The following is a 72,089-nucleotide window of genomic DNA, read 5'->3' on the forward strand; positions in this document are numbered from 1 at the left end:
CCTCTGCAAAAAGAAAAATAGGGCTTTTTGCCCGACCCCGCAGGCAGTCAGACCTTAGGGTTGTCTTCCCGTGTTCCACAAAAATCAGTATTTTTCAAGGTGCACTGATTTCATTGTTCAAACAAGTTTTACAATCAATTTGTGCAGTTAACAATTATCACAGTGGTCCTGAGGTGATGTACATCCTCAGCTTATGAAGATAACAGGATTAAGAGATTAAAGACAGTCATAAGAAATTACAAGTGTTATTTGAGAACCGATAAATGTCCATATTAAGATGAAATCTTCACAATTTATGTTCCTCTGCCACAGCCAGTCCCTCTGTTCAGGGTCCCTGACTTCCCATAACAGATACCTACCAAAGGAAGCTCAGTTTATGAGCTGCAGGTTTGGACAAAGGCCCAACCGTGTATGACTGTGGACTTGGTTCTGCTGTCCATATGAGATGGTCAGCAGCTGGCAGCAATGGAGCTGGTTCCCCTCAGGGGGTTCCCCTTAGTGATATTCTTGGGAACTCTTGTTTGCATGGATACTCTGAATCTTTTGTGCCCTAATCTTTATCTTGGGGACTCTAGGTATGTGAATCCAATCCCCTACTGCCACATTCTAGGTGATTACATATAGGCAACTTGGTGGTAAACCAATGTATCAGCCAAATCCCGGGGACATAAAACTGCAGACTAGACATTGCTTTTTCCCTTGACTATCGCACAATAGCTAGTGTTTATAGAATTGAAAAATTACTCTTCCTGCCTCGTGTGTTCTAGAGTAGCCTGATACACTGTCTCATCCTTAATATTGTCTTGTAAAGAGTGCCTAGAATACTTTGTGTCTGTGGTCTTGGGAGATGGCTGATGTAACTGGAAAATCAGCATGCCCTCACATCCAACTCATCAATTCTGACAACCCATATATTCTCTGAACAGCTTAGTGGTCTTCATTTGGTCTTCAAGGTATAAGAATGGGCTATATAGGCCCATCTCTAATCAAGTAATTCATCTGCAGATACAAATGTCCTAAGACCTCTTTCTGCTTGTCCTTGCCATGGTCAGGAATTTCTCTACTTGTTATGGGATGTTCCTCTTATTCTGAGACTGTTAGTAACAGGTATACATCTACCCTAAGCCCTGGCTAGAAGGAGTTGTCCATTCTTGCTTATGGGAGAGGTAGCCCTGATGGCCAGTCTGGCTGTATATAGGTGTCAGCTTAGAAATTGGTCATAGATCTGCTAAAATCTAAGCTATTTGATAAGGGTATATCCTTGACAAACTAAGATTTAGAAATGTCTCCTCTTCCAGGAAGACATGGCCATGGTGAGCATTGCCCTTAAGGCCATGGTTTTTTGGTTTCCTTCCTTCTAGTCAATAAATACTTGAGAATCACGATGTGCCTGGCTTTTGCTATAGGTATTCATGGTATTTTAGGTAGAATAAATACTTACGCAAGGGAATCTAAGTGGAGGAGGGAGTTTGTTCAAGTTTGCTTGGGGTAGTCTCCTGCAGAGCTCTGTGGTTACTCCCCTACAGGATGGGCTCTTCCCCATTATCCTGCTGTGTGTTGTGCATGCCTTCTAGCCAGCTTAGCTGCCTGTAAAATAGTCTGAACCTCATTAGGTGTCAGTGTGACATTGTCACAAAGTTTTAGATTATTTGCCCCAAGCAATGCTCCTGTAGTCCTGGGCTATGTTGACCAGTGTAGTTCCACTTGGGACACTTCCAGTTGTGAATGTGGCTTGCCTATAGAACTTGCAAGATACCAGCCACATGGGGACAGCTGAGGTGTCTCCTGCCATAGAGGTACCTAGACCCAGTGTTCTTGGCATCTGTAAAGGAAGGAGTTAAATTAACAATTGCAATTGAAACTAAAATCTGAGTCTTTTTTCATGGGTGCCCTGGTCTAATGAAGCTTAGTTTGAATTTACTCCTTTGGCTTTCATCAGGCTGTTCTGCTTCTAATTTGAGTAAAAAATGCATGGTGAACAGAGCTTAGTACAGAAAAGGAACCTGGATGGGACCACAGAGCTATAGTTCTGGGGTTTGGGTCTTGTACCCAATGGTCATGTCTGACTTTCAGTGGGAAAAATGATTGGCTTGTTGCTTTCCTGCTTCTAGCTTTCTAAAATCATTAAAACTATGCCCCCGGAGGGAAGAAAGAGAAGCCAAGTTGTCTTCACTGTGTATGAATATATTCTTAACCATCAATGCATGTGTGAGAAAGTTCTTTGGGGATACTTTGCAGAGAGGTGAAAGATGACTTAGCTCTGAGAACAAGCTCTAACAATGAAGGTAGGGCTTGTTCATCTTGATGTGCTTGTATGTCGTGAAAATACCGATCTTAAAGGTCTTACCCATGCTGTTGGAGGTTGTCTCCTTAGGCATCAAATTATGTGCCTCCACATGGCATTGTTCTGCCTGAGACTTCTCACCCTAGTGATTACTAGAAGTCTTCATTTCTTACCAACTTCAGGGTGGATGGGAAAGACCAACTTTCTTAATCTCGATGGGACTCTGGTACCATCTTTTTATCAAAAGCAAGATAAAACTTTCTTTTACTTAAATCTGGATAGAAGGCTGCTATAACATTCTGCAGTAAAGGAGACCCTAACTTTTCTGTGGTTCACCATAAGGAGCTTCTATTCCCAAGATCATGCCATGATCCAAGATAGTTCCCCGACCCTTATACAGACACATCCCTTATGCTTGGCCAATGAGAAGTTTATCTTTGAATAGTTAAGTGCAGTTTTCCTAGTGAGTTGTCTCTAATCCTGAGCTTTCACAGGAATTCTAATTCCTTTGGTCTCTGGTGGGAAACATATAAAGGTACTGAACAGGATGAACTTGCTGTGCATGCAACTGTGCTGCCCTGGATGGGACTGTGTGGATATCTCTTGCACAGAGAGCTAAGAACGAGTAATTAACTTGAAGCATATTGCTATACTTTTCTCACCCTCAGACTATTGAGACAAGCTGTGGAAGGGCCAATGAGTTTTGCCACCCATCCCCTACCTCCAAAATGGGCAAATCAGTGTCTTCTTGAAAGAAGGAAGCTAAAGCTTTTCATGTAAGTACAATCCTGAATCACATACATAGGTTCCTGGAAACAATTTAGTTGCTCACCCACCCCTCTGACTGGCTTCCCCTTGGGATAGACATTGGTGAGCAAGAGCTTAGACTCTCACCAGCTGGTCAGCTCCAGGGTTCACAGTCTGAGAAACTGAATCGAGTCATTTTCATCTGTCCTACAGAAGGGCTGCAAATGGGGTCTGGGGTGGCATCTTGGAGGTATCTGTGGAAGGTTCCATAGCTAGAGGCATCCTGTCTTGCGGTCCAGGCTTTCTGGCAGCGTATGGCAGACTCAATAGTTGCATAGGTTCTAGTGTTTACAGCAGTTTAGGGGAAATGTAGGGATACATTTCTGCAGGAAGAAAGCTCAGCCGATCCTGAAAGATGAAGAATGCCCTTCCCCACAACTCCCAGGGTCTGAGGTGCTTCCTTTCCTATGTTCGTGGGTTTTTGTTTTACAGCCACTGCCACAAAATCAGGGTGTCCCATTCCAGTAGATATACTTGACATCTTACCCCCTTGTCTGCATCCCCAAATATTTGTCTTCTAAAGAGCCAGATCTAAGGAACAAAAGCGTTTTCACAAAACCTAACCAACATCAAGTCTGAATCCTCTAGGTCTGCTCTTGGCCAGGTTGCCAGCCAGAGGGTAAATCAACCAGGTTATCTTAGGGTTGCTGCTAGAAAGTTCAATGTGTCATTCCCAGGGTTGGGCTGGGCAGAAACCCGAATTTTCACAGCAGGTTGGTTTTTAGTCCCAAAGGTCTGTGTAATACCATACCCCTCTTATCATTGTCCAGTAAGCTCCCAAGAGGAGGAGGTATGGCCCCTCTCTGAAGGCAGCTGTACTTACTGATTTAACATCTTTACTATGCAGTGTGCACCAGGAGGAAATAAGTGGAGTTGGCCTGCCAGGTCACTGTTGAAGAGCTTCTGCTGAAATGGGTATATCACCTTCAGACTGCAAGTAGCCTGGAAAGCTGGACGTCTGACGCTGACCAGTTTCAAGAGCCATGGCTGGAGTTGGCAGATATGTAACAAAGTCAACAGACAAGCCTGAGAAGGCTTCAGGAGTTCCCAAGTTATCTGTCAGGAATGTGTTAGGGAGGCCATCCATGCTTCATAGGATATATCCATTTGTCTCACAGCTTTGGCCAGAAATTGTAACACGGCATGCAGGTCTAGGCTCAGCATCAGAAAACAGGTTCCATTAGCAGTTCAATTCCATTTGGTCTGAGCAGAAGAGACCGTCACCATGGACACTTGCATGAGTTATCCAGGTAGTTCACTCAGTCTCTACAACCAGTATCCACAGTACATGGACAGGTTTGTCTGGAAGAACCTCAAGGGTCCCATTCCAAGATACTGGAGGCCCAGAATCAGCTTAGAAAGTTATTTTCCCTTCTCTGGCCAAGTGAGGTAGAGTGCCAGCTTGTACAAATGGTCTGAACACACCACAGCTCAGCTTCTGGTAGGGCAGCGGCGGCAATTGTTAGGGTGATGGTGATATTACTAAAATAAGACAAATACTCTAGTGCCATCAAATGATCACAAACCACCAAGAACAAGTACTAAAGCAGCATTCAGTGCTGCATGGAAGACTTAGTGTTCCGTGTTCCCAGCATTATCCAGCCCTAGGGAGAAGGATGATTCTTTCCTTTACTGCTATCCAGGCTGGAGAGGATCTCATGTCTACAGCAAACTTCTCTCCTTTCTTCCAGTGCTTGCTTGATGATTCTTCTACTTAGATGTGCTCATGCCAATTTGTGTTCTTTTGTAATGGTTGGACTTGAAAGTGTGTTCTCCAACCATCCACTTCCCCGCCCAGTTTAATCAATTACTAGGGAGTTTCCAGGCATGATGAATTGTGGTGCAGAGGTGGAGACATCTGGCCTCAGTATCCCAGATGGATCCCACAAGGGTCTATGAGGACCTGTGTGGCAGACCTGAAAGTAGTCCAAGTTGCCACTCACCACCCCACAGCCCAGGATTGACAGATCTGGTGCCTGTGTTGCTGGCGAGGCCTGCAGAGGCTCCTGCCTTAAGGCTTGGGTCTTGGTTTTGGCTTACATCGAGTTATTTAACCAGCTTAATGATACCCTCTTAAGTTGACCAATAACTCTGAACGAGTGTTTGAGTTGTTCCCTTTTCTTAACTCCTTACTGAAGAGCCATCAGTATGATGGCCTTGAGTGTGGGTCATTGGGGAAATGGCATAGGCTTTCCCTTATGCATACAGAGCTGCTTCCTATTCAGCTTGGTGCAGGTTCCACCCATATACTGGGAGTCCCTGAACCTGAGAGGGGGGTGATCTGGATGTTTCCAGAAGTCTTAATACCTACTCTGTAGCTTGTTTGTTAAAACCTAAGTGGCTAAAATCTAAGTCATAGATTAATTGACTCTCTAGGTGTGACTAGAACACCAGCCTGTCCTGCCCCCATAAGAAGCTGCAGTGACCTTACAAATGCTAATTTTGAGGGGAAAAAGGACACAGATGTAGACTCCTAGGTCCTTTGTGGCATAGATGTGCTTTGTTTCTGTATCACCAGCAACTAGTGTGCATAAAACATCTTGGTCTCAGGGAAGTGAGGTACAAGTTAACTGGAGTCTTTTATAGCCTACTGTTGACATGACCAACAGCTTGAGTAACCAGGTAAATGAGGTGCAGACTGATCTATGCATTCTCAATACAGCATAGGCAAGCTGGCATAGGAGCTTTCTGGTGTCTCAAGGATTAAAAACACTACCTACATCCTGACCTTGGCCAAAGTCAGCGTCATGGTTTTCGGCACCCTTGGCATAACTGTAGAGCTACAACACACCAGCTGCAAGTTAGCTGTATCCCTATATGCCTTCTATTGCAGTGAACAAAACCAGGCTCCAGTGGTATGGCACAGCAGCAATAACAAGGAAATTGCCGCCTGTGACCCATGAGAAGCATGGAACATGGGGCCTATATAAGGTCATGCGGGGGAGGGCTCACATCATACCCTGGATGTCAAACCCCTTAGTCTATGCAGGCTGTTGGGACAAAAATACTGTACATTGAGTGGCTTAAGCAAGTTATTTCTCAGTCTGGGAGGCTGGGAAGTCCAAGATCAGTGCAGCTGCACACGACTGATGTCCAAGCCTGCCTTCTTAGCTTATATACACAGCTGCTTTCTTATATCCCCATATGGCTTGAGACAGGAGCCAGCTCTGTGGTGTCCCTTCTCATACAGGTGCTAATCTCAAGGCGGTTCTACTCATGGTCTAACAACCTTCCAAAGGTCTCATTTTCTACCACTATCAGGAAGATGAGGGTTCCCCTCATACAATTCCTGGGGGGATGAACACTCCATAGCACCCTTTATCAGATGGCTTCTTCCACACCACCAGGTTGTGCTGCCTGGTGAATGCCTTTTCCAGTGCTTTCAAGACCACACGTTCAGTTGGGAACAGCACGAAGCTTTGTTTTATAAAGGCCCGATGCTTGTGTTTGGTTCAGGGAGCCCCAGGAGGCTGGGCAGAACCCCAGTTCCACTCCTAAGCAGCTACAGCCCAGGGCAACTCTGCAACAATCTGAGTTGATGACAAGGTGTTCTAGGCACAACTGATGGGAGACTCTTTCCACATGGAGCTAGGGAGAGATTTGCCAAGTAGGTCGGACAGGTCTTGCCAGATACCAGAATGTGTACCTCATAGTCTGGGGATGGATCTGGCTAAAATAGACCCAATAGAGATGGACGATAAATAGATTGACTGCCCTTTCATGTCTTAGCATCTAAGAGAGATTGAGTTTGTGGTTTAGGGGGACAGATGAATGCTGAATGGCATGGTTTTTTCCTAATGGAAAAACTGGGCAACAGACACTTTTAGTCCCTAGGTAACTTCTCAGGGGACAATGGGATTATGAACTAAGCACAGAATGTCTGCGTGGATTAGGTGGTCATTGAGGGATGTATTGGATTCTTTGCACTGGAGTTTAGATATTCTCAAATATGGTCCAACAAAATCTACAAAACACAATGACAGTACAGCAAGTATGTGAATTGAGGCAAACAGATGTCTTGGGGGATAGTTCTGGTTTTATCTGAATACTGCCATTGCTATGGCTATATCAATAGACCCCTTGCCATATTAAATATTTCCTGGGTCACCCTTATAAAGTGAGATTCAATAACATAAGGGAAAGTTTCTTAGATGCATTCCATGTATTGTATTTGGAGATCTGGAGGACAAATAATGATGTAGTATGTTCCTCAGTCCTTGGCATTATTGGAGCTCTCCAGGAAGTAGACCGAGTGTAATAAGCAGGATGTTTATTGCGGGTGTCCTTGGACTTACATCTGTATTATGACTGGTAAAGCAGGACTGGGTAGAGGAACTTGAGCTGCAGGGAAGCTCTGATAGCCTCAGATAACCCCACAGGGGAGCTCTGGAGCAATGGTTTGAGTTGTGATGAACTGGGCCAAAACCAGGCCTTTTTGATACTCCTGTCTCCATCAGTTGTTGGATGTGGGCTTCTGCTGGAAAAGCATGACCTAGAACTGAGGTGGTTCTCTAGCTGAGGCCCTTCCAAATGGCTGATTACGTGCCCACATGTGGAGACAAGTCACTCAAATCTGTAAAGGGGATCTTGGTGGTGTATCTCCTTGTCTACTAAAATCCATTATTTGGGCCATGTTTGATCTACTTCAAATACTTTGAATGAAGTTCCTCCATGATTTGGATGGATTCCCCTTCCTGAGGGAAAACTCAAGAGCATGGTTAGGGAGACGAGTATTTTCCAGCTGGTCTCAAGGTTGCCACCAATATTCTTGTCTCTTGATCATGATGACTCTTGGCTTACCACCACCATCCTGTCTCAATTCTCATCCCCTTGGCTAGCACTTCTGTTGATCTGGTTGACTTCTGGTGGGATAATGTAGACTCAAATCTCTGAAAAGTCTGCGGTATTGGCCCCCATGTCCTTTTCGGAGAGAGGTTGCTTGCTGCCCTTACTCATTTACTATGATGACTAGGAAAGAAGTGCCCAAGAGGGTTATCTGTGCAAACACTTCTCCCTGTCCCGATCATGGCTCGGTAGCCCTAGATTCTCCTAACCAGAGTCAAATACTTACGACAAAATGGTGATTTTACTTTGTACCTGCTCATCCCTGGACACAAAGAACTCGGTGTTCCCTGACACAAGTACTCCCATTTTGGGCTTTGTGAAGTTAGAGCTCCTGATCCCCAAAGCTGCATGAATAGAAAGTACACAGTCTTCAGGTGGACCACTGGGAGTTTTGGCAAGTGGTCTGTGTTGTGCCTCTTGGTACCAAGTATTCTGATTAGTGACAGTACCATATAAAATTAGTCGACTCAAAATACATGTTATAATCTACAGGATGGCTTTCCATCCATACAGCATTCTGAGATGGGCCTCTAAAGATGGTTTAAAGATCATTTTAACTCTTTTGGGCCATCCACTGACCAGATACATGACAGAAATGGTGGATTCCGTGGTTATAGGCCATGCCTGTACCTTAATCACTGAAGTGGATGTCTTGGTCTGATGGTAGTATTCAGTGGAATATCTTTGGTGGATGGAATGCTCTAAGATCTCAGATAAAAGTACTGGCTAAGCCCCTGTGGGCAGAAAATTCATGTACTGGGAATGTGTTTCCCTTATTATAACCAGTCACTGGCCCTTCTAAGATGACAAGATCCCACTGGAGTGAACTTACTACTGAGTGGCCAGTTGGTTGGCTGCCATGAAGACTAAGCATGGATCCCACTTGCTGGCAAGTGATACTGAAGCAGTAGTAGCTAGATCAGCACAAGCAAGAGCCCTTGCAGTTGTGACCATGCATGACCTTCAACTGCCGCCATGGCCCTTGTGCCCTCAGCCACCCTGTGCTGTTGGCATGGACACATGAACAAAGGCTGGATGATGTCATCTAGCAATGTTAGTTTTTCTACTTCATTCTTTACGATGACATCTGCAGTAGATGTCCTCTGGGCCTTAATGTGTGATAGATTTTCCTACTTTGTGCCAACTCATGTGTCCACTGATCTTCCACCTCAGACCTCCTTGCCCTGTCTTTCAATCTTTTCCCTTTTGCATCCCTGCCCCGTTGGCCAGGGTATTTGCCACTGCCCATGAATGCATATATATTCTGACCTTGGGACACACAGCTTTCCACACAAAGTAGATGACCAAGACAATTGTGGAAGTGCAGCCCAGTGGGAAGATCTTTGTCATTGTCTTTCCAAGCTACCCTTGACTGAAGCTCTGGGACAGTGGGCCCCCCTTTTTAGGCTTGTACTCATTGGAAATTAAGTTCCTTTTACCTCTTTCAGTGATCTTTAATGGATCCTATCCCTGGGCATGAGGTGGTGTAACAGCCACGTGGTACAGCTTAAATGTGTCTGGTCCTGCTCATGCTAGTCCCATGTGGGCAATTTCCAAAGAATAGGTTGCTAGGCCCATCCAACCTTGTCTTGGTGGGTCTGATGGAACCCAGCAGATGTAAAGCTGTGGCTGCATTATCACTTGCTTTGTGGTTGAGCATTCTCCCTCTGTGAAGGTCCAGTTGCATGTTAGGCATTGTTTTTACAAAAGGTAACTCTTCCTGGTCATGCTTTGAGCCCCAGAAATGTGTGTGGACTCTGTGTTTTTTCCAGTTGGGGTATTTCATAGTGTCCACAGGGCATTTTTATTTTTTTTTTTTAACTACTGATAACCCTAATATCACAATCTGATAGGTTGTGTGGCCCAAGCTTTAGATGATCCCAGAAGCAGTTCTGGAGTTGAAATTGCCTGAGTAGAAGTTCAGGCTGAGAGAGCATGGCTTTTATATACCTACACTGATAGGGTGCTGGACAAGATCTATCCCCAGAGGGAGTGACCTTGGGTAAAACAGCTTTCTGCAAAGACCTGGAAGAGCTGATGACTGAAGACTGCAGGTGGCACTCCCAGCAGCTGGGACACTAAAGTCCTTCCTAGGAGTAGGATCTGATAATGCCTCCGTTTTACAACCATGATCGGAACTTGCTATACTGCTGCCCTCTGTACGCGACATCCTCTCAATCACCAGTGAAAAATCACACCTGCAATGACTGAACCAGGGATAGAAGTTTGGATGTGAAAGTTCAGAATTTTTTTCTAGCTGTCTTGTTCGAGAGGGCAGATGTTACTTTTTTTTTTTTCTCCAGTGCTAGAACAGGGCTGCTTTCTAGAGATTGTCTTCCTTCAGTTTGAATTGATCACCACTTCTAAATCTACATTAACCTTGATGTTCTTCACAAAGATATATATATATTTGTGACATCAGGAGCCTTAGAACAGAAGTCTTTGGATCATGGGTGACCTGGCTAGTGAAGTGGTGGCGGTGTCCATGTACCCTGGGGCAGTATCTCCAAAAACAATAGGGCTGAGCCTACCACAGAGGAGGAAAGTAAGCCAGGAAAACTCGTACAGCTGTCAGAGTTTTACAACCCAGTCCATGGGAAATCTGGAGGTGACATGGTAAAATACTTTCTCAGTACTGTACACGGCGCTGCTTTTCTGTCACTCAGTTGCCGAATGGTGCCTTTTTTCCTTTAAGAGCTGCACATCTTGAAAAATGAGTGTTTAAATCATGTATTGTAGACTGTGTTGTGATGTACCAGGCCACTTTTAAGTCTGATCATACTTTAAGTAGACCTAAGCTTTTTGGTGGTGGCTTTACATCAACCCTGGTCCTGTTACTAGCCCCTCACTTACCCCCTCGCTTACCCCTCCTCTTTCTCTGAGCCCGTGCTTGCTCACTATAGAGGCTTTGCAGTAGGTGTAGTAGCATGAGACAGCTTTCTGGCATTGGACATTTTAAAAACCAAGAGCAAAAATTGGGGCATTTTTCTACTGAGTTATTAACATTTTCATGTGTTCTAGTTCTATGTTGACTTTGGAGGAAATATTGGGAGATATACAGACTTTGGTAGTTGCCATTGTCTTCAGCTACTCTTTCCTTTAAAAGCTGCTTTTAACGTAAGTGTGAAAATGAACTTCATAATTTGGTATGAACTTCCTCATATCACAAGACAAAAGCCATCTGATCCGCCTTACTAGGCCATCATTTCCGCTGGAAATTTCCTGTAACACCTTTCTTCCTCTTTTAACACCCTTCTTCCTCAAATAAGGCAGCTTCTAAGGCTTCCTAATCCCCTGAGAACTTGGTCCAGCTATCTCTGCTTCCACCTACTTGAGGGACAAGGACTGCTTAGGGTGAGCTTCTTGTTAGCAGGAGTGGCCAAGGGCTTCTTTTTGAAACAGTCGAAAGCTATGGCCTCTCTGTAGCCACACTTCCTCTGCAGGAATGACTTAACAGTGAAACTCAAGACTCATTCTGTTTCTAAAATTATGTGGTAGGAACTTTTAAAGCAAAAGAATCTGACTTTGTAGCATGTTTATTCTTTTGATTTGCTATAGGGTAAGGAGTTCATGATTGGGACTTGACATTCCAGTTTATCTGACTTATAAGAACTTCCAGGCTGGGCGCGGTGGCTCACGCTTGTAATCCCAGCACTTTGGGAGGCCGAGGCGGGCGGATCACGAGGTCAGGAGATCGAGACCATCCTGGCTAACACGGTGAAACCCCGTCTCTACTAAAAATACAAAAAAAAAAAAATTAGCCGGGCGTGATGGCGGGCGCCTGTGGTCCCAGCTACTCGGGAGGCTGAGGCAGGAGAATGGCGTGAACCCGGGAGGCGGAGCTTGCAGTGAGCCGAGATTGCGCCACTGCACTCCCGCCTGGGCCACAGAGCGAGACTTCGCCTTAAAAAAAAAAAAAACAAAAAAAAAAAAAGAAAAAAAAAAAAAAACTTCCAGTCGTTAGACCCATTGATTGCTTTAAAACCAACTGACAGCACCAAATGACCAGGTTCTTAATGGAGTTTAATCACAGCCAACACTGAGTCTATTGAGGGCTGCACTAATGCTAAGTCTTGTTCATCTCTTCCATATGACTTCTCTTTGAGGTGGTTTCATCTGAAAGACTTCCTCCTGAGGTCCCTTTGAAATACCCCTTTACTAAGATGACAATGTCAGCTCCATTGAAGTTTCATGACTAAAACACATACCGTGGTTATTTCATTGTATAGTTCAGGAATTGACTCCTTGTTTACCAGGCCTTGTTGACTCTTAATACCCAATGGTCTACAGGTGTCCTTGAGGTCCAGACTCCCCAAAGATAAACAAGTCCTGTATCCCCAAGTAGATTTCAACTAGAGTAAAATGTGTGTCCTGAGCAATCTGGGTTCACTGATCTCTGACCTAGATCACTCTGGCAAAGGATGTGAAGTCTGGATTTCTCAGAGTAGGCTCTATCACTTTTTATTCTGTACCCTAAAATATCTCACAAGTTTCCAAACCAGAATCCATAGCTGTATAAACATTTCCTGTTCACCTCAGGGGGCAATCCATGAGGTGTGTACAACCTAATTGACCCTGGTACTACTTGGGGAGTTTCCAGTCATGGTGTCCTTAATCTCAAGATCGGTCTGATCTATGAACACAGACAAGAGTTTTGTTTCACCAGTTTGCGGCTCCTGGGCTTATGAACAGATGAAGCAGGATTATTCTTATCCATAATGATGGAAGTGAGGAGAGACCTAAGACTTACAGGCATCACTGGTTTTGCAGGTGCAGGTTCCCCACAAGAGATGGCCTGAATGAGAAAATCCGTGTTCCTCAGGGTCTGGGACAGTTGCTTACAACTTTATGCCTTGTCATAGAAAATGGCTACAGACAGAAAGGCTTCCCCAGAGAGGGCAGTATGAGAGACTGACACTTTCATGAACAAATTAGGAAAAAATGACAGAAAACCACTATTGAGGGAAGGGGAGATCATTTTGAAATCATGTACTCCTGTGAAGGTCCACCAAAGTGAGATAGGCTGTGGGTATAGGGGACTATTAGATATGTAGGCACTCTATGGCCCAGGATGAAGTCTGGTTGTACAGGAGTGTGAAGCTTCTAGCTGGCAGTGGATTACTTTCTTCTCTACACTCAGGAATTCTGGGACTCCAGTATTAGCCAGGAGCTAGTTGTTTAGGAGGGTAATGCTTTTTAAAGGGCCTACTTGCTCCTCCTCACCACGAGGTTCTGTGAGCATTGAACCTGGTAAGGATGTCATCCCTCCCATTTCCTGATGAATTTTAATATTCTTAAAGTTACACTGGAACGTAACAGGAAGATTTATATTTAGTTCCTTGACAGTAGTTTTTTTACCCATGAGAAATCTCAAAAGTATTTGAGAACTGAATACCTTCCAAAGAGATGTTTGCAAGTAATTCCGATGCTCAGCATTTCCTAGCTAAAATGACTTGGCCATTCCTTTGGTGGGTAGTTTAGTTTGGCCAATGAATTGCAGAGATAAACATTCCTTGCTCTGCAGTGCCTCTTCAGCACATGTTTAGGTAGCAATCTTTAGAAGATTAACACTTACCGTGGGTAAGCCTGTATCATTTTTGTTAGTCTTCATTAAAAGTAGGCCAAGTGCTACATCTGTGCATTGGATCTTATAACTCAAGTAGTCAAAAACTATAGAAATGGTCTTGCTGCAAATGAAATGACAGTTCTATAGAAGTCTTAGGAAAAAGGGCAACAGAGCAGTTCTGAAGGACTGGTGGGTCAGGAGAGGTTTTTAGATGTTACACAAAATGAAACAGTGACAGTGATACATGTAGTTCTCCAAAAGTACCTTTTCACCCATGCAAAACTTCAAAAGTATGAGGCAATACTTTCCATCTTATTCTAAACGTTTCTAGAAGATGTATGCACATAACTCGAACTTAGATCTTAACAGTGAGCTATCCCATTACAGGGTTTTTGTATGAAACAAGCCATTTTAACAACTTCAGATATTCTTCTCACACGATGTGAAAGTTTGAGCATGAGTTTCTCTTCAATATCAGATCAAAATTGTCTCTTCTTATGGGATCAGATCAAAAGTAGACTTGTCTTTATTCAGCAAGACTGAATTCCATGCTTATGGCTACTAAAACGTCTGGAGCAAAAAAAATGCAAATGGTACAAAGAAGTCAGTTGTCAATGTGATAGGAAAGTGCCAAGGAGGTGTGATGCCCTAGAAATAAACTCCAGAAAGTTTCAAAGGAAGGAAAGGGTCAAGTAAAACAATAAAGCATGGATAGGACACCTGGCTTTAGCAGTGCTGAAGAGTTTGAGGTTATAGGAAGAACTGAAGAGAAGAGATGGTGTAATAAATTTCAAAGTTAGAATTAAAATCATCTTTAACAATGTCATTTAGTAGTGCCACAGGGTTGCAGTCTCAGGATATTTCTGAGACCTGCAGTGTAGACCCGAGTAGAACATAATGCTGCTGTTATGACTTCATAAATAACAAAATCTGACACAAGTGTCTCTGGAATTCTCCCACAATATTTGTCATACTCCAGATAGTAGGCTAGTCTTGCAAACAGCAAGATTGGGTCTTTATCTTCTCACTGGGACTACTCTGAATCTCATGCAAGATCATGAGACCATGAATCCCAACAGCGCTTAGCATGGAGGTGTAAAGTATGTGCTGTGTTGAGGCCCACATAATAAGTTTTGGTGGGCACGGTGATGTCTGCCTAGATCCCATCTCAACAGTGGAAGGCTTGTTGCCTCCACCTCTGGAAATGCTTTTAGCAGACAGCCTCAGACGCTAACCCTCTATTTGTGCTTGCCTCTGTTCAAAACGGGCAATGACCCATTAGCCAGCACCTACTCAGTGTGGAAATATGACAGCCTGGTCCCTCCACCCTAACTTTTGGAAGAACCTTAAAGGTCACACTACTTGACAGTGCCCTCCAGGGTTGGCTGAGGCCCTCACACTGCATCTTAGCTCAACTATTACCTCTGCCCAATCTTGCTTGCTTCCCTCCCTCCACAGGTGATCATCCAGAAAGCATGGCCTAATAAACATGCTGCATGAGAATATCCATCTCGGTCTGATTCCTAGGGAACCTACCCTGTGGCAGCCTGCATTCCTGCCACCTTGGTCCTCCCAGTGAGCAAGCATGGGGTGGCTTGTGAGAGTCAGGCTCTGATGTCATCAATCTTGGCTTATGTCTCTAACAGCATACTTGGTGACCACTCATGAAAATGCATACATTGATGTGATAATTCACATATTTTTTAATGCAAAGTAGACAAATATCCTGTCTGAGTGCTTGCCCATTGGGAGGGCTTCCCATTCCCTTTCAGGCTCACTGTTGTATGGGGCTGTGACTGTAACTCTCAATTTCTTAGTATTACAAGCATACTCTGCAGGATCCATCCGTACCCAGGTTTGCACACTTCTTGAGTTAATCAGAAACATCCCTAAAGGCAGCAGGTGGGTTGAGAGTTGGCAAAGCAACAAAATTTACCATGGGATTCTGAGCCACTTGCTCATGAGATACACTGTGCCTCCCGGAATTTAGAATTGGTCTTTGTTATTTCATGATGCACTGTCATGATGCCTAATACTGTGACCTGAGCTGTCTGTCATAAACTGGCTTTTACTTGAGTCACCAAATCTCTCGGTCATGTGGTTTCCTACAGTCAGCTTCAGTCTCTAGCAGAGCCCAGCAGCAAGCCAGAGACTTTTTCAGGAGAATAGGACATGGACTTAACCACAATCTAGACAGCTAGGATTTTTACGACTGTAAGGCTGCAGATAGTGTAGACAACATCAGTATCTCTGAACATACTACACCATAAGGCCCTAGTAGTAGGGCAGGCTGCATTTGTGGTCAATCCCACTCTTATTCTGGGCTCCACTTCATCTTGGCAACTTATATGTAACCTGGCAAGTGGGTCTGGTCAGTACACAAATATGGTCTCTGTTGCCTCCAAAGTCTAAAATATGCACTAAGTATTGGGCCACCTACTTCCTGGTGAGTAGGTACAAAATACAATGTAGAAGAGATTTTCTGATGTACCCAGGCCATTGAGGCAGGCCTAACGTTTTGAAGGGTAGTTATATTCTAACTTGTGGTACTAACTTCATGGCAGTACATTTGGCTGTCGCCTAGGGTGCTTGCCTCTTTCTGTCCAAGTTTAACCAAACAATGCGTTGAATGTTATGGAACAGCATAGAAGGCCCTAGGATATCAAGACAGACACTTGTGGACTCCATTGTGATGGAGCAGGACAGTTGGTATAACCATGAACTTAGTGAAGGTGTGTTGTTGGCCATCCCAAGTGAAAGCAAACTATGTTGAGGAATGTCACAAACTAACCCTTGATATAGTCCCTTACCTTATTCTGTCTTATAACTTGTCACCTGGATTATAACAGGTGAGTGAGGTTAAGATTTCTCAGCGTTGTCTTAAAGGATTGAGAATCTTTCTCACTTCTGTTCCTTGGCTATATTTAGGAGGTACAATAAGCATCTGCATGTCTCTTTAACTCAGTGTTCTCTTGCATTAGCAAGGATAAATACATCAATGTCCTAGGTACACATGTAATGGACCAACTACATGAAGTTCTATCCAATATTAGGTCAACGTGTAGGTTCCTTTCATTGACCTTTTTAAGTTGTGGTAAGAACACTTGTTCTACTCTATCAACAAAGTCCACAATAGGAATTAACTACATAGTCACAAGTTTGGATCTCTAGAACTTACATGTAACTGGAACTTTTGATGCTCATTGAATAGTTCCATTGACTTCCAGTGGTTTCCGGACATACCTCATGGTAAAATGGGATCTAAGGGAATTGGAACACCATTGCCTGCTACAAACTGCAGAACTTATTGCTGAGTTTACTCTTGCCTCAGAAGGAGGAGCAGGCATGTTTAGTGGGAGCTTCTTGTTGGTCCTGCTTTTGAGCAGGCAGTGGCTACCTGCAGCTTAGACTTCCTCTGGCAGAATCATGCAGAAACCTTAGTTGTGGAGCTAAGAATCTGAATGCTGATCCCAAATTGTTTGTTCCAGAGGTTATTGATGAATACCAGATAAAGGATTTTTCTGAATCTCAAAATGCCAGAATGTCTCTTCCTAGAAGCTAGTATATAATCAAGATTTGGGCTTCCTGGTGATTTTTTTTTTTCCTGGTATTTTCCTATGATTTGGCATCCATAGAATTGGATCCATCTCTATTATCTTTTAGAAATACTTTATCTGGCAATCTATGTAATATGAATCTGAGTTAATTTTTATGACTTCTGAAAACTGATCTGTTAAAACGTATACAGAAACATTGCCCCAGTGTAAGCCTGAGGGTCTTACCACCTCAGTGGATGTCAAATGTTGAGGGTTAGCAGCTGCCAGCATCCTGTCCAGGAATTCTAACGTGGGTTACTTGTGGGTAAACCAGATTTGCCAAGACAAGTTAATTTAGATGGCTGAGTTTGTAGATCTGAGTCAGAGCTTGAATCTCTCAATGAAGATTTGAAACGAGATTCTGGAGATGGTTACAGGACAGCTGTTATTCTAGAACCTTCCATCCTTAATGTGCTGATGATGATGCTGTTGAAGGAGAATATTGAGCAGCTTTGTAGCCATGTAGGAGCACAGGTTTCAAGGAAGCAATGGAAAAATGCAGCTCTATGGAGAGTATGTCATCAAATTTTTCTTTTGAAACCAACTTTATGTTCTATGTTAAAAAAAAAAAAAAACTCCTTTGTTTTAAAACCTCTCTTCTGAGATGCAAGAGAAATGGATAGCCTCTTGTCCACTCTTATTTCTCTGCCCATCTTATGGTTCATTTACTTTCTTGTACTTCATTTACGCCGCTGCTACAAAAGTACCTTAGACTGGGTAACATGCAAGATAAATTTTTCAGTTTTAGAGATCAGGAAGTCCAAGATGAAGGTGCCAGCAGACTTGGTGTCTGAGGGCTTGCTCTCTTCAAAGATGGTGCCTTGTTGTTCTGTCCTCATGTGTTGGTCTTCATATACATATGTATCTTACCTGGTAGAAGAAACAGCCTTTCTCAAGCCTCTTTTTTATGGGCACTAATCCCATCATGAGGGCAGAGCCTAATCACCTCCTAAAGGATCCCTTAATATCCCATTTGGGGTTAAGTTCTGGCATCTGAATTTCTCAGAAACACTTAGACCAAAACACTGTGGGACCCAGAACTGCTGTCAAAACAGCCCCCTGGGAGCATGGGTCTCCTACAGAAATAGCTGTTTTGATAGGTCACTATGACATTGTTTGGGCTCTGTCCCAAGTACCATTTGGTCTCCTTGGAGCTCTCAAACATAAACATTCATGAACATAGGTTATGGTCATGATTATTCAAGGTGATCCACAGGTCAAAGTCTACATTTGAATGGTGAGACGTTTCAGTCAGAAAAAACTGTTAGTCAATGTTCTCCAGTGACACCAAACCAATAGAATACATGAGTTACAAATATTGGCCTATGTAATTATGGGGGCCAAGAGGCCGAAAGACATGCCATTTACAAGCTGGAGTACCTATAAAGCTGGTAGCGTAATTTAGCCTGAGTCTGAAAACCTGAGCTGAAAGTGTAACTGCCACTCTGAGGCTGAGGGCTCAAGAACTAGGAGCTTCAATTTTCAAAGGCAGAAAATGCATGTCATGGCTCAAGAATTCACCCTTCTGACTTCTTGTTCTGGTACATGTCCATAGATGGAGCCTACTCCCCAGAACACGTTAATACAGTGAAATTGTTCCAAACATAGATTTAAAACTAGAACATGTCCCTTTTACACATGCTTAAAAACATCAGAGCTTTACATGAATTTCGGTTTGGGTTCAGTGAAAACATCTGCCCCATTTGAGCATTTACAACTGCTAGTCTGTTTGAGTTCTGGCACTCTGAATTCTAATGGCTTGTTATTTTTTGTCTTGGATTTTATTCTTCAGTCCTTTTCCATTTACAGTCTACAAACTTCTGCCAACAAACGATGGAGGTTTGGCTGTTCATCTGTTTACCTTTTGCCTCCCATGGGAAGAACAGACTGGCTGGTCATAATTCTGTTTGTATCAAGGGTATGTCTAAGACATTTCTTAGCCTACCACTGCCCCAGCCCATTTTGGACAGATGTTCTCATCCATCCCTGTATTCCAAGAGTATGATACTGACTTTCATCCTGGCCATAGAGGGCCCTAAGAATGGGTGAGTTACTGCTCACTTATATTTATGTGTAACACTTAATGTCTGTAAAATGCACTTATCAGCAGTCCTCCTCCCACTCCTGCTCTCATAGGAAAGAGAACCAGCAAAAGTGCCTAATAGAACATGTCCCGTGTCTGGTAGATCCTCAAAGCAGCCCTTTCAAGTGAAAGGCTTCTATTTTGTAGAGAGAAACCTTACCAGCCCAGATACCATGCTGGGAAAACCACCAGTCCTTTATTGCTATATGTAACTGAAAGCAATAGAATTACATGAAGACTAAAACCCTTCATACTGAATATCATGTGGTAAGTAACCCTCACATTTATTTTCAAGTTTGATTCCATCTAGCTGTGATCTGCTCTTGAACCCCTCTAGTAAATTTTACATCTGTTACAGTACTTCAAATTCCAGAATTTATATGGGGTTTTGAAAAACACTATTGGTATTTTTAAGACATTGTTCTCCATTTCTTTAGTTGCTTTTGACATGGTTTTCTTTACTTTGTAGGTATTTAAAACAACTGAGTTTGGCTAGGAAGTCCAGCTGTTCCGGCTTGCTCAGGGACAGGGTCTATCAACTACTTAGAACCTGTGTTATGGGCCATACTTTGCCATTTCTTTTCATGCCTCACTTTTTGTTACACCGTATAACTGAAATAATTGACAACTCTGGAGTTAGAGATTCCCCTGCCTGACTTCCCGGACTTGTTGCTGGCTGTTAAGTGAGTTCTCTAATACCATGATCTCTACACTTCATGTGCGACCACTGAAGCCTCTGCATGGTTATCTTGGTAGTCGATGATTTAGTAGATATTTCTTTCTTGGCCCAATACTTTGAACCAATAAGTCTGTTATGACCAAAGGACTCTGTTGGGATGCACCTTCAATTTTCCCTTAGCCTTTTTCTGTGCATCAAGTTCAGCTGGAGATGATATTGGAAGCTTCTCAGGTCTTTCCTGGGTGTGCACGTAGCCATGCACATGTACGTGGCCTTGGAAGGTCCCAGAAATGTTAGAACTTTGCGAAGCTCCCTGTGAACATCTCCTTTCATGGTCTATTTGGTCAGCCTCTCACTTCCCCCTAGTAATAGTAATACTGCTTTGAGCATCTGATGTTAAACAATTGCTGCTGACTTATTTTTGTTGACAAAGTGGGGATTGGGCTGTTCCCAATGAGTGTGCTCTAAGGTAAGTCAACTAAAGACAACCTGAGAACAGGGCTGCTTCTGGAGGGTGCCAGACAAGTGAAACAAGAGTCTGTGGGGGGGAGCAAGGACTTTTTAAGGAGGTCCAAATTGCCCCCAACAGTGGCTGGTAGGCGGCTTGTCATCACAGCTAACATGGTTGTGAAACTTGGGATTTCAAAGGTACTAAAGAGCTGGGGAGAGTAAGATTGGAGTAAGACAAGTTAAAATGGCACAAACTTACTGCCCTAAGATTGTTGCAAGTGCTTGGCTGATACCCAGAGTACTGAAAGTTTACTTTTGACAATCTTGTCAGTGTGCCTAATAGCTTTTCTATAGGGAGAGACTTTGGAGTTTCCTACTGCCATTCTGGAAGTTCTATAGGGTGAACACTTGTAAGGGGAAATTGTTCCAAAGTTTTTGCTGCCTTAACTTGTGACCACAGGTCTGTGTACGTTGGAGTATGTGAGATGCACATCATCTGAGACTGTACTGGTTATGGCTTAGGTAAATGTTTTCTCATCTGCCTCACATTCCTTTTTGTCTAGATAGGTTTCTTGTCACCCCAAAATACTTGGTATGGAGAAGGTATTATTCCATACAGCAGCCGTGGAAAAAAGGAACACTCCAATTTAACTTCAGATAATAAACACTAAATATTGACTACATAGAGAGTGGGTCGCCAAGTCATCTCCCCAAGGTTCCCCCACTTCTGGTCCTCACATCTGAGGGACTCTCAAGGGCAAGATCTTGAGAATTAACAGAGCAAGTAAAGGACTGAATGCAGAAATCTTGAAACCAGATGTATCTTGCAAGTTCATTTTTTTACCTAGGTGCTGTTGGTAGAAGTCCCAGACAGACTGAGCGCCAGGCTTACCATAGTCAACACTGATAGCCCTTCCTGGAAGGGGAGGGGCTCATCTGAGAGACAGGGAAAGACATCAAGTCTCAATTGTAAAGCCATTATGGTATCAACAGCTGTGCTTAACTGACTTTTTAGTGGGGCAGGATCATGAGCTAGAGCTGTCTATAGTCATTGAGAATGCAACCAGTGGATCTAGTATATCTCCTTAGTGATGATACCACAGTATATCTGGGGTGCCCCTATGTGCTCCTGATTGCCCCCACAGAAAGTGAGATGAACTGAGCCTGGATAGGTTTTCTCAAGGATTTGAGGTTGCTGTTTAGTCCCATGGGATGAGATTAGAAGTTGAGCTTGGTTCGCGGTTCAGTCCTAATGTTTTTGAGAGATCAGAGCTATAAGCTATGTGGTGTTCTTTATGGTGGGCTGTTTTCTCTGCCTCTAGCTCCTATCAATGGAATATAGGCTGGTTCAGAGGGACATGCTTTGTGCCTGAGGCTGAGCAGCCTTCAGAGACTTTGGTGAAAGCCCAAGTGCTGATAAACAGATTGAAGGAGAAGGAGCTTGTAGTGGGATGCAGGGAACTGACATGGTGCAGTCCTTAGCAACTGTGCCAGAAAAATAAGTAGGCATGGGAATGTGGCATGAGATATGCCCTGCCTCTGCCAGGCTTGCCCAATCATTCCAGAATGCCAGACATCCTGGGTTCTTTTGAGGAGAAAGAAGTGGCTCTGTACCTACTACAGCAAGGCTTACCCAGAAGCCACAGCCAAGTTCCCAGCTCCCATCATCTTGTGATGGAGGCTTTTCTGGGAAGAGACTTTCTTAGATGTCATATCCCATTTGGCTTTGTTTCTCCATTTCTGCTTCCCAGAAATGTTGGCTAGAATCAAGTGTCCCCAAACTGATAATGGGAGAATATTCTACTTTCAATGAATTGTTTTACTTTGTCTAACTCATTTCTTAAAACTCCACAAAATGAGTGTTTAAAGATCTATAACTAGGTGTACCTTAGATGTCATGAGATTTAAGTCGTATGCTGGAAGAAGTCCCAACTCATTTGTTCACTGGGACAAAATGCCTGCCCAAGTTTTGGGTTTCTACACCTACTGTATTAGAGTTCTCTAGAGGGACAGGAATAATAGGTTAGATTATATGAAAGGGATTTTATTAAGGATAATTGACTCACATGATCACAAGGTGATGTCCCACAACAGGCCGTCTGCAAGCTGAGGAGCAAGGAAGCCAGTCCGAGTCCCAAAACCTCAAAAGTAGGGAAGTCAACAGTGCAGTCTTCAGTCTGTGGCTGAAGGCAAACCACTAGTGTAGGTCCAAGAGTCCAAAAACTGAAGAGCTTGGAGTCTGATGTTTGAGGGCAGGAAGCATGCACCACAGGAGAAAGAGAGGCTGGAAGACTCAGCCGGTCTGCCCTTCCCATGCCTGCTTCTATGCTGGCAGCTGATTAGATGGTGCCCACCCAGATTTGAGGGTGGGTCTGCCTCTCCCACTTCACTGACTCAAATGTTAATCTCCTTTGGCAACACCCTCAGACACATCTAGGAACAATACTTCGCATCCTTCAATCAAGTTAACCCTCAATGATACCATCACACCTATATAACTCATGTCAGTTACTGCACTTGTGATACTATACCCCTTCCTCTTACCAATCTGTGTGCTCTTGAGGGAACAGTTCTGATGTGTCACCTTATCCTTAGGCTCACATTCCTTGTAGGGACATGTGGCTGGGAACGTGCTGTTTTTCCGTGGAAACCCCCCATGGCTAAATCATAAAGGAGAGAATGACATTTTCTTAAGCTCTACCTTGCTTTGCAATCCTTGGTTGAGCCTCACCCAGGTGTGTTGTAGAAACGGTCCTGATGTCCCAAGGGTGGTGCTTCCAAAGCTAGTTTGCTTACTTTTTCCCAAAGGGAGGGTGTGAGCATGGGGAGCAGTGGTGGCCACCATCTGAGCTCCTGCTGGATGACCTAGGTTGTCATTTCATCCTTATCTGCCTGATAATGTCATTCCTTTTGTCTAAGTGTTCCTTCTGAGAACACTTGGGATGATCCAGCTGAAGTCTAAGAATGGTCTAATTCTTACTTGTGTATGAGCAACTTAGGCCTTGGTGGAGGGATGTCTCTTGCCATCCTGACTTCCCATCTGTAGGCCTGGAAACACTGCCTTCTCATTTGATCCTCCCAGTCATAAGGAGGCAGTGTGAGATGTGCCTGAAACCTTTCAACTGTGTTCCTGGCAGTGATGAGCCCTTAGTGCACAGTGGACCTGACACAACACTTAGCAAGGTGAAGGTATCTAAGGCTATCTTGCTTTGACTCTGCCCACAAGTCTGAGGTATGTGATCCTCATCTTGCCTGCCCTTGATAGTGACAGCCTAAGTCATCCTGACTTGTCTGAGACTCTTGTTCCTTATGTTTCAAATGCCCTTATGAGGCATTTTCATCTGCAAGTATTTGAGATAGCTTAGTGATGTTTCACCTCGTGGATGTCCTGGAAGAGACATGCACTCCAACTTATACTTGCATATGTCCCCAGGATAGTGGGCCTGGACCACTAAGGTCTTCTTTCCAAGGCTCACAGACCAGGGCTCTCAGATCTCAGCAACTTCGTTCTGCTTTTCTATAGGAAGATCTCCCAGTGATGGTCTTCATGAGCCATAGGCTCACTATCTTAATGTGATTGACACCTTCTGGAATTGCCTGCCTTTGATCTTTATTCCATTGGTTCTGGTTGCTTGGTCAGAAAATGCCTTTTCAGAGATGTACCTTGAAAATATACCAGTTTTTGAACCTGACTAAAGTGTCATTAACCTTGGTTGAGTATCCAACACTTGAAGCTGATGCTGGATGCCCTCTTAAGCCATGCTATCTTAGGTGGGCATACAGGAAAGGATGTGTAAGAAGTGCAGAACTGAACGTGGGAGGATTTAAATCTGTTTCCTGCATTTGCACCTTCCTCTTCTCCTTTGTCATCAATTGCCCTTCTGATGAGTGGAACCCTCTGGATGACACCTGAATACCAGTCAGTTGATTAGCAAACTGTTCTCATAGGTTCCCTTAAATTCCCCCTTGGCATGTCTCTTAACATCTTCGTAGGTTCTAAGGATTAGGACAAGGGTGTCTTTGTGTGTCAAAAATCTGCCTACTTACCACTGGCACTCTACAAGGAGGTGACTTCTCACACTTGTGTGAATGTTTTAATATATAGCAACTGTTGAATCTTACTACTGTGTACCTCCATACAGCTTAAGGGAAAATGATCTGAAGTCTGTAATTTGTTAAACTTAATTCTTATTTCCTCCAGAAATTGAGCTCTAAGAACAGTCCATGTCTCACTCATTTGAACAACAGATACTTACTATCATCCCTTCCCCAGTGATGACAATGGTGTTCTGGGCTTTGATTTCTTTCTACCTCCAAAGCATCTGAAATCTTGATCTCAAAGTCATAGTGACTCTTTGTCTCTGCATTAATCTTCATGCACACACTTACTCAGCTTTCAGCACCAGAGGACAACTTGTGGCAATGCCACTGCCTCTGAGAAGGGTGACTCCTCCTCACAGCACTTCCAGCATATAGCTTTTGCCTGAAATCTGGTTCCCAACGATGAGGAATAGGTACGACCAAGTCCTGCTCCACACCCAGGTCCACATAATTAGGTCAATGCATGATGTGCACCTTCTCCTCGCATTGGCTGTCTGTTGTTCTTGGTCCCATGCCCTGACTTTTGTCACATTCACATCTCCATGGTAGTAATGGATGGTTGGATGCAGAAGCTGGATGTTTCTGGACTTGCACTTCAGAATGAACCCTTTCTCTTGCCCTCCTTTGCACATGCTCTCTCCCTTCTGCCATGGGATGACATAGAAGATGCTTGCCATATGTGGGTCTCTGGACCTTGGAATTTCCGTTGTTGAATTCCTAATGCTATGATTTCTGCTATAGTCCTTACTACTTTAGGGGGAAGATGGTCTGAAGTCCTTACCACCACATAGGTTTTGGGAGCTGCACTTCTGGTTTGTGCCTGTCCTGCTGGGCTGATAACAATTGTCCAGCCATGAGAACTTCTAATCAGACCAAGCATACTAAGAATTTATTTTGGACAGAATTAGCAATACCCTTCTATATAAAGTTACTGCAAGAATATGGTGGCTAAAACACCTGTTCATTTGGAAACCAGTGGTAACATACGTCAGCATCTCATTAGGTCCAGATGAGTCCTTGGTGCTCAGAGCCTCCTGGTGTAGAGTACTGCTCGGCTTCCAGTGAGCAGCTCTGCAGTGAAAGGGTATGTGCTCAGGGCATCCTTAATGTTGCCACTGTTTCACGTTGCTCCAGACATGCAGGATAACTCCACCTGCAGCAGGCTATGTTCGGCAGCCCAGTTCCAGAGACTGAATCAAATGAAGCTCCACTCCTTGCAGTTATAAACCAAAAAGTATGAGACAATTCTCAGTCAACTTAGTTTATTTTGCCAAGGTTAAAGACATACCCAGGAGGAAGAAACAGACTCACAGCCTCCAGTCTGTGCCATTCTTGAAAGAGGAAAAGTGGGCTGGAGGGAGAAAGGTGAGGATATTGGTAATCAATACGTTGTAAGAGAAAAGGAGCAGGTAGGGGATAGTCAATGGCACGTCCCTCTTGGACTCAGTAAATAAGCACTTTATATATGACAAGATGAAAACAGAATAGGTACCTGTGTAGGGATTTACCTTGTTATCTCTAGCTATCTGCTTTTAGGGACAAAAGGAAAGGCAGCTTTGTTCCCGGAACCAAGCTGGGTTCAGCTGCGTTTTCTCATGGCCCAGTGAGAAGCAGACTGACTAGGAAAGACTGGAATTTATTGTTGTAACTGGCTGCAGGGAGAAGGTTGGAGATAATTTCACCAGACCAACTCAGTGTTACAATTTTCTCAGCGCTTGTATAGGCTGGGGTTATTTGCCTTCCTGCCGTGTGGCATTCACCTAATTCTATGGGTAACTAATTGTTTCAACTAGAAGGTCAGAGGCCAAAAAAATGCTTTCAAGTCTGATCAAGCTGTGAGGGCCCCTGTACCTTCAAGGCCTGTCTCCCTAAATTCTACTTAATGAGGACCTTGGTACCGGAGTGATTATTTCTATTTTACCTCATTTGCAGTTTGGTCCGGAGAGCTGCTTTAGACTCTCCAATACATCTGTTCACACGGCTGCCTCTGTTAACTTGACTTGTCTGATTTCATCGACCCCAAGAAAGGTCCTGGCAGAAGAAATGCAAGGCTGTCTCCATTATTTTGACTTGCTCCAGGTTTGGGAGAAGCCTGTGTAGGGCATATGTTTCATTTTTGGCTTTAATACATGGGCATCCATTTCCCTGGGTTTAATTAGCTTTATATTAAAGCAGTGCTGTGGAAATTGTTAACTGGGGTGTTATACAGGCCTGTCTGCTGGTTGTACAGGCCCATCCATGTGGCGGTCAGGGAGAATTGGCCTGCCACAGAATCATGCATGACTTGGCTATCAGCTTAAAATTTTTGAGGGGGCATAGTAAATTGGGGTCCTGGGTTTTTATTTTCCTTTCACATAGCTTACCTACATAGCTTACATAGAGGCCTGTACCCAACCCACCCCCTGATCAATTCTATCAGGACTTGGCAAAGTACCTGTGCCTGAGAAGAGCTGAACAAACCCTTCTATGACTAGATAAGGAACAGCTGCCTTGTCACTATCTGTATTAGTCAGGGTTCACTAGAGGGACAGAACTAATAGATGTATATATAAAGGGGAGTTTATTAAGGAGTGTTACCTCCCACAATCGCAAGGTCCCACAATAGGCCCTCTGCAAGCTGAGGAGCAAGGAAGCCAGTCCAAGTCCCCAAGCTGAAGAACTTGGAGTCTGATGTTTGAGGGTGGGAAGCATCCAGCATGGGAGAAAGATGTAGGCTGGGAGGCTAACCCAGTTTAATCTCTTCACATTCCTCTGTCTGCTTTATATCTTGGCCGTGCTGGTAGCTGATTAGAGGGTGCCCTTCCAGACTGAGGATGGGTCTGCCTCTCCCAGTCCACTGACTCAAATGTTCATGTTTTTTGGCAACACCCTTATAGACACACCCAGAAACAATACTTTGAATTCTTCAAGTTGACACTCAGTTTTAACCATCACAGTATCATAAGCCTGGTACACTGGCCCCAATCCTCTATATGACCTCTGCTCATTGGGACTGTCCAAGGCTAAGGAGTACTAAGGAGAAATGTCTCTTTGCCCAAAGACATCAAGACTGAGGACATTACTCACTGATGCTTAGGAATTAATTTGTCTGCAGTGTTAACTATGTAATCTAAATTCGCACGGGGCTCTGTTTTTCTCCCTCTAGACTGCTGAGCAGAACAAATTCTATTGAACTGCTACTCACCTTGGAAGGAGCAAGTATCTCCTCCTTGTGACACTTAAATCTGCTCTTGCAGATTCTCAGGTGAATGCATCATCATCAGCTCACCCAGAGGTAAAAGACTGAATGCAGAATGCATTGAATGCACCAAATGCAGAGTGCTGGGAGCTTCTGCCTTTTCCTCTTCATGGGTTGGTACCAACTGAATGTTCTTATCCCAGAACATCGAGAGATAGTGGCAGTGGTCATTGTCAACATGAGTATTAGTCTTGTTATGTAGGATAATTTGGATATAATTGTTGTACTTCTACCTTAATAGGTGTATAGTATCCAGTAAGGGAGTTTCCAGGGTACTGAGGATACCACAGGAAGGTTTTTTCAGTGTATACCTAATTTCTTCCACAGAAAATTGAAGTAAAGACCTACTTTTTGTGTAAGGTATAATAATTCATGCTTTGGTATTCATGTATTTATTGGAAACTTAGATTGAACACTGGATAATACCAGCATCTTTATTTGGTAAGGGTAAGAAGATACACAGCTATTTTCCTTGATCATGCTTGCCAGAGAAAGAATACTTCTGAGGCTTCTCATACGAAACTAAAGTGGCTTACTGGATTTTTCTGAAAAGACTGACAGAACGGAGTATCTGTACAATTTTGTTCCTGCTCTAACAAATGACCACCAAGTTTTAATCAAATCTGTATCTTTTCACAAGTTTGAAACAGCTCTCATTTGGGTAAGATCATGGTGAGGGCAGGGTTTGTTCCTGTCTTGTTGCTTTGAGGACCATTGGATTCTGGACCTTCCCATGTTTATAGGTCCCTTCCATTGCTTGACTTGTGGGCTGTTCGTTCGTGTGCAATTTCAGGACCCTCTTACATGTCAAAACAGCGTACATTTTAAATCACTTTCACCTTTGCTTCTGCGCTTCTCTTTGTCTATAATTGTTCTGACAGTGGATCCCCCTGGATGAGACCTGGAATCTTAAATTCAGGGCTATGCAACCTTATTTCAATACATTTCCTTGTCTCCTTAGACATTCACATAACATGTTTACAGGTCCTAAACACTAGGACAAATATATTTTGGGAGGTTATTCATCTGCCTCCATCTGGTACTTTGGGCTTTGAGATCATTTCTAACAGAGGAGGAGGATCTGGTGACAAGGTGGAGAGAGCCGTCACTGAAGGGGTGGAACTACAGTGTTCACTGATGGGAGTGTAGGGCACTCAATGGTACTGGGGCCTCAGGAAGTACATAATGTGGGTATCAGAGTTGGATTCTGGGTCCAAGAGTCTAATTTTGTTCTACTTGTCTGCCATGATCATTATAGCTTTGTCCTACTTCTGAGGCATCTGTCCCTTGTGCTGCTGAGATGCGACTTTGCATGACAAAGTTGACGAAGATAATGAGGATGCGGCCCAGGGCAGCCTAATCACTGGAATGTAACCACCAAGACACTCCCTTCCATGGAAGTATGAGCTCCATGCCCACAAAAGCAGTAAGATGACCAATGCAACAGTTGGGAATGGATAACAAAAAATACGGAGAATAGCCCTATCCACAGATGACCTGTTACTTTGATCCTATTTCCCTACATAGTCCAAGGATCTAAAATGAGACCTATCTTATCTGCCAAATCTTCCTTACATGTCATGAGTTGTTCCAAGGTGACTGTTGTGGAAGGTAATGACAACCAACACCCCTGAGTACAGTGGAGGTTTAGGAGGTTTGGATCTCCACATTTAAGTACTGCCAAGTGTGTCCTCCTGCATTTCATTGCTATATATCTCACTGTGTTAGAAATGGGATCGAAGATACTTTTTCACACTTGTGAAAGAGATGCCTTTCTCCTTGAGCTGGTAAGAAGGGTATGTATCTAATTTCAGGTTATTAATGTAACTTTTTGGTGATGGGCATCCATTCTCCCTTCTGACATTTTCCTGAGTTCCTGTGACTTGATGGAGCCTAGCCCATGTCGTGCTACTTCCTCTCATGGAAGCTTTGCCAACTTCTGTGGGGTTTGGGCTGCATCACATGGGGTAGTGCTGGATACAACCTTGATCAATTTGACTCTTATCTGCCAGACATTCTTGTTTGTGTCCCTACTGAGTTCATGTTCATGCCAGAGTTTGGGATGATCCAGTTGAGGTTTCTTGCTACCTATGGGCTCTGATGGAGATACTCCATTTTATCCCCAGGGAGGTTCCAGTGGGTGTGAATGACATGGGCAATACTTACTGTGGGCCTGGCTCCTGGCAGTCGTCTTTCCCCACTGGCTCCCATATCCACAGTATTGTCAAGTGTTCAGTCTTCTCTGTAAATTCTTTGAGTAGCTGAAGTTAAGGACTTAGCAACATAAATGCTGTGAGTAGATGTGACCCATTGGTAGTTCTAAAACCACCCAAGGGGTTCACCTTGCCCACTGCCAGACAGGGGAATTGCAATAGAGAAAAAGTAATTCACACGGCAGACTGTGAGGGAGACTGGAATTTTATTACTCAAATTGGTCTCCCCAAGCATGCGGGGAGCAGAGTTTTTAAGGATAACTTGGTGGATGGGGGGAAGCCAGTGAGCCAGAATTGCTGATTGGTCAGAGATGAAATCATAGGGAGCCAAAGCTGTCATCTTGTGCTGAGTCAGTTCCTGGGTAGGGGCCACAAGATCAGATGAGCCAGTTTATTGATCTGGGTGGTGCCAGCTGATCCATCAAGTACAGGGTCTGCAAAATATCTCAAGTACTGTTCTTAGGAGCAGTTTAGGGAGGGTCAGAATCCTTGTAGCCTCCAAGACAGCTTGCAGTTCAGAAGCAAGATGGAGTCAGTTAAGTTAGATCTTTCACTGTGTCATAACTTTGCAAAGGCGGTTTCAGTTCCAGTGTAACAGAGGAAGCCTTTCCCCTCTACTGACTTTAGGTTGTCTCTCTCTGGTACACTAAGGACAGGGCTGGTGCTCAGTTTCTATAGTTATTGAGCACTGGGACCCATGAGTAGTGAGGTGATCTCTGCCTGTCCTGGACAATCCCATGGGTTGACATGGTGCCAGAAATGGACCCATGTACATTTTCTGATACTTCTCCCTAGAGGTTACTGTGTAGTATAACTGTTCCTGGAACAAGCTGGGTCTGGCTGCATGTCTTCATGACCCAATAATGAGAGCCAGACAAGGGAATTTATTGCTGTAACTGGGTACAGGGAGAAGGTTGGAGATAGTTTCACTAGACCAACTCAAAGTGTTAACATTTTCTCAGTGCTTACATAGGTTGGGGTTATGTGCCTATGTGGGGTGTTGCATTCGCCTAAGTCTATAGGTAACAAATTATGTTTTAACTAGGTCAGAGGCCAAAAAAAGTCTCCAAATCGTATCAATTTATGAGGGCCTCAGTACCATCAAAGCCTGTATCCTAAATTTTAATTAGTGAAGGTTGTGGTACTGAAGTGATCCTTTCTATCTTCTTTATGATTTCATCCAGAGATCTGCCTTAGACTCTCCAATAAATCTATTCACACAGCTGCCTCTGTTACCTTGATTCCTCTGATTTCATTGACCTGAGGGTGGGTCCTGGCAGAAAGAATATAAAGCTGTCTCCATTATCTTGACTTGCTCCAGGTTTCGGAGAAGCCTGAGTAAGATGTATGTTTCAGTTCTGGCTTTGATGTCTGGGTATCAACTTCCCTGGCTTTAATTATCAGCTTAATGTTAAGGCAGTGCTGTGGAAATTCATCTGTGTAGCTGGGGTGCCATGTGGACCTGTCTATGTGACTGTGAGGGAGAATTGGCCTGCCACATGATGATTCAGGCTGTAATTTTAACTACAGCCATTTTAGAGCCTTAATCTGTCATAAGATTAGAGTTCTCACCCCTCTGAAGCTTTTTATATTAGAATTGATCTCCACTTCAACCACTCCCACAATGAGGCACTTAACCTTTTTATATTAAACTACTAGAAAGTATCCTCAAAACATTTACCACTATGATACAACTTTGTCACTGTTAAACAATATTCAGTGATACGCATTAGTGCATAAGGAGGACTTTAGTAGGACCATCATGATGGATGCTGGGACTAGTGCAGGGTGTCTCATGGGGAGAGATCAGGTTCAACTTTGAACACAGCATGTGCCAGTGGGAACTTACAGCTGAGAAGCAATGTGGGGTCAATGGATGAAAAATGACCAATAGGAATCCTCGGAGGTAAAAGGTATTCTGGCTTCACAGATCCAAAAGCATTGCTAAAGACCAGCCAGAAAAATGAGACATCATTTGAGGGGGATGGGAGAAGATGAGGAACATGAACAGATATCAACTCTGAAGCATGGGGACTGTCAGAACAGCAAGCCTTTCTGGGCTGAGGATGTTGAATGCATGCAATGGTCTTGGTCAATGCAGTTGGCTCCTCAGGAAAAACTGGTGTTTTTCGGAGGCTTTTTTGGGTCAGCTACCAGCCTCTTTACTGCTTTTGGGCAGTTCTTGTGTATCTTGCTAAGATCTAGGACGGGGGGGATACCCCCAGCCTGTCAAGAAGATAATCTGGTCGGGGTTGTTGATGTGGGAGAAAGGAAGTGCCCCTCCCATCAGCTCATAAAATGAGATGCCATACGCATTGACATGGGACTGGAAGCTGAGTGGGTTTTTACCCTACGTTCAGATCGCCTCTGGGGCCATTGCCTGTGGGTTTCCTTAATCTGCTGAGAATCACTTCGGTGTGACTTCACTGTTGCCAAACCAAAATGTCTCTAGTTCACACCATTAGGCCTTCATGGAGAAATATGTTGGATTTCATGTCTCTGTGGATGATCTTCTCTGCATGCAACTAGGCCCTTCCCTGAGCTGTCTACCAGGCAATGTCAATTAGCTGGAATGTCTGAAACTTGGTCTCCTGGACATGCAGGTAGTTGTAGAGGCTGCCTTCACAGCACTGGGTCACAATGCCAGGTTGTCCTGTGTCATGTACCCCAACAAGAGCAGAAGGTCCACATGTCCTACACTGCTCTGGACAGAGCCACCTCATCTCTGAAGGCCTGGAACTGCTCTGGGGGTCAGGTTGACAACCTTGGAGGATCTTGACTGCAATGCCTCTGCCACTTAACCTGAAACAGTTCTGATAGAGCCTGACCTGATCTAAGCAGAGTGTGCCACTATATGGGCTTGTATTTCCCCAGAAGAACATGGAGCTGTCCATGAGGTCTAACTTTTTTTCTGCTGGATCCCAGAGCTCAGTGACTTTCCTTGTGTGCTGGCACAGGGGTTAGGGCTGTGGACCAGCTCATTGGGCTGAGGTGGCTGGATCCACTGGGGTAGGGCTGTGAAGGGAAAGCAGATTGACTGTGACTTGGTGTTGCATCCTCAATCATCCTCCTGTCCACAGGTGTGGTGATGCTGATCACGTGGACATGAAGCTTAGAAGTTGACCCCTCCCTCTGGGAGAGGAAACCTTCAGAGGGGATGAAGGAATTGAATATGAAAGCATGAGGTATAGAGTGTCTGTTGGGAACTAACACGCATCCAGGAAAGACTGTCATGTATGATACATTGTCAGAGAAGGTAGTGCTGGGACCTCACTGTAGCCAGTTTGGAAATGAATTGTCTGATATTACTCCAGCCCACGTGCCTAGTGGGTACTTTAGTGCTATAGTGCTCATGAAACTTGTAGCCACGAGCATGATGCTGAAATCCACTTAGCAGGAATTTCTGATGTTACAAAAGGTAAACTTCAGGAGTGTCTTCTGAGCAAAGTTGTGTGTTGTAAGGGGAACATGACTCAGGAAACCTACCTGAAGCTCTTCCCCCATCAGGCAGCATCAGTATTCCAATATAAATGCCTTTTTACCCTCGTGTCCATTAAGTCTGAACACAGCACTGTGGTTGCAGCCTCTCACCTTGAGTGCTTTCACGAGGCAGCCACATGAGCTCCTTCCGCTTTGCACACTGACCACTGTTCTTTGCTTGTTGGCAAGAAAACAGTGCTGCCTTCCTTAGAAGAATCTGAATTTGCTGTCATCTGATGCCTGGTGCTGATAGATAAATGGCTGAACAATTGTAAGGCAGATGTAGCTAGAGCCATAAAACTCCTAGGCTTAGAATACAGAACCCTTGCTGCTTGTTCAAGCTCCATGTGTGCTCCATTGACACTGTTGAAACCATTAAACCTAAAGGAGCCAGGCTATACCAAGTGTCCTGTTGCCTGAGGGCAGCTTTTCCTCCATTCCTTCTCTCCACCATATGGGGGAGGAGGAGGCATTTAGATTTGGTTCCAAGCCCAGAGGACAGGCCCCTAGGCAGCCCCAGTATCTCGGTACTGGAGCTCTCTGCCTCAGGGCGCAGGACCTAAGGCCCAGCCAACTGACTTCCTGACCTTGAGCTTAGTGAAGAAACCTTCCTCATACTTCCCTGAGGCTAGAAGCTTCTGATCCTCACTCCTGTGATATCCACTGCCTCTTGCTTTTCATTGCCACGTGCCCCACTCTTCCATTACAGAGAAATGGGACTTGACATTTTTTCTTCTATAGGTAGTTGTGTAAGGGATGCTTCTTGTCATTGTCTGAGCTGGTAAGAAGTATGTGTACCTTGTCTTACTTGGACGATTAATGTCCTGTTTATGAAAGGACTTGGTTCTCTCCACATAACACTTTCTCATGATTTGAGGGAGCTTAGCCAATGTCACACTGCTTCCTCTAGTGGAAGCAGGTGCCAATCACACTGGCCTGCACTTTGCCTACTTCTGCCATTGTTTGATCACTGCCATCTGGGCCACTGATAGATATAAACTAGGTCACCTTTTGACCTTTGACAGACTCCTTATGGATGCATAAGGAGGTCATTTTAAATCCAGAGATTAGGATGGTCCAGTGACATTTGTCACCACCTATGTGTTCTGGTGGAGATTTTTACCCCAAGGGAGATTTCATAGCATGGGTACCATTGATGGTGGACATGGGTTACCATGGTCTTTTCCTCTGGCTCCCACATCCATGGTTCTCAGACCTCAAGATTTCAGTCTTCTCTGTGGGGTCCCTTTTGAGTGGTGAAACCCTAAGGTCAAGGACCTGGCAACATATGAATGCTGTGTATATATCTGACCCACTGGCAGTTCCGATATCTGACAAGCATTTCCCCTCTGTCCTGATCATAGGTTGAACTTCAGACATGGTTCCCAGAAGATTGACATAAATTTATCCTCTTCAGGGAACATCCCTGCTTTTCCTTCCTGTGGTGCAATTGGTGAGTTGAGGGATTTGTCCAACTAGGAGAACTCCTTGATACTTTATTATGCTGCAGAAGGATGGCGTATAGCCTTCTAGTTTCCTGACAATCACAGGACATGTGACTATGACAGAGGTTGCATGTCATTGTAACTTTCATGAGTGGGTAGTTGCCATATGTGCTGCCCCCCTTCTTTGAAAGCCATGGGTTCCATCTGAAATTGTTAAACTTAATTCCTAAGTCCTGCTGGAAGAAAGATTTGTCTACAAATGAAAATAACATTTAACACTGCCTGTCATTGTTAGCATCTGAAGTTGCTTCAAGATTGACTCAGGAATTCAACACTGGATATTTCTGATCTGTGTTAGTCCTCAGAAATTAAGAAGTCCTGAACTTCAAAGAATTCTGCATCAATGTCTACATTCCAGTTAGTAGGGATGTTAGATGATACTAATGGAAGTTATTTTTAAAATAACAGAACTATTGCATTGCCTTCTGCAAGCCTTACTGACTTCTGGAGTCAGACCTAGTGTGGCATCAGCAAGTCCCATTGCTTGTTTCTCATAAGTTAGAAAGATGAGCTGTTCCAGTGGAAGAGTCTCTGAACCACATGTCCATGATCATGGATGGTATCCTGAATCAAAATGCCTGAGCATCTTTTTTTCCATAGTGCACTTGACTGCTAAAACGAGAGGAATGAGTGACGAACACATCAGCCCCTTGTTCCTCCACATGTTAGCCTCCCCTCTTCTGTGCTTTTGGGTGTAGGAACTTTCTTCCTTATCTTCAAGTTATTTTTAACCCATTTATCTCATATTTTAATAAGTACCATACCTTAAGCTGAATGCTTTCATGGATATTTTGACTTCATGTTCTTGTTCTGGCCACCATCTGCTGCTTTGTCTTTGAAGTTATCAACTGTCTTGAACTTAATTTCCTTCTTGCTCTATAAGTTTAGTTTTCTGAAAATGATTGTGTACCTTAGGTGACTACCTTATCCTGTGATTTCTTGTAGTGGCTTTCTTGCCTGAACTTAAAAACTGATAGAGGGGCTTTATTGAGAAACACTTGTTTTTTTCTAACTGGCTGAAGTGACCTCCATCCGTGTTGAAGGTCATTATGTACTGAACCTGGATGTCCTCTGAATCTGTGACATCTGTTATTCAAATTGCCCTGAGGATGCTAAGACCTAAATGCTAGGGGACGAGAGCTGGAACCCCACTTCTTTACATCTTCATTGGATGGCTTAGGCATGACTAGAAATGAAATAGGCAGAGACAGTGTTTCCATGGGCAACAGTGCACCTTCTGTGGGCAGACAGGTGGAGGCTGGAGACATGGGGCACAATGCCGAAACCATCAGTCTGCAGTGGCATTGTCAGATGAGCTAACCTTTGGCCCAAACTTTGAGCCAGTGAAGAGTTTTAGGTGGAACACACAGCTGTTCTTTTCGTCTGGTCACTAGCCTCTTTGTTTTTCTGGGGAGAAGGCTAAGAAGTCCTGGGGAATGGCTATGAGAAAATAAACCTTGGGTTAGTTTTGTGACCAACTTACTGTTGGTCAGTAGAGTTGCCAGAAGGTGCAAACCCTTCATCCTGCATTTAGGAACTACATGACCATCAGACCTCGCTGGCCAGCTGTGGAACCCTGAGGACTTGCATATCTGTTTGTCTTGAGAGTAAAGCTGGTGAGGAGTCAATCATCAAACTTGGTGGGGTTACTTCATCCTCAGCAATGAGTCCATCGTAGTTTACACCTTTTAGGTGATATAAAATTTCATACCACAGTAAAAGCAGATTGTCTTCAGTACCTTTGTCTACCGGATGAGTTTGTCAATGTGACTAATGCTACATGTGTCAAGGTCTACTTCCTGAGAAGTGGTTAATGCCTCTGTAGCAGCAGGCTGATTGCCCATAACCACTCAGGTTGTTGTATTAAGGTGGCCTGTTAGATGTGTGGGGATCTGATGTGCACATTCATCAGCTCATGACTATCTCCTACCAATTCCTGGTGATGACATTCTGGGCTTTATTGACATGCTTTCTACTTCCAAAGCGTCTGACATCTCATGTTTAAAGTCCTGGTGAGTGACCTTGCTTTTCTGCTCATATCTGTGTACAAGTTTTTTCAGTTTCAACACCAGAAGACATTGTGTGACAAGACCATGCATCCTGGAAGAGCCACTCTCCCCATAGCTTTCAGAATGGGGCTTTTGCATGAGATCTGGTCTTTGACGGTGAAAGTGGGGAAGGTCACATTTTTATGCCTGGAGTCTATGGGGAGTCGATGAGGTCAGTGCAGGCATGTACCTTCTCTACCTCCTGGCTCTACAGGTGGTTCTTCATTTCAGTGTCCTGATTGTTCTCAGCCTTATTGGCATCTCCATTTGGTAATAGAAGGTTGGTTAGAAAAGGTGAATCACCTTTTGAGATTCCCTTCTGGATGAACTATCCTCTAGTAAATCTGGTGAGAAGGCAACCTGTAAACTGAGTTGGCTTAGTTCCCAGGAATGGGCCTGTGAAGACTGATGCACATGGTTTGTCCCTCCAACTCCTTGTTAATGTCTTATCTGCTGATGCTGGCCACTGCCTGGAATGTCTTCAGAGCCCAGAGTGAATCTCTTCTGCCTGGCTGGGGATGTGGTTGTATTGTATTAGGTCCTGTCTATACACGGGTTCTGGTGTGTTTAATCATGCTTCTGGCCCTGTTGAATTGGTAAACGCCAGAGTAGAGAAATAACTTGGACACTCTGCTAGGTGCCCCAGTGAATGAATCTTTCTGTCCCTTTGGACTGTTCAGAACATGGACTAAAGTCTTAGTATACCTTGTAATGTGTGGGTATTTCCACATAGTGACAGATTAAATCTGCTCTGGGAACTTCCCTGAAAACTTGGACAGTGCCATGGCTTAGAAAATTCCCCTAACGTTGAGAAGAATGTTACCAGAATGAATAGTAATCACCCCAGACTTCATGATAGGACATTATTACCATAAGTACCCAAAAAGAAGAGATGCTTCTAGCTCCATAGTCAACAAGGCAGCTTTTCTGGGCAGCAGGTGCTCAATCTGAGGGGCATGATTCTAAAATCCTTTCCATCCCCTTGTTGTCTGAATGTTTGGTCTGGCTGGTCCCTCCAGGGTAAAAGCCACATGAACCAGAGCTGTGACATGGAAGCAGCTGCTGGTCTTGCTTCCCAGGTCTTAGCCTTTCAGATTTGTACTGGCAGATGTCTTCTGGTGGAGGCGGTCAGAAACCAGAACAATGGCTGCCACTAGGGAGGAGGGTTGAGGAGGTTCAGAGCTGTCTGTGGAAAGGCTTGACTTGGGGGTATGTGCAGGTGAGAAATGTCCTGCCTCTTGCATCTGTGCTGACCACAGCTCATGAGAGGCAGGGACTTCATGGTCCCCTGTGAAGTGTGAAGCAGCATCACTGGCCTGGAATGAGGATGTTGCAAATGCTTCTGGTGGCCTGAGTCAGTGCAATGGGCTCTTCAGGGAAGATGAAAACTGTGAGTTTTCCCATCTTTGTTGGCTGGAATGATTTGGATGTGATTGTATTTCTACCTTTTGGTGGATAGAACCAAGTAAACAGTCTTCTGGGCCCAGAGAATACCTTGTAGATTTCAGTTGTACACTTAGTTCCTAAAGCCTTCACGTGTGTACTCGGCAGTTCTGTGGAGGTTATAGTCAAAGCATTTTCTGAAATCTGAGAAGGAGCCAGACCATGTCATCTATGTGCTTCATGACAACTGACTCTTCCAGTGTTTTGCTTTGCTGTTCTATGATAGTCTTGAATATCCTGAGTCCTGAGTCCTGACAACTTTCATTATATTAATCCTCAAATTTCTATATTTTTCTACAAAAAAACCTTTGATCTTCCTAAACGTTTTCAATCACAGCACTCCATTTGCAGAACCCATTATAGAGATTGCTAAACAGATGGTGTTTTCTCCACTAAGGTTTCCTCCCCTTGTACTAAAGCCAAGATGTCCTGATCACATATACTAACTTACCCTAGAGAAGGTTTCTAGGATAAAGCATTAAGTCACTCTTCCAAAAACACGGTCCATTATCCCCATCAAGGAGTTGACTGTGGGAGCAGACTGCTGCTGGCCTCAGAACGTTGCTGGTCCTGTTTTCTCCACTCATGTAGCATCTGGGGACTAATGAAAGTGCTGTGTTCTGGATCATCCCATAAACCCATCATTGAGGCCTCAGGCTAAACTGTCCATTTTCTGGCTCTTACCTTTGGTTGTTGCTTAGCAGCTAGGTAGGTGAGCACCCAAAGTGGTGGTGTACCAACTATACCTCTTAAAGCACGAGCTGCTCTTGAGACTTCATTTCTCACTCCATTTTCAGGTTATTCAAGGAGCCCTTTCTTGTGGCCTAAACCACTCCTACAATGACAAGTTAGCACTAGTGATTAATCATTAGCTGCTTTCTTACTTTTTCATCACTTGTTCTTACTGAAGTGCTTTGGTGACATTACCGTTGTATTGCTGGGGTCTTCCACTAAATAGGACTTAGGGGATGTATGACTTAGCTATTCTGTTTGTAGAATCTTCCTTCAGACACAGCTCACGATAAGCACTTTCCTTTTCCATGTTCTTATGAGTAAAATGAGAGGATAATTCTTTGCAGAATAGTATTCTGAATGATACCAGTATCTCCTTCACGTTGGCATAACAATCCCATCCTGAATCTCCAGCTGAGAACTTGACAACTGGAAAGTGCTAATAAGACAAATAGCAAACATGAGCGATAGTCAAGTTCTTGAGGCTTAAATCCTTACCTCTGCCTGTTACTGGGATTACTATGTAAAATCTTTTGAGGCCAGCATTAACCTCTAACAATTAAATAAGAAACACTCTGCTCCTAAGTCTATTGGTAAATTTTCCCAGAATGAGGCTCTGTCTGAGCTGGCAGTTGAGGCATGCTCAGCTTGGGACAGGAGCCCATGTACCTGCTTTGTTTCCTCCTAGGCACAAAGCAGCTGTAGCTGCAGCCCTAGGGCCTTGGCAGCTTCCCATTGTCCATTTAGTGTAGACATTGGAAGTGGGGGCATTGTTCAAATAAAGGGTTATAGGTGATACTGACAAAATGTTCTTGGCATATACTGTATGATGACACTGGCTGGAATCTTATCATTGGGCCATTGAAGGGATGGGCCTTAACTGTATCTCTTTTGAAAAGGTTTGTGTTAGAATTTGCCAGATATGGCCTGCACCACTGCTGGGTGCCATCTTGCAGAACTGCTGCATAAATCATGCCCTGCCCCATTCTCCCCTCACCTGCCACCCATTAGCTGTAGGCCAATGCGGTTTTCCCTTTGCACTTCAAGTTGTATGTGAGATGTCCAAGGGCGTAGCACCATAATGAGGATTGTGTGCATCCACTCAAAACACGGTAGATGCCCATCTGTTTTCTGCTTGGATTTGTCTGGCTGCCTTTAGTTAACTTTTCTAGTGCAGTTTGCTCCAGGAGAAGACTGGAGTTGTCCATGCTGAAGAGGGATGGCAGAGAGGAGCTTGAATTCCTGCAACTTGGGGATGGATGAGTCTTCATGATTCAACCTTGAAAGCTTGATTGCCTTGTGATCAGTACACTGGGGACAGAAGTTCTGCTTCGGGTTGTGAGGTAGAGCCTTGCGTGGCATTTCATCTTCAGGATCTTGGCCTTGACTCTGCGGCTGACTGGTCAACATGTTTTCACACTCAGGTTGGAAAGTGAATGCTACCTTGTAGGGAACGCTGTACACATTATAGTTCATGTCAGTGTATAGATGTTATCCTCTAGTTTGAAAGACAACCATGAATTTCTACCAAAACTGTATTTTAAAGCATGATTCCCAAGTGGGACTGATTTTTGGAGGACCTCTCTGACCCAAACTTGTCAGTTAGGAGTCAGCACTCAGGATGAGGCTTACATTTTCTTTCCTATTTCGATGTAGTTGCTTACTCATGCCACACTACAGGCTCCCTGTAGTGTGCTACTGAAATGGCCTTGGCACGCGACATGTGTCTTATGAGAATCCTCCCCTAAGTATGACATGGAGAATTTTATGCAGGTAGTCTAGGCTGCTGGCCCTAAGAGATAGACATTCTTAGAACTTTCTTGTAAGAGTTGATGATAGCACCACCCACACCAGCCTTACCCATGCCAGGGCTAGTTCTAGTGGAAGCTGCTGCCAAGTATGCTTGGCTTTGGCTTTGCCCACTTCTGTGGCTTGATAATTCCATGATCTGGGACACTGCTGGCTACGACCCAGGTCATTGAGTCTTGCTTGCCCACTGTGTGTGTTGCTTGTGTGTCCATATGGGGGAATCATATAAAAGCCAGAGTTTGGGATGATCCAGATGAGGTTTCTCATCACCAGATAGTTCTGGTGGACCTGTTCAGTCTTACCTAGGGAAGACATATTGGATGTGGATTATATGGGCGTTATTGACTGGGGCCCTGGGTCACCATCAGGGATTTGACAGAAAGAGCATTAGGACAAATAACTAATGCATGTGGGCCCAACACCTAGGTGACGGGTGGATAGGTGCAGCAGACCACCATGGCACACATTCACCCATGGAACAAACATTCACATCCTGCACATGTATCCCAGAACTAGCTGTTATGGCTACTATCTCCTCATTCATGTTCCAGGGCTCTTTCCTTTCCCTCCAAAAAGGTCACCAGGTCCAGCATGGAGATGGCAAGACCCACAGACCATGTTTTTGTAGTCCTCTATTGTTACTTGACTATGCAAAGCCTTCTGAGAAGGGTGCCAGGTATTTCCATTCCTCCAGAGAATTCTATGACCCCCATCCCTGAATGTCAACAGTTTATATCAGTTTGAGCTTCTAGACCTACATACATGTTCTTCACTCAAGTATCAGGAAACTGGAGCAACTCCCATTTGAACATATCAGGAGATTTCTTCCCACTGTGGGCCTCAGATACATTTTGTTTTGCAGGTTCTTGCACTGCCTTACTGGGATGGGTTGTTTTCCTTTGGAAAAAATTTCTTCACAAATCTGAAAAAATCCAGAGGGTGGGAATCATTTCTGCCTTTCCTCAATATCAGCATCTGATTTGGTGATAACCAATGTGTCATTTCCCAGCTTCCAGGATGTCCTGGCAACTTAGCTATGCATCTCCCAGGACCTGCAGATCACAGGGCAACAGAGGCTGTGATAAAATCACCAGGAGCTCCTGAGGTGGAGGACATGGAACAGGAGAAATGGATCCCAAGATCTCCTGAAATTCTTTTCCACCAACCCATTGCTTTTGTACCAGAACAAAAGTGGTTTGTCAGTTGCCATGGCAAACACCGAGGCTTAGGTGACACACAACAGATTGTGTCTCTTAGGACTAAAAATGTCAGAAGCCTGAGTTTTCCCCAAAGCCAGTCCCAATGCCATACTGGGGGGAGCGTTCAGAGTGGCAGGTGCTTCCCGTCAAGCATGGGGAGGGCAGGGCTGGTCCTTGCTCTTTCTGCAGATGTGTGGAGCACCTGGGACCCAGGAGCAGTCAGATGACCTCGGCTCATCCTGGAGAATCCCAAGGGCCAACATACATGGCATCAGAATTTGACCCTTTTAAATTTGCTGGTACATTTTCTCAGGGGTTACTTATGAGTACTGTGGTTAATTTCTGCTGTAATCATTTTTGAGCATTAATCCATCCCAGGAGTAGCGTTGTTTCATGTGAAAGGGGCTGCCATCGCTACCTCTGCACCTCACACTGTTAGAAACTTGACTGTATTAAATTTTAGTATAATCTTTAAATTGCCTTAAAATGTCTGTAAAATGCTCTTAATATGATATTGCGTGTTCATATTTTAACAAGTACTATATCTTAAGCTGAATATTCCAAGTGTGTTAGGACTTCATATTCTTGGTCTGGCCACTGTCTGCCATTTTCTTTGAGGTTATTGATAAGGGAGGCTACACTATTATTCATTAGTGCTCATGGAAGCACAGTAAGAAACACTTTGTACGTGATCATTGAGATAGGTAAGGGACTGATGCAACCAGGTTTTGTAATAGAAGAATGGGCTCAAATCTGAACACAGTATAGACAAGTGGGAATTGATAGCCAAGTAGTATTGGGTCAGACTGTGATGAAATACCAAAAGGGAAGAGGTTTGCAAAACAGACTTAGGGTTCTTTGCTGAAACTGGATTTTACAAGGATGTACACAGATGGGCCTGAAAAGATTCAGTCTGACTCCAGTTGGCCAAGGAAAGAATCTTGATCACTCTACCTGCTGTTCAATTTTTGAAGAATAGTTGTCTTTACCACTGTCTCTTCTGATATTTCGAATAGATGGGATGCAGAGAACTTTGTCCTTAGGTTTGGGTTGATGGTCATAAGCAGCTGTACCTTTCTAGAGCTCTTCCTTAGAGACAGCTTATGATGGTTCTACCTCTTCCACTTTGAATTAGGTGGAGGTTGATAAGAAAAGGTAAACAGTCTCTTTGCTGAACGCACTTTTGGGAAGTGAACACAGCTGCTGCTTAAAAGCACAGAAATCCCTCAGGCTGAAATGATGGTTATGATCTTTACCTTCAAAGCACTGCAGCCTGGCTCTGAGTAATGTACTCAATATCGGGAGGTCTGCAAGGAGGGAGGGCAGGTGTGGGGTGTGTGTCCATCCTTGGAGTTCTGCTCAAGCTGCCTTTTTATTAAGCTGGGGATGCCTGATCCGGACAATATCAGTCCTGATAGCTGATCTTCAGAAAGAGTGGCAGTAGGAGACTGTTCTTGAACTTACCCTGAAGTCAGTCATGTTAGCTCTGTCTACTCAAGTGGAATCCTGGGAAACATCTGTCTGGTCTACTTCACTTAGCTGTAGTTATCTAATTTCATTCTGTCCCACAGGTCATAAGTGAAAGCGACATGTGAACTTTGGGATCATGCCCTTAAAAATGTGACCCTCCTCTTCTCCACTGTCCTCTTTGACTGAGTCCCTCCTCTCTGGGAATAGTAGGACCTCAGAGGAGGAATGTGATGTATGAACCTCCTTGAGGTCACCTGTGTGTAAGATAAAAGTACTGGTGGGGTATGACATTCCAGCAAAGAGTACTCTCCCATTAAATTAGGCCTGGGGTTTGGTAAATGGGTCTGTAGGCCTCAGATCGAGGATGATTCAGTGGGTATGCATGTTCCTACAGAGCACCCATTCCCTTGTACCTGGTTGTACAGCCTTCCGACATCTTCCATGCCAAAGGAATGGAAGAAGGCAGCTCAGTTGGCTTGAAAACAACCTCACCTGGGAGAGGCATCTATGCCTGCCCAGACAGAAAGATTGTGTGATGTTCCCCTTCCTGAAATGTTGTAGCGGCTTTATTGCTGCCTTTTTAAGTAAGATCTTGGTACTCTGATCAAGGTTTCCTGGGAGGCATCTTTGTTTCTTTGTTATGAAAATAATGGGATATGAAGCCAAAATATTATGGGTCAAATCTCAACCATATCTCTTGTATACATTGAGTGGAATATTCAAGAGGGCTTCAATTTCCTTTCCTGGATAACTGTTTAAATATTTGCCAATGACTCATTGCATTATCCTTGGTCTTGTAGGTGTGAATTTGTTACAAATGGGTAAGATATGGCTCCTAAAAGCATTCACGCACCTGGAACTGATGCCTATAAAACTGGATATGTGAAAAGATGTTATAAAGGCCAGTAAAATCACCTTCTGTGATACTTAGCAATGAGTTTCTGACAATAGAAGCAGAGAGCTGAGGATAGGAAGAACGCTGAGGGATTCCTTTATGAGTACAAGGGTCTGAGCATACTCTCCACCTCTCTAAGCCAAGTCACTGGAATTTTTCTCCTCCGGATGAGCTAACTGCCTTTTGCTGAGATGTCACTGCCTGAAAAACCAATGAGGGTGAAGGTGTGGCCCCAGGCAGCCCATTCATTCCAATCAAACGTCATACCACCTGGATGTCTTTAGGTGAAGGATGGGCTCAGTGCCTCCTGAAGCATTGAGAATAATGAATGCAATAACTGAGTAAGTCAATAGTCAACTGAGGCTAACTTGAACTGAAGGTTTCATCATTTGGAATCTTGGTTTCTCACCCCAAAACAGGTGAGATTGTGTACTGAAGTATCTAAAATAGGCTTATGTAATTTGCCACATCTCCCTTTCATGTTAATGGATAGTTCTAAGATGACTATGGAAGATATTCACGATTGTCACTCTTCCTTTGAGCAACATGGAAGTTAGAAAGTTTTGGTCTCTGCACCTGGCATTCTATCACCATTGATACTCAGGCTCTGGTCATTGATTCACATTGCTCTTGGATTCGGCGAACTTTGTTTCTTCCATGCCCTCACCTGTGTACCAGTGCAGGAAGGCCTTGTACGTGAAAGTAGCACTAAATTGCTGAGATACACGTGAACGGCTCTAAGATGCTTGAGTATTGTAGTGTTCATCACCTACTGCTTTTCATTGGCATACACCTCACTACATGTTAGGGGAGGAAATGGTATGTGAAATATTTTGTGCACATGTAGTTGAGGGATGCTTCTCTCTATCCTCTGAGCTCATAGGAAAGGTGTGCATCTCATTTTAGTTGGACCATTAATGCTGCTTCTATTGAGAGGACTTCTCCCCTCTGTCACTTCCTTGAGCTCCCATAATGGGAGGGAGCGTTGCCAATGTCATATTGCTTCATAGAGTGGAAGTTTCTGCCAGATGTGTTTGGCTTTGCTTTGCCCACTTCCGTGGTGTATGTTGGACCCCCATGCTGGATACAACCTAAGTCATCCTCTGACCCTGGGCTGTGGACATTGTGTGTCCGTATCGGACACTTCTAAGCCTGGGTTTGGGATGGTCTTTTGCTTGTTCCCACACAGCATGAAAATGCTTTAATAGAGGTTATAATACATAGCAAGAATAGCAAGTGCGCACGCAGACATCATAGAACACACTGTAGGTGAATAAAGAATTGATACTCATCATCAGGCACCTGTCTTACAGGTGGGATGGAAGGTGGCACAGAGTGAGCCAGCATAGAGCCTCATCAGAAAGGGAGAGCACTAGGCTTTCCCCAGATAGGGGCAGGGGCTCTGTTCTCTTGTGATCCTGAAGGGTCACAATACTGCTTTTCAGCTAAACAGTATCTCCCTACTCTGAGGAAAGCTTCCTTTCAGGCAAGCTTGTCTGTTTCATCCTGTTATAAAAATGGTGGGAAACATAATGGAAACAGGAGGAATAAGTCTCTCCTGCCTACATTAGGGTAAAATAAAGGCTGAGGTCTTAGGTTTCTGTTCATGTGACTGTTTAAATGTCTGTCGATATTTCCAACAGTATGCTCATCCCTGCACTTCTCAGTGGGAGGATAATCTAAATGGAACAACTTCTTACCAGCTACCTTTCTCCTAAGTGTCTAAAAACTGGCTTACTTGAGTGTGAATATTGTGTAAAAATGATTAATCTGTCCTCAATATGCCAAATCTTCAGCCCATGGATTGTAGTGAAGCCTGACTGGCTTCGCACTGCATCTTCTGTGGATGAAATTGGAAGCTTGGGATGTGTCTGAAACCATCTATCTGTGTTCCCTACAAGGCTAATCGGAGGGACAGGGCTGGACTGGACACTGCACTGTGACCCTCCAAGGGAAAGAATCTCCAGGCTGTCTTTTACCCTTTGTGTGGTATACGTGGGTTTTGTGGTCCTCTTCCCACCAGCCTCTAATGGCGGAGATAATAGGTTGTCTTCCATCTTGGCTCCCTGATGCTCTTACTCTTTATTTGCCAAAATGGGCTTATTTCTACTACAAAGTGTTTGAGATTGTCCATCTTCCACCATCCAGATATTCTTGCAATTTGAGCTTGTTTATCTCTGGAAACATCTTTTGAGTGGTGACTCCATGGACAGTGTTCCCTGTAAGCCTGGATCTTCCCCTGAAGCCAGCACAACCTGGGCTCTCATATGATTTTTAGTCTACAGGGCATCATCTTCCAAAACTTGTCTTCATGAGTCATGGGACCAGTATCTTTAGATAGTAGTAGCTTTAGAGACACTTGTTGATCTGTGAGTTTTGTCTGACGGGTTTAGGGTTTGTCTGAGAATACATTTTAGGAGCATGTGCTTCACGCAGAGTGTATCAGATCTTGGTCCTGGATGAAAGGGCATCCACCTGGGTTGGCTGTTATGCGTAGTGCCTGGCAGATGGGTGGTTTCCTACACTTGGGCATATTTCTGCTTGAATCTTCAAATAGGAAGTGCAAGGCTGAAGGCAGATAGTTTGCAGCCAGCTGCCTCCTGAGCTTTCCTTATTGACACCTTAGGTACCTCCTAGAGATGTGACAGCTGCAGACAGGGTGAGGACAGTGCACAGCATGGGCAGCAGCAGCATGGTCTCTGGGCAGACAGGGCCCATCTGGAGACTGGAGCAGAATTTTGAATCTATTCTAGTCTCTCCCAGTGTTGGCCTGCAGAGATTCACTGACCCTATCAGGTATGGGCAGGAGCACAGGGGTGTTAACATGGTGGAAACTGTTCTTCCCGCCTTCCTGGTCTTAACTTTTACCTAGCTACTGTTTTGTGCTGTTCTGGGGAACGTGTTTTACACATGGCAGAGTGATGTCAGAGAAAACAATTTGCTCAAGCTTCGTATGAAACAAATTTGGTGTGCGTGGAGAGAAGGGGCCTATCAGGACGGCTCTGCTGCCGTTCAGTCTGGTGTGAAGCAGGCGCCTCACTGGCAGCTCTGAATGTCAGAACTCCCCTCAAGCCTCACTTGTTCTGGCTGGAAAGTTGGTGAGCATGAAACTATGCTGTGGGTGTCTACCTTCCTTGGACAAATGAGCCCAGAGTGCTATGTCAACACTGGATTGAAAAGGGAGTCTGATGTTTTCAGCTTCAGGTCTTATTCTGGGGAAGTTACAATCGTTGTTAGATGCTTGGAAATAGTTTTCCAGATACAAAGGGGTTTTTCCTAAATTCGTCTTCCTCTATATGCAGAGGTGCTTTAACGTAGGCTGCGATCATATTTTCATGTAAATACAGCTCTTAACATTGTAGTCGGCTGGGTCCACTTGAGTTTAATTGCAGGCTGTTTCTTATACCAACCTTGGATCTCAACTGTTCAGACAATCGTGGGGATGTTCCGTTCAGCTTTGCTGCTTGTGCAACTTTCTGCTAATGACTTTGGTCTTTGATTCTGCAGAGAGCATTTCATTTTACAGCATTCTATTCATTTTTCCAGTGTGCACAAAAAATGATCGTACTCCAAGAAGGGCCTGAGGTTATTGACCTTGCATATCCTATGTCCGGGAAGCAGAGCAAATAGCCACCAAGGGATGAGATGAATTCTTGACTGACCATCACCTCCTTTTCAGGTGGAGGCACTCACTTGGATTGGTACTTAAGCATTGTCTTGCAGTGGCTTCAGGTGTGAAATCTTCCAGTTCCCTTTAGTCTGATTTAGTTGTGTGCGTCTACTCACCTGTGAAAACATGGCCTGCATATGAAACACTCACCTCGCTGTACCTGGAGATCATCCGAGTCAAGATTGCCATGTCTTGGGGGATGGCTTGAGCTGGAAGATCTAGGTAGAAGTGAGTATGGACTTCTCTGCTCCAGTGGGGGACCAAGAGAAATGTGACCATACAGAATATTTAAATCTTCCACAGCTATGCCCTGGAAAAGAATGGTGAGAAGTGGGGTATGGCACGTTTAGCTTGTGTTGTCCCCATTTTCTCTAGTGTGCTAATCTTCAAGTCGGTGACAAGGTCAACTCAAAGGATTACACGGAGGTATCCGGGCGTCATATGCTGCTGTGTGGAAGCTCAAGTCTCTGGACCACAGAGGGTTTCCAGGGCTCTCATCTTTTTGTGTGCCCTACCCCCATCCAAGAGACAGAGCTTGGGCCCATCCTTGGCTGATCACATACGTTATACCTGCTCTAGACCTTGTCTCTGTCTCATAAAACCTATGAACTCAACGTCATTTTTTTCTACTCTTGTGTGTGTCTGCAGCTCTCTAGGGGCCTCCTTGGATGAAGGAGTTGTGTATATAGACTTGTCTCAGGTTCCTACCTCTCCTGTGGTTAATATACTCCAGAACTTTTGTGTCCCCAGTCCCACTCTGGCACAGTCCATGAGGGATGAGGTACTGTAGGAGAGGCTCTGCACTAGACATGTTTGGAGAGATACATGTGGTTTGGTCTTCTAGTTCCTGCCTGGAATGTCTGTGGAGTCCACCGTGAAGTTCCCCAGCTTGGCTCTGATGTGCTCTATTGGTGGTGGTCTTCCTGGAGAGTGGGTTCTGGTAAAATTGACAAGTCTATGGGCTTTCTTCATCTTGTAAGTCTTAGTGGGGAAAAGGACAAGGGCAATGTCCTTTAGAACGTCTGTGAAAGGCTCTATCTCTGTTCTTTTTCCTCTGGACTGTTGGGGAGAGCATGACCTCTCTTGAGTCACAGGATACCTTATAAGAAGCAGGCATCTCTTCTGGGTCACAGTTTGCTATGGAAACTTTTCCACAAATGTGATGTTCGGGGCAGTGCTTTGGAATTCACCATGAGAGAATAAAGGACTGAATGTAGAATATGTGGTGAGTATTCCCTAGGCTTCTGAGATGTTTCATTTGTTCCAAAGGTAAGAGAGCAGGAAGCTTCCAGCTCCACGGTCACTTAATGGCACCTTCTCTGGGCAGGAAGGACTCAGGATTTAAAGGGCACAATTCTGAAAGCATTCCTGTCCCCATGTTGTCTGAGTTCTGGGCCTGCCTGGCTCCTCTGGGACAAAAGCATGAGCCAGAGCTCGCTCCTGTGATGTGGAAGCAGCTGCTGGGTCTGGCTTTCCAGGTCTCAGCCCACTTCAGAATGCTATATGCAGATGTCTTCTCTTGGCTCAGACCACTTCCAGGACAGTGGCTGCCCATGGAGGAGGTTCACAGCTGCTTGTGAAAAGACTTACGTGTGCGTGTGTGTACGTGCGCAGGTGGTTAGTGTGCTGCCTCTGCCAGCAGCTGTGCTGACTACAACTCCTGATGAGGAACCTCCTGGTCCCCTCTGAAACGGGAGCCCTGTTGGAGCAGTGTAGCCTCTGGGTGGAGGATGTTGAGAATGCATCCGGGGTCTTGATCAGTTTAGTTGGTTGTTCAGGGAAGGGGCAGTCTGAGGATATTTCTTATATTGGCTGGAATAATTTGCATGATGGTTTCTACCTTTACTGGTGGGTAGAATTCAGTAAAGATATCTAAATACTGATAATACTTTGTGGTGAGGTTTTCATTGCAGACTTAGTCTCTAATGTCTTCATATTTGGACTTGATGGTTCTGTGGAAGCTAAGAAATTATTTTCTGAAACATTTTTGAAAATGAACTGGGCTGTATCCTTCCATGTGTGCTACACATCAGCAGTTCTTCCAGTGCTTTTACTGTTTTATGATGGTCTCAAATTGCCTGTGATTCATAAATCTTGGCAGCTTTCTGCCAAAATACTGATTGCCTAATTTCTACAGTTTTTGATATAAAACTTCATAATCTTCTTAATGCAGAACCCATTATGCAAAACAGATGAGTGATTTTTCCCCCCTTGCCAATAGACAGTCCAGATCACCCTAATCGGTGGGGTTCATTGTTAATCCAGCTGCTCTTCAGTTTCCTCCACTCACACAGCACCTGAGCATTTATGGGATCAGGACACGTATTTTCACTGGGAGCAACAAGGAGCTGTCATCTTTTAGATCATCCCATAGACACATAGGTGGGGCCTGAGGTGTTTAAGCCCTGTCCATTTCTTGGCTCTTGCCATTGGCTGTTACTTGGTACCTAGGGAGGTGAGCACCCCGGGTCAGTGTCTCAATTACAAGCTGTTTTCAAAGCATGAACCTCTCATGAGACTTAGGAATTCTCATTGCCATTTATTTTTTTCAAGGAACCTTTCACCGAGGCTCAGACCACTTCACAATAGCAAGTAAGCAGTAGTGACAAGTCGTATTTCACCTTGTTTTAGTGTAGCTGCTCCCACCCACTTTCATCCTGGCTGCTCTTGGTTGTTGAAGGTATTTTGGTGACATTACCACTCTCCCATTGTAACCAAACACAGATCAGCCACTCACCATTTGTAGACTCCAGTGGCAAGAGTGAGGTATGGTAGAGTGGTTTTTTATTAACCAAAACTAGTAATGGAGAGCTGGCTCGATTGCAATCCAAAGTAGCCACTTGGCCTTTCTGGGGAGAAGGTGGCAAGTGTTTATGAAGGGAAAACTTGATAGGGAAGGCATTCATGCAGGAGTTGTGCTGAGTACAAACGCTCTGTCTCATTCCAGTGGCTATCTCAGGCTCAGTCCACCTGGATCATGGGCTGGCATCATGTCAATGGTGGGATTGCTGAGTAGCTGCCTTGAGGTAATCACAAATTTTAAAGTTGGGCCTCCATGTTTGGTCTGTCTGTCCAAAAATGAGCTCCTGGAACTGCTAAGTAAGCACATAATTAGATACTAGCATATAGTGAAATGCAAAAGAAGTATATGGTGGGAAAGGGAGAGACATGGAGTCTATTTTAAGATTGAGGGAAAAGACTTCTGTAGTTTGCTCGCAGGTAACATCTTGAGACTAGGGGGAAGAGGCAAAAAGCTTGTGTTGGAAGTCAACCTGCTTGGTTACATTGTCTTTCTCCAAAGGAGACTCAAAGATTAGTATGCTTTCCCTTTCTTCTTGGTGGTCTGTTTATGGAATCTTCCTTGGTAGACACAGCTCATGATCCCTTCTCTTCCTCCACTTTGCATGAATATGAGAATAACTGTCTTTGCAGAAACTATCTGGGAAGAGACCAATGGCTTTCGTACATGAGCACAACAATCCCATCCTAAATCCCACAACGGACAACTTTACTGCCAACTAGAAATCGTTGATGAGGTGCTCAAATGGGAAAGTTACAGAACTGTGATGATCTGATCAAAACTCACAAGGCTGAAACAGTCATCTTTGGCTGTTCTGGGGTTTACTGTGTGGAAATCTGGGGCCATGCTAGACCTACAGCAGTTGAATGAGAAAGCTCTAGTTTTGGGTATAGTTGCAAGTTTTCCAACAATGGGCCTCTGCAGCAGCAGCTTGTCCACATCATGTAGAAGTGAAACAGGGGCTTTGCTCCAATGGAGGGCTGCAAATGTTGCTCGTTAAATGCCCTTGGCATACACTGCAGGAAAACGTGGGTTTTGAATCTCTTCATTTGTTTTAATTAAGGCAATGGGCCTTGCCTGTATCTCTTTGGGAAAGTGTTTTGAAATTTGGCCATATGGCTTGTGCTACTGCTGAGTGACACCCTCCAAACATGCCACATCAAGCATCATTGCACCATTCCACTCTCCCCTTGCCTACCACCAAGCATCCATAGACTAGCACAGTTGGGTTCCTTTGGTGTAGGCCCTTGTGGAAGATTCCACATACAATGTGGGGTCCAAAGCAATGATATCTTGTGCCTCTCCTAAAATCAGATGTCAAGCGGTATTTTGTTCTGCATTTGGGTTTGTTTGGCTACATTTAGTTAACCTCCTCTGTGAAGCTTGATCTAGGAGGTACAGGGGTTGTGAACCTGGAGGGAAGAGGGGCAGAGAGGAGCCTGCCCTCTTGTATCGAAAGGCAGATTGAGTCCTCATGATTCAACCTGGGGAGGCTGACTGCCCTGCAGTCAGTAAGCAGGGTCAGGAGTCAAGTTCAGCATCTGCTGGGCTGAGGTAGAAGCATGTGGCTTTGGCCCTCAGAATCTTACTCCTGACTCCAGTACTGTTCCTTTTCAGTGGATTATCTTGGTGTACACTAAGGTTTTGTGGGGAAAGGGGCCCAAACAGCAAACGCAAATGTGGGAGAAAATACTGACTTAACATCCAATTTTGGGGGAGGCACAGAACATCATTACTTTGGACTTCACATTTCCTGGCTCACCTTAATGTGTAGTTTGCATCTGGCTTAAATGATTACACATGGTGTTAAAATACACGAGAATCATTTTTGAAAGCATACGTCCTCAATGGGACTTGGGTTTCTCTCTTCCCATCATCTTAGGTAGTTGAGTGATGACCTCAACAGTGACTTCAGTCAGCCAAGTGGAACTTGGCACTGGTGACAAGCCTCATGTTGGGCTGGCTTTGTGGTTTCTTTCATTCCTGCTGACAGGCTTCTTGTTCTGCCTGATTGAAATGACCTCCACACCCATACCAGTGCTTCATGAGTATATTCCCTAAAGAGGACATGTTAAAACTTATGTATATGGTCCATATTGGCAGCCATAAATCTGATTCTAGAATTTCTTTGAGATGGTATGACAACCGCTTGCCCCCCTGTTCACAAACTAAATGAACGTAATAAAGGTTGGAAGAGAACAGCCTCTCTGAAGAGATCTGTTCCCTCTGACACAATCCTTTACTGAAGTGGAAATGGGTTGTCTTTATTACCCACAGTCAGTAGCTTTGAGTGAAACCTTACAATTGAGACATGTCTGCATGAAAAATGGTAAGTGTGTGGTGTCCTGTACTGTGGTGGATTTCTCTCGAACTGCCTGTTGACTCAGCCTCTGATTCCTCATATGGGAGGATCTGGGTGCTACTGACCTAAGGAGTGGGCAGCAGAGGAGAGGCCATTCCTGTAACTTTGACAGGGTTGTTCATCATGGGACAACATCAATACAGATGACTTGTCTGCTATGTTGAGTAAGCTGTTGTCATGGGCTATGTTCTGACCATGGGGTTTAAGCAGACATGGTGGCTGACCCTCAAGAGCAATGCCTTTCAGAAGGATGTGGCTGGCCCATGCTTTCCTTTGTGGCTACTGTTCAGTGAGGCCAAGAGGGACCCTTTAGAGGCATGGCAGAGAAAGAGTAGCACTGATCTTGAACCTTCTGGTTGTTACACATTCTCACAGGTGACCATTAACCTAGAGCATGTCATTAATGAGCTGCCCTGCCACTCGTGGGCCCTGAGCTACATTTGAGGGGAGAGAATGGTCAGAAATTGAAGGAGGGAATCTGAATTTTCTGTCAAGGATCCATCAATGGATAAGTGTACTGATCCCTGAAGGTCACCCATTCTCACCAACCCCAGGGCGTGTGGTTGTCAGGTACCTGCCTTGCAGGTGGGATGGAAGAGAGCACAGAGTGATCCAGCATAGAGCATCATCAGGGTGTGATGGGGAGGGGAGAGCTCTAGGCTTTCCCCAAGCAGGTAGGGGAGGCTTCTTTTATTCTTGCCTGGGATCCTGAATTTTTTCATGTTGCCCCTCAGCTAAATAGGACCTTCTCATTCTGAGGAAAGCTTCCTTTGAGGCATGCTTGTTTGTTTCATTCTGCTGTCACAAGAAACTGGGAAATAGGAAAAATATCCAGAGAAATCACTGTGGCCCACATCAAAGTGGAATGAATGCTGAGGTCTTGGTTTTCCGTTCATGTGGTTATTTTAATGTTAGTGAATGCGTTTCCAACATTGTGCTTGTCCCTGTGTTTAGGGGGAAGAGGATTTAAAGTTAACTTAGTACCATTTTGTTTTTGTAAGCTGTTTGTTTTTAAACTTCTGTCTACATTTCTCATACTCAAGTGAGAATTAAACATTTCTTGTGTAAAGATATGCTTAATCTGTCCTCAATATTAAAAATTTTCGGGCTCATGGATGGTAGTGAAGCCTGACAGAGAAACGCCACCTCCCCACTGGATCCTCTGCAAATTGAAACATTAGCACAGAATGTGTCTGAAGTGGTGACCTACCTGCAGGTCTAATCAGACGTGCACGACTGGACATTGCACTGATGGACCAAGACAGGCTTGGAGGCTGTCTTCCACGCACACAGAAGTCTAGGTGGGTTTTGTGGGACCTCATCCTGCCAGCTTCAGATGAGATTATAAATGCTGCCAACTTGTCTCTCTGGTGCTCTTAATCTTTACATTCCCAAATGGACTTATTCTCATTAGAATGCACTTGGGATTTTGTTGTTCACCATCTTGTTTCCCTGGAAGAATTTTCAGCTTTAGAGTTTTCTCTGGAAATACCTTCAGAATATCAACTCTGTGGGCAGTGTTCCTTATGAGCCTGGGTTTATCCCCAAGGCTAGCACAACCTGGGCTTTGAGATCTAGGTTTTGTGGCCACGGGGGGTTATCCAATCATTGCTTTCATTAGTAATGAATTTAGTGCCTTCATGGTCATAACTGCAGACACAGCCATAGCTAACCTGCAGGGTCTTTATTTTACTGCTTTTAGGCTCTCTGCCTGAGAATACATTTTTCTTTTTTAATTTTAAGTTCTGGGATACATGTATAGAATGTGCAGGTTTGCTACATGGGTATTCATGTGCCATAGTTGTTTGTTGCACCTATCAACCTGTCCTCTAGGTTTTAAGGGCTGCGTACATTAGGTATTTTTCCTAACACTCTCCCTCCCCTAGCCTGAGTGAGAACATGCGGTGTTCAGTTTTCTGTTCTTGTGTTAGTTTGCTGAGGATTGCTTCACCCAGAAATGTATCAAATCCTGATCCTCGAAGGGTGATCCACCTGGGTTAGTTGTCCTTACCATTCCCCAGCAGACGTATGGTCTGTTTGCATGTTGCTGCTTGAACTTCCAAATGCAAAGTGCAGACTTGAAGGCAGGAGGTGGAAGCCAGGTGCCCCTGACCTTATCTTGTTGCCTTTGGAAACACCAGAGATGGGACAGCCCAGACAGGCTGAGGACAGTGCACATCATGGTCGTCAGTGGCAGGTTCTCTGGGCAGCCAGGGCCCCTGTCTGGAGGTTACAAGAGGATTTTGAATATGTGGCAGTTGCCAATGTCATCTTGCAGACATCACTGAGTGAGATGAAAAGCATGAGGCAGTGATCTCTCTGGGTTGAGGGTGTTACTGTGGCTCATGCCATCTGGGTTTTAACCCCTGTCTGGTTCATGTTGATGATTTTCTGGGGAGCATGTTTTAGCTGTCTTGGATTAAAGAGGCTCTTGGATTTTTTTCGTGACCACTGCCTCTGGTCGTTTCTGCTGGAAGTGCCTTAGAGTGAATAGACTGCCCTAAGAATCAAAGTCTGCATATAACAACTTAGATGTATTCCAAGAAGGTCATAAGGTTGCTGACCTTAGGCATAATCTCCATGAAGCAAGGCCAGTTGTCAGCAACGGATGAGATTATTTCTTGTTTGATCCCAACTTTGCAGGTGGATGCACTCACCTGACCACTGCTACCTAGCATTGTCTTGGAGGCTGGGTCCTTTGGTGGGATATCTTCCTCTTACATCAAGAGGCTCTTTTAGGTTTGTGCTGCTTTCTAGCAGTGACGATGTTACCTGTATTTAAACACACTGTACCATATCTGGAGACCTGAGTCAAGGTCAACACGTATCTCTAGGTAGGCTTATATAATCAGGAAGATCTAGATGGGAGTGTGAGTAAGCATTGTGGTATCTCAGGGGGACCTGGAATAAACAGAAGTTTTCTCAGCTCTCAAAGCTGCATGCTAGGAAGATAAGATGGGCCTCGTGAGCTGAGACAAGGTGCATCCTGTCCATTTCCCTTAGTGTGCTGAGCTTTTAAGTCAGTGACAAGTTAGACTCGGAAGTATGTGGAGAGGGAGCAAGGCTTTGTATGCTGCTGTGTGGAAGCTCAAACCTCTGTATTCCAGAGGGTTTCCAGGGTTCTTTGTGTTTTTGTCCTGAGAGACTGGGCATGATTCATGGCTGAGTGGATGACGTACCTGCTCTTGACATGGTCTTGATGCTATACAGCCCACAGGTAGAAGGACCTTTTGTCTACATTCATGGCTGGGTCTGCAGCTTCTTTACAGGGGTTTCACTGGGTGAAGAAATAGGTGTATGTAGACCTATTTTGGGTTCTTACCTCTGCTCGGGTTAGTATGCCTCAATGCCTTTGAGTTTCCCAGCTGTACTCCTGAACTTCTGGCACAGTTCATCAGGGATGTAGTTTATGGGAGAGGCCCTGTGCTGGGACACATGCTTGAAACCAGAATTACATTGTAGGTCCAGTCAGTTGCTTGTGCATGGCTTATCTTTGCTGTGCACTGCCTGGAACATGTCGGGAGCTAAGAGGGGCTTTCTGTGGCTGGGCTCTGTGGTCCCTTGGCCATGTTGGACCCTGTTGGCAATGTGGGTTCTGGTGAGTTAGAGCATTGTTCTGGCCTTGTTCAGCTCATGTTACTCAGAATGGAGAAATAAGTTGACCCCTGTCCTAGTAACTATGGTGAAAGGGTCTCTGACCCAGGAGAGTCCATGTCCTGCTGAGCAGTCTAGGGAGAAGGACGTAGAATCAGTCCAACCTGCAAGGAGCAGGTATTTCCATTGGGCAGCAGACTTAAATCTCCTCTGGAAACTTCCCTGAAAATGCAATGGTTGGTGTAGCTTTCGGGAATTCACCCTGAGGAAGTAAGGACTGATCGTAGAAAGATCAGTATTCTCCTCAGACTTTCTGGAACAATGTTATTTGTACCAAAGTTGTCAAATGAGGAGGGGAGAGACTTCCAGCTCTATAGTCAATAGGAGCTGCTTCTCTGGGAAGGAAGAAGGGGTCAAGAATCTTCAAGAAGGTGATGGAAAGGATTTCAGAATCCACAGTCTCCTTGCTAGGCCTGCCTGGCTCCTCTGGGGTAAAAAGGTGAGCCAGAGTGCTCTCCTGTGATGTGGAAGCAGTTACCAGTCTTGCTCTCCATTGCCTAACCCCTCTCAGGTTTGTACTTACAGATGTTTCCTTGGGGGGGTGGTCACAACCAGAACAATGGCTGCCGCTAGGAGGGTCCAGAGGTCAGAGCTGCCTGTAGAAAGGCCTTGTGGTGTGTCTGTGAAGGCAAGAAATGGCCTGTCTCTTCTTGCTGTTTTGTTGACCTGGGCGGTTGCCAAGCAGGGGCACTGTGGTCTCCTGAAGTGTGAGGTGTCTCAGCAGTTTAGCTCCTCTGAGATGAGGAATGTATCCATTGTTCTTGGTCAGCAAGGTTGGCTCTTGAGGAAAGATGGGCATTCTGAGTTGTCCCAGGTTTCTATGTTGTGTGGAATGAATGGAAAATGGTATGTGTATTTCCTCGTTAATGGGTAGGTAGCATAGCTTTCAGTAAGTAAGGTCTCTATGGCCAGGGAACACTATAGGAAGATTTTCAATTGTGTACTATTTTTTGCATAGAAAAATTCATCAACATGACTTCAGACTTCTTGTATACATCATAGAAAAATTCATCAATATGACTTCAGGCTTCTTGTATACATTTTAGTAATTCTTTAGCATTGATGCATGTCATTTGAAATTCAGACAACATTTATAATCTTAACCTCTTCATATTGTAAGTGCAAGAAGGATACACAGCTATCTTTTTTTCTTGATTAGACTTCCCAGGAAAAATATTTGAGTCTTCTCATTTGTAATAATGAGGACAAATTAGTGACTCGGTATGGCTTTTGGAAAAAGTAGACCCTGAAGGAGAATAGGGTATTTGAAGACATACGTTTTCATTCTTTGAAATGAAAGCCCTAACAAATAATGTTTAGGGCTTACAATTTTATCTTAAACTTGGGGATTCCAAGTTTGAAATGGCTGTCGCTTGGATAAGGTCAAGTTGGTGGCAGGGTTGGGTTCCTATCTTGTTGGTCTGAGGACAGTGGTTCTGTGACTTACCTACCTTTCAGGGTCCCTTGCATTGCTTTTCTTGTGGACTTTCAGTTTCACACTCGGGAATCTCAAAATAGCATGTATATTTAAATCTGTCTTGGACTCTCATCTGTACTTTTGTTCCTCTTTTGATGACAGTCCTCCTGGATGATATCTAAATTATACATTCAGTTGGATTTCAACCATATTTCAATATGTTCCCTAAATGTGCCACTGGCATGTTTCTTAACACGCTCAGAGTCTATTAGGATCAAGACGTCAATTTGCCTACATCTGGTCTTTTTTGGACGTGATCTCTGGAGGCCCAGAGTGGGATGCTGAACTGCTGAAAGGTCAGAAGCCACTGAAAGGGTAGTTGTCACTTGGTCATGTGGACAAGACAGTGGCCCAATCATCCTTAGGTCTCTCTGGGGAGGTGTGGAATGTATCTCACAATGTCTCTCCTTAGGGATAAGACTGAATCTTTGGCCCCACCTCTGCCTGCCATGATCATACTGTTCCCCTTCTGAGGCACTTATCTCCTGTGGTGCTGGAATGTGGCTCTGTTTGGAAAAAAGTGAACAAAGGGTAAGAACATGGCCCCTGAGCCCAGTGATTCTAATCAAATAGCAAACCACCTAAGTGTCTCTTTGTGCAGAGGAATGGGCTCAGTGCCTGTTGGGGGCATAGGGAATAATTAATGCAATATTGGGAGTGAATAACATAAAACAGTAACTTTTCTCTGAACACAAGAAAAGTTGACTTGTTCTAAATCTTGAGCTTTTTCTGACAAAACTGAATACGATGGCATGCCTGTGGTTCTAAAATAAGACCTGACTCATTTGTCAGATCTTCTTTACATAACATTGATTTATTCTAAGCTGACTGAGATACTTCTCATTCTTCCTTTTGAGGGTCGTGGAGGTCAGCAGGTTTTTATCTCTGATCAAATGATATCTCATTACAATATTCACACATGGTACGTGTGTGTGAATATGTGTGTGAATATTGTAATGTCTATCACCTTTTGCTTTTCATTGCCACAATCCTCATTATGTGTTTAGGGAGGTAGGGATCTAAAATACTCTATTGCCCCTTACTTGCATAAAGAACCTCTTCATAGTTTGAGCTGGTAAGAATAGTGTGCATCTCGCTTTGATTGGAGGATTAATACTCTTGTTTCTTGTGAAAGGTATCCATTCTCCTCTGAATCACTTTGGCTAGGCTCTCTTGAATCATGGGAGCTCAAAGTCAAGCTGCTTCCTCTAGGGGAAAGCCACTCCCAGACATGTTTGGATTTGGCTTGGCTTTACCCACTTCTGTCATTTGATCCCCATGATATGAGCCACTGATGAATATAACCTAGGTCATTTTGATGCCCTTCTATGGACACAAGTAGCCAAGACTCTTGTTACTTCTATCCATATAAGGGTCATTTCAAAACCAGATTTAGGTGGTGGGACACTTTACCTGGACCATCCCAAACTGTTCTTGTGGGGATCATTCATTTAACCCCAGGAGGTTCCCCTGGATGTGGATTTACATACGTAATATTGATTGACTGGGCCTGGGTCACCATGCTCTTTCCCCACTTCCCTGGCCCCCACATTTATGGTTCTCAGATCTGAGGTATTCCATTTTCTCTGCCATGGACTCCCTTTGGATAGTGAAGATCAAATTCAAGGGCCCAGCATCCTCTGTGCTGTGTGTAGAGCTGACCCACTGGCACAACCTACATCTGACAAAGTGAGTATGTCTCCTGTGCCCTGCTGGTCTTAGGTTGAGCTTCAAACATGGTTTCCTGGAAGTTGAGACAGGTTTCCTTCTTAGGGAACAGCTCTGAATTAAGAGTTGGTTGACGATGAATTGAGGGATTTGTCCAATCAGAAAGACGTTTTGTTTGATACTTTAGAAGGCTACAGAGTGATTCTTCAGCATAATTTCCTGGCAGCAATCACAGGGCTGGGGCCTGTCAAAAGGTTCCATTTGAAGTTGTTCCATGTGAAAGTCTTAATTGCGCAGTGGTACTGGATTAAAGGTTTGCTTAGAAATAAGCTCGTTAACATTTCCTATTACTGTGAGTTGTCTAGCACGCTTCAAGATTGACTTGATCAGGAATTCAACACTGGATAGACTGCTTTCTTTAAGCCCTTACAACAGAGAACTCTTTGGAAGTCTAGAACCGAAAATAATTCTCTATGAAACTTAATGTTCTGATTAATAAGGATGATATGATAGAAATTATATTCTAAATATGATACAGAAAATAAGTGTGCTGTTACCTCCTGGTAGTATTGACATTTTCTGCAGTCCGTTATGCTACTTTTGCATCATGAGATGCTATTCCTTATGTTGATCTATACCTCCGACAGATGAACCATCTGAAAAGAAGAGTCCATATTTGAACCACGTGGCCTGTGCCATGGATAGTATCCAGAAACCAAATGCCTTAATGCATTGTCTTTTTCTATGCTACACTTGTGAAACCAAAATGAGAACAGTTTGAGTGACTAAAATACAACTACTTGTTCTGCATTGCAGCATTTCTATTTTCTTTGTGATTCATGGTATCAGAAAATTGTATCCTACTTCTCATGTAAACGATCTCATATTTTAGAGTACTGTACTTTAAGTGGTGTGGCATGTCTTAACCTGTTTCATGACTTCATTCTTTGATACGCTGCTATCTGACACTTGATCTTTGAGGATATGAACTGTATCCTACTTTCTTGATCTTAGTCTCCATTGCAAAGGTTGTGTTCTAAAAACCATGGTGCCTTGTAGGTGAGTGTTCTCTGTCCTGTGAGTTCATGTAGAAGCTCTCCTACCTGAACATAGACTGGTGGGGATGCTACTGAGAAGTACTTTGTGTTTCTGGCTAAAATTATGTCCCCCTATACTCAATGGGCTCATGGTATCTTGTACTTGGATATCCCCCAAAGCTGTAGTGTCTCGGATGCTACCCCCAAATTTCCCCTACATAAAGCGAAGACCTAAATGTCAGAAGGTTGTAGCTGGACGCTGATTATGTCTTCACTAGATGCCTTTAGAACCACTAGACACAATAATGTCCTAGACAAGTGGAAAGAACACTTGTCATGAGCAACATTGCATCTTCCCCTGAGTATAGACAGGGCCAGTAGGGAGACAGCACAATTTTGAAGCCATTACAGTCTTCAGTGTCATCATCAGATTAACTGACCTTTGGCTCAAATATGGAGCCTATGTGTTTCGGAGTGGAACATGTAGCTGTTGGTGATGCCTTCCAGTCATTAGCCCTGTTGTGCTTTTTTTCCTTGATTTACTTTTTCGGAGAGTGGCTCAGAAGTCTTGGAATAATTATACTAAGGGAAATAAGTTATGCTAGGGCTCTTCTTGTGATGAACTAGCTGTTGGTCAGTGTCAGTAGAGCTGCCAATAGGTTCAGAACCCTTGATCCTGCACACTGACAAACATGTGAAAAACCGGAACCTAATTGTCTAGCTGTGATATCTGTGACAGTTACTTCGGGAGTAACACTAAACCAGTAGACCTGATGATCCTATCTAGTCCTCAGTGATGAGCCCATGGCTATTGGTATACCAGGTTTTATACCGCATCAAGGAATTTGACTTTGGCACCTTTGTCCACCAGAACAGGCTTTGTCCAGGTAACTATGGTATTACCTGCTTTGCTGTCCACCTCCTGAGCCATATTCTAGTGCTTCTGTGGTGGGGATGTCCATGTAACTGAGGACAGCCACCAAGTGGATTGTTTCCTGCTTACAGAGGTCATCCTCGAGTGCCTTGATCTGATGTGCAAGGTCAGTGGGCTGATAGCCCAAGCCACTTGACTCATACCAGGAATGTCTAGTGTGGGGAACTGATCTCTAGACTGATAAGCTCATGACTAATTCCCATCTCTCCCCAGCAATGACATGTTGAGCTTTATTGATCTGTGTCCAAAACATCTCTGAGTGTCTTGATAATTACCTTTCCTCTATACTGACATTAATGCAAAAGTTTTTCAGTTTCTGCACCAAAGAACATCTTCTGACAATACCACTGCCTCTAGGAAGGACTACTCCCCAGATAGCCTCCATCACAGAGCTCTGGACCAGGCTCTGATCCCCTTTGTGCAATAGGACCAGGCCTTCCTTCATGCCCAGGGCTCTCGTGAGTAGATGAGGTCAGTGCAGGTGTGTACCTTCTGTCTGTGCTGGCTGTTCAGGTGGTTCTTGGTTCCTGTGTCCTGATTTTTCTCTGCCATATCACCATCTCCATACAGTATTTGAGGTTGCATGCAGAAGCTGAATCAGACTTGGCAATTTTCGGTTCTGAATGAACTGTCCTCTAGTAAAACCAATGAGAATTCAATGGCTTGGGTGTCTGTTTTTAGTCTTCGAACATGAATCTGTAAGAATCTGGGGTGCTCTGTTCTGTCTACCTTTACTGTTGGGTATGGTCAATTCAGACTCATTAGCTTTGCTAAAGGGGAGTTTAAGTTGCTAGTCATTGTCATGGGAACAGAATTCTGAGCTCATAATTGCTTCATTATGTACCTTCCAAATGAAAGCGAAGTGAGTCTGGGTCAACTACAGACTAACAATGAGATCTTGCCATTTTACAGCTCTAATGAATGGTGTCCAGTTTAACATGAAATTGGGTGCTTTTAGTTTTCTTTGGGGTTTTTTCTGGTAGGTTATCTTTACTTGCCCAAGGAAGGGAACATGTCCAGAGAACTCATTCTTAATATTTCATGTTTGTCATTATCCCTCGTTGATCGATCCCATTCCTGGTGATTGGTCACTTTGAAATTGTGATACTTTCAAATGGAAACTTCTTTTTTTTTAAAATTTATTATTATACTTTAAGTTTTAGGGTACATGTGCACAATGTGCAGGTTAGTTACATATGTATACATGTGCCATGCTGGTGCGCTGCACCCACCAACTCGTCATCTAGCATTAGTTATATCTCCCGGTGCTATCCCTCCCCCCTCCCCCCACCCCACAACAGACCCCAGAGTGTGATGTTCCCCTTCCTGTGTCCATGTGTTCCCATTGTTCACTTCCCACCTATGAGTCAGAATATGCGGTGTTTGGTTTTTTGTTCTTGAGATAGTTTACTGAGAATGATGATTTCCAATTTCATCCATGTCCCTACAAAGGACATGAACTCATCATTTTTTATGGCTGCATAGTATTCCATGGTGTATATGTGCCACATTTTCTTAATCCAGTCTATCTTGTTGGACATTTGGGTTGGTTCCAAGTCTTTGCTATTGAGAATAATGCCGCAATAAACATACATGTGTATGTGTCTTTATAGCAGCATGATTTATAGTCCTTTGGGTATATACCCAGTAATGGGATGGCTAGGTCAAATGGTATTTCTAGTTCTAGATCCCTGAGGAATCGCCACACTGACTTCCAAAATGGTTGAACGAGTTTACAGTCCCACCAACAGTATAAAAGTGTTCCTATTTCTCCACATCCTCTCCAGCACCTGTTGTTTCCTGACTTTTTAATGAGAAAAACAAGCAATGGGGAAACTGTTCTTTTGGCATGGCGGAGATTTTAGTGTCAACACCAACTGTAAGGTTTTAACTGTGCCTGCATTCCACTCACTGGAAAATAAAGGCTTCTGTTTCTTGTCTAAAACTGGAGGGAGTTAAGAAAAACAACTTGCTCTTTAACAGAAGGGTGGGAGAGAAGGGAGCTCATCATTCCCAGTCCCCACTTAGCACTCTAACCCACATTCCTACGCAGGTTTCCTAAAATTCTTTCACCAAACAGATGCTTTTGTCCCAGAACAAAGTAGTCTGTCAATTGGCAAAACCCCAAGATTAGGAGACACATAACAGGTTGTAGGTTCCTTAAAGATAGAACATTTCAGACAGAAGCTGAGTTCTTTCAAAAGAACTCCCATGTCATAGTTGAGTGTGTTCAGAGTTCTGTTAGACACCGGAGGAGAGAGCTGGTTCTCACTGTTTTCTGAAAATGTGGAGCACCTGGGACCCATCAATAAGATGACCTCACCTTGTCCTGGAGAATCCTATGTAGTGTGACAACGACACAGCCTTGGTTTCCACTGTAACAATACAAGATTAATAAAGGGGAAGAATTCTTAATTTCATGACAGATTAGTGCCCTCAAATAGTCAAAGGGGATCTCATCTCTAAATCAACTAATACAATGGATTATGTAAAAGTCGAAAGTTGAAATGAAAACTCAAACTTTTACAAAGTGTATTTTAAATACAATTTTGGCTGCCTTCTCACCTGCTAAAGTACAGTGTAGGCAAATAGAAATTTATAGTCAAGAAATAGTGTGGGGTCAGTTGATGGAAAACTACCCAGATAAACTTCAGAGAAGGGTTTGCTGGCCAAACTGACAGGATTCATGCTAAGGACCAGCTGGGAATATCAGGCATCACCTGGGAGATAGTGGAAGAACCTCATCAGATATTGAAAATAATTGGCTGTCAAGTGTGTGGGAGGTTTTTGCAAAATGGCCTTCACAGGGTTGTTTACTAAAGTTGTACTTTATAAGGAAGTACAGAGGGGGGCCTCTCAGAAGGCTAGGAGGCCTTGCAGTTTGGCCAACAAAAGACTCTTGATCACTACCCATGATATCATGCTACCTGTTAAACTCTTGAAGGATAATTGCCATCCTCATCCCTGTCTCATTATGAACCTCTACTAAATGAAATGGGGAGATTATTGCCCATAGGTGGGCATTCATGGCCCTAAGGAGCTGTATGTTCCTGGAATTCTTTACTCAGATAGCTTATGATAGTATCATTTGTACCTTGAAGAGGTATGAAGTAGAAGTTAGAAGGCCTCTTTGCAGAAGGCATTTGTGAAAAGTGACCAAACTCCTTGAAGAATAGCAGTCCCTTAGTGAAGTTGAAATGACATTGTCTTAACCCTACAGCACTGAAGACAAGCAAGTGAATACCAGGAGTTTCCAAAAGAGGGGATAACAGGTGTATAGTGGTTTTTCGTCCTTGGATTTCTGTTGGAGCTGCCTTTTTATTAAACTGCATGGAGATGCTTGATCCCAGAAAATGTCTGTGCTGATAGCTGACATGCAGGGGGGGCCACAGAAGTTAATCTTGTACTTACCCTGAAAAGTCTTGTGTTCATTGAAGCTGAATTTTGAGGAGTTGTCTCTTCCATTTTACTTAGCTTTAGTGATGTGCTTTCATTCTCTCTGACAGATTAAAAGTAAAAGTGCTATTTCTGAACCTTCAATTTCTCACTGTCTTTAGGATGGAGATTAATAGTTACTCTCTCTGGAAGTAGTTAGAACAAAAGGGTGTGTCTTGAATCATCATGATGTCTTGTATTGTAAGAGATGTACAGTGGAATAGCCCATCCCAGCAAGGAGCTACTTAGATTCTTTGCCCTCACCTACCGTTGAAAGACAAAAATGTTACAGGAATTGATTCTGTAACCATCCCACCCCTGGTCAAGGATGTCTGAGTATGCATGTTGCTTTTCCAAGAGCATACATTTCCAAGTGCCCAGCTGAGCTGTCTTCAGACATCTTCCACCCAGAAGACATGGGACGTGGCTCAGAGTTCAATGGTGAACATCCTCATAGGAGAGATTTCTAAGCTTGCCCAGACAGGTGTAGAAGTTCTGTCTTGTTCTCTCTCCTGTGATGCTGAACTTTTTGTCATGTTTCCTTCTAACTAAGATGACTCAGTGCTCAGACTAAGGCTTCTTAAATGAACATCTCATATATATATATATATATTTTGCTATATATATATTTTGCTATATATATATTGCTATATATATATATTTTGCTATATATGTATATATTGCTATGAAAACAGGAAATATGAAGGCAAAACCTTGTGGGACAAATCTCGATGTTTCTTTACTGGATGGAGTGAAAAATACACAGGTTTCCTTCCTGGGTGACTAGTATCTCTCAACCACTGCATTTCTTGTTCTCTTCATGATCGTGTATAAACAGGTTTATTACAGGTGGTTATAGTATTGGCTCCAAGAGAATTCATGCAGGTTGATACTGATCCTCCTGAAACTTTGGTTCATAAGATAATACCAAAACCAGGAAATATACTTGCCATTCATCAGTCTGGAAGATAATGGAATAATTCAGAGAGCAGGGAGGACTCCGAGGTTTGAAAACAATCTTTCCCAGTCGGGGAGATGACATTCCAACTATAACTTGTGCTTCTGAGAATAGGGCTTTAGTCTTAGTGCTGAAATCAAATTGCTACCACAGCTTTTATACTAAGTCCTCAGGGACGAATGGTTAAGTGGAGACTGATAACAGTCCCATTACTATGTTAGCTGTGTCATCAATTTGGAAGAGGTATGGTGCTTTCTCTCCTTGGAGACTTACTGTGGAGATAGAGTGCTGGACAGAGAGCCTAGTTTACAGGGGAATTTGAGTTGGTGTCTATCATGGGATGGCCATGAAAGCCTCTTATCTGGGAACTTCCTGTTTATGGTGTCTGCTCCTCCAGGGGCCAGCTGCAGATCCTTGATCTGGAGTAGCTGCAGACTGCCCTTCTGCAGTTTTTGGACATGAGAACTAAACGATGAAAGGCATGTGGCTAGAGATGCAGTTGCTGCCCTCCTGGTGGACAGGGGATCAGCAGCTGAGATTTCAGCCATGTAAGAGTCTGAAGAAATGGGTAAAAAGAATGGCTTGCTAGATTTTTAGAGACTTTTCCCTGTATTCTCCTTCTTTGTCATTCTGTGATGAAGTGAAATCCACTTGATAACTTTCCTATTTGAATCAATGTCTTCAAAATTAACTTGAGTCTTCAATTTTGGACTTGGCTGCCATACAACAGTTGAAATCAATTTTTTGTGAAGTATCTATAACGGCAATCCAGACCTTTCTAGTCACTGTGTGCAGCCTATCAACACTTGGCTCTTCCGATGCCTTGAACATCATAAAGTAGCAACTCAACTGTAATTCACAAATCCTGGCAGCTCTGTCATGATACTGCTGCCTGTTTTCATATTTGGCCAGAAACTCAAAATGGTTCTCACTTTGATAAAATCAAGATGGTAGGGTTGGGCTCCTATTATTTCTCTAAAGGACACTGTTTCCTTGACTGACTTGTCCAGTGGTTTCTTACACTGTTTGTCTTGTGGCTCCTTTATTATTCAAAGTTAGAATCGTCATTCACCTCAAAGATGAATGTATATCTTCAATTCTTTCACCCACCTGCACTTTTGCTTCCCTCTTTTTAGTCTTTGACTTTCTGATAACATGGTAGCCAATTAGCTGACTTGAAGATACAGAAATCATCCAGGGGAGCATATTATTTCCATGTATTCCGTTCATTCCCTCTTGCCATGTTGAATAACATGTTAATAGGCTCTAAGCATTAGCATTGGGACAAGGGATATCTCTAGGGGTCACTTATTTGCCACTACCTGACACTTATTTCAAGAGATCCCAGGAATTTCAGAGGAAGGTGGTGAACCAGTGTGTGTGTGGTGGGGGGGGGGGGGTCGGGGTGGGGGTGGTGCAGGGAATGTAGGGTGGGGCACAACAGCTACTGAATGGGTAGAATCGGAATCTACCTGGTCACTTAAGTAGGTTGAGTGGGCTCCATATCACTGGGTTCTCTGTGACGAAGTTGTAGAATGTCTCCAAGAATGTCTTCCCTACTTGAATAAGTTGGATAGTTTACCCTTAAGCTCTGTCTGCCGTGATCATTGTTGTTTCTTCCAGTGGCATCAATTCACCTGGGCTGCCGAGATGTGATGCTGCATGCAAGTAAGTGAATCGAGTTGAGGGTGTGGCCTAGGGCAGCCAATCATTCTAATCAAATGGCAAACCACCTGGAAGTTCCTTTGTGCAGACGGATGGGCTCAGTGCTGGCACAGGCAGAGAATAAGCAATGCAATAAGTGAGACTTGATAATGTAAACACTGAGTAACCAAGTCTCATTGTTTTCAAGGGATGGTTTGTCTTTTTAAATGTCCTGCCTTTTTTCACTCAAAAAATACATGGGATTTTAATATATTCAAGGATCTAAAACTAGACCCACCTCTTCTGCCAGTTCTCCTCTACACGTCATGAGTTGTTCTAAGATGATTGTTGTAGGTAATGGGCAAAACTCTCATTGCTCTCTCAAGTGTAGTGGAGGTTAGGAAGCCTGGACCTCCACACAGGGGTATTATGTTTGTTGCCTCTTGCTGTTACTTGCCATATACTTCACTGTACTTACAAGTTCTGAAAAGGAGAAAAACATCCCTTATAAAACTACATGTGAACAAAGTATTTTGGATCCCACTTCTCAATGTACATCTCATTTTAACTGTACTATTAATGCTGTTTTTTAATTCAACGAATCTTCCCCTGACATACACCACTTTTTTGAGCTCCCATGACTTGTGGAAGCCTGGCAATGTTATGTTACCTTCTCTAGTGGAAGCTACTGGTAACTTGGTTTGTAGCTTGGCCTACTTTGGCCACATGCAAAAGTACGGAGCCAGTGACCCATTTTAGATGGGAGAAGTAGCTCTTGGTGATGTCTGCCAGTCACGAACCCTTCTGTTTCCTGGCGATGTTTTTCTGGGGAGAATAGCTCAGAAGTCCTGGTGGATGGCTCTACGAAGAGAAAAATAAACAATATGGGGGCTAGTTTGTAATGAATTTTATGTTGGCTGTGGAGCAAATGCAAAACCCTTTACCTTGCACAGTGACTGATAGCAGTGTGAAACAGGGACCTCATTGGCTAGCCTTGAAGTTTTCAGACTTCTGTGTCTTAGCCTGGCAGTAAAGCTGGTGAGAACTTAGTGGAACTCGTGAGTTTACTTGGTCCTCAGCAGTGAGCCCATTGGAGTCAGCATCTGGGTGGAACGCCAGGGTTCATATCACATGAAGGATCTTGTATTTGGTACTTTGGCTGCCAGATCAGGCTTTGTCACGATTATTGTGGTGCTATCTGTATTAGGGCCTACTTTCTGAGCAATTTTCATCACCCCTATGATGAAAAATGTCCATGTAACTGATGACGACCAAGTGGATCATTTCTTGCTTGTGGATGTGCCTCTCGATGAGTGCCTTCCTTTACCACTCAATGTGAGCAGGCTGAATGAATAATACACTCCTTGTACCAGGAAGGTCTACTGGATATGTGAGGACCTATCTTCAGTAGGATTAGCTTATGACTGATTCATATTCCTTTGCTAGCAATATTGGGTTTCAGTGACTTTTTTTCCTTCCTGTCTCTGAAGCATCTGCAATCTTGATCTCAAAGGCCGGTGACTGACCCTGTCTCTTCACCTATCATAAACAAGTTTTTTCAGCCCCAATAATAGAGGACATCTTGTGACAATGCCACTGTCTTTGGGAAGGGCAACTCCTTAGGGTTTCCAGCATGAGATCTTGCCCACGCGCTGTCCGACAGCCATGGTAGGCAGGACCATGTTCACTGCATGTCCTGAGCCCTCTGAAAGTTCGTGAGGGCAACGCAGATGTGTACCTTCTGTTAGTCTAAACTGCACCATTTTGTAAGCTCCCTGCTATTTTGCAGACCTTGGTCAAAGTGAAATAGTTCATGGGGGTTTGGGCAATGAGAAACATCCTGCCTAACCACTTGACCACAAGGCGGACAAAGGCTGAACTAAAGAAACATCCCTATCATTTCCTGCTGGACAAAGTTCCAAGGAACATCACGATGACATCCCAACGAAACAAGGACCAGAACCGCCTCATCAGGGGAACATCTTAACAATATCCTGCTGGTCAACAAGCCATATTGCTCAGACCTCTCCTGCCCATACCTATAAGTACCCCCAGCCTGTAAGCAGTGGTGGGCTCTGGCATTAAGCTGGTCCCCGACTTCTGTAGGTTTTATGCTGGACATAAAGCCTGCATCTGCTGTTGAGCCACCCTCTTTCTGTGTGTCTTTAACCCTCACCTTCCCTCCAAAACCTAACACCTTCTGCTCATACGGGCTGTACAGGTTGTTCCTGATCTGTTTGATTTGTCTCTGCCATAATAGCAAATTTATTTAGTAATGGATGATTGGGTGCAGAAAATAAAACACATCTGGATTATTTTTCCCTGTCACAGTGAACCATCTTCTAGTAAATCTGAGTATTCATTCAGCAGATGTGGTAAATCTACCTGGTCTTGAGATGAGCCTATGAGTCTAGGCTGCTCTGTCATGACTACCACTAAAGGGAAGTGGTCATCTCAGCCTGGACAGTTGTGCTGAGGGATTTTTAACTTGGTTATTCCCATGGAAACAGATTTCTGAGTTCATAATGGTCTCCTTGTATATGTTCCATTTTTCCCCAGTTCGTACAGATCTGAGTTATCATGCAGCTTGAGTTGTCTTTGGTAAGCCATCATAAAATCTTGCCATGTGATACCTCTAATGGTGTCCAGCTTGGTACGAAGATTGTTTTTATTGAGCTTTCTGGTACGTTATTCCTTGTCCCAAAATGGCAGCATGTTCAGAGAACTCATTCTATTTCACTTTTGTCATTTTTTTTTCTCGCTTGATCTTTCTGCTGGTGAACAGTCTCCTTGAAATTGACATCTTCAAATGGAAATTGTTGCCCTCTGGTACAGGGTGAGGTCTTAAAGTCAACATGAAATGCGAAGACTTTACTGTGCCTTCCTTGCTCTCTGAAATCCCTTATGAAAAATAAGGGGCCTTGGTCCTTCTGAAACTAGAGCAGGCTGTGAAACAGTTGGTCCTTCACCTGAAGGATGAGAGAAGAGAAACCTCATTCCCTGTCCCCACTTGTTATCACTCATTCACATCCCTACAAGGGTCTGCAGAAATTTTTTTCCACCAATCTGATGCTTTTGTACTGGAACAAAAGTGGTTTGTCAATTGCCATGGAAAAACCTAGGTTTAGGTGACAACAGGCCTTGTATGTCTCTTAAAGGTGAAAAATGTAGAAGTCTGTCTTCAAGAGTCTGTCATAGTTGGGGAGTTGTCAGTGGCAGGTGCTTCCTGTTGCACATGGAGAGGATAGACTTTGTCCTCAGTGTTTTCTGTAGAGACTTGGAGCACCTGGGACCCATGAGCAATGAGATGACCTCAGCTTGTCCTGGAGAATCCTATGGGTCAACACGAGGTTGCACATGCGGTTGATGGCCTGATGGTAGCAGATAGAGTGCTTACAGATTTCAGCTATGGAAGAATCTGCCTTAAAAATGAAGAAACAAATTTTTTCTTGGTCTTTTCCTTCTGACTTTCTGGAATACAGAGGTAATGTCAGAACAATTTTTCAGCTTGTTCACGTCTAATGGCTTGGACTTTAGACTTGGAAGTTCTATGGAGGTTAAAACCTTTTTTCTGGAATGTTTGTGAAGGTGAGTTAGACCCCCTGTCAGTCACCATGTGTAGCACATCAACAGCTGGATCTTCCAGTGCTTTGATTTGCTGTTTTTTTTGGTAGTCTCTAATGCCCTATGATTCACAAGTCTTGGCATCCTCTCTGTGAAGATGTTGATTTTCAAACTGCCAGTTTGCTCCATATACAGCCTTATTACCTTCTCGGAAAATATGTTCAATTACAGTACTGCATTTGCAGAACTCAACTTGATATTTGCAAAACATCTTCCTTCCCTTTTACTTTTTGTATTAAAGCAATAATTCTGTGATAAATGCATTAATTCTACCAGATCACTTTTCAAGTTTATTGAGTGTGTTGATGCCCAACTTAGGACTCTTCTTATATTCTGGTGACTGTCTTTGTTTCCTAATGAGGGCAGAGATTCATAAACATAAT

At 44.0% G+C, this 72,089-nt stretch overlaps 1 pseudogene; it reads right to left on the reverse strand.

The window, feature by feature from the left end:
• Nucleotides 1–31,971: 31,971 nt before the first annotated feature.
• Nucleotides 31,972–48,924, reverse strand: LOC134758283 (RAF proto-oncogene serine/threonine-protein kinase-like; annotated as a pseudogene).
• Nucleotides 48,925–72,089: the final 23,165 nt, after the last annotated feature.

The sequence above is a fragment of the Gorilla gorilla genome, chromosome 3, assembly GCF_029281585.2.
Source record: "Gorilla gorilla gorilla isolate KB3781 chromosome 3, NHGRI_mGorGor1-v2.1_pri, whole genome shotgun sequence".
Classification (NCBI taxonomy): Eukaryota; Metazoa; Chordata; class Mammalia; order Primates; family Hominidae; genus Gorilla; species Gorilla gorilla.